We start from the raw sequence: 68,566 nt of genomic DNA, 5'->3' as shown, positions 1-68,566 counted from the left end.
AAAGAGACGAACACAGAGGGAAGGAGAGAAACCGCCGGGAGCGAGGTCAGACCAGCCTTTCGCGCCTCGTCTCTCGTGGTGCTCTGTCCCCGCTCTCTCCTCCCCCCACGGTCACACACACGAGACCCCAAAAAGCGCCGAGAAAATGAGCTGTACGTACACCGCTTGGCGAGCCCTCAGAGTCGAGACGCTTTCGTCCGCGCATGCACAAGTCCGCCCCACACAAACACGCGTGAATGTGCGCTTTCTCGTGAGCCTTTGCGAAACGTTGTCCTTGAAGCAACGGGCTTACGTGCGCGGCTTCTCCTTCTTCTCCTTGAAAAGAGCAAGCAGAGAAGCTCCCGCAACCTTCACCACCTTGAAACGCACACCGGGAATATCACCGACGGCGTGGCCACTTCGACCGAAACCTGCCACCAAGACTTCGTCGTTCTCGTCGATGTAGTTCAAGGAGCCATCACGAGGAACGAAAGCAGTGATCTTTTTGCCGTTCTTAATCAGTTGCACGCGAACGCACTTACGAATAGCTGAGTTGGGCTGAGAACACGACACAGAAGAGAACACCAACATCCAACGACGCACTGCAAGCATTTACACTCATGTGCAAGTAGAGATTATACGCTGCGCACAGGCACGCATGCACAGACACAGATATATACATATATACAGATATATATAGGCTGTAGCAGCGCCGGGCCGAGACCCCGACGGACCGCGAGAGTAAAGAACAGGGTCACACGTAAGACTTCACGCACAGACAGAATATGAATGGAGCCGCCAGGGCGACTGAGAGAGAAACTACTATTTGGGTAGCGCAGGCACCAGACACCGGAGGGAGATGGCAGACAGGCGACCGGCCTCCACAACCTACATAACACATTCCCTCTTTCCTTTCTGCTATTCCCGACACCTTCACGTCCGTTCACGGCCGACACACAATGATCGCTGAAACGTAGAGTGCATGCACGTGGGGAGGCAGGGAGAACCCCATGCGGAAGCGCAGAAAGGAGACCCTTCTCCTCTCCTATCGCACGGTGTGTTCACATCCCACCCCGCCTCGCTCTCTCTTCCCACTCCCACCGCCAGTGCGGGCGACAGAGGAGCTGCCACACACCACACTCAGAAGCGGCGAAGCGGAAACAGAGAGCAAAGAGGGGAGGGCGTCTCCACGTGGAAGAAAACTTCTCAGTCTTCCCCTCCCGTGACACTCCACGCGCTCCGAAAAAACAGCGCGAGAGCAACGCCTATGAAGGGGAACTACATGTATATATACATATATATACATATATATACATATACATATATACATGCGTATGCATCCTTCAAAAGTGTCAATGAAAACAGCGATATTTGGGGGAAAGCAGAGAGCCGACGGCCGGAGCCTCGGGATAGAAATGCATCACAGATGAGTGGAACAACGGGGAAAAGAAGTCAATACGGGGCGAGAGAGAAAAGCGACTATTTTTGACTCGCGAGACGAGGCTCGCCATAGGATTTGAAGGGGCCAGAAAGATGAAAACCCTGAGGAGCCAGCTGAAGCGTCTGGGACGCACCTGCTTAGCTTCAATACCCAGCTTCTCGACGACGATGCCCTTGGCGTGGGAGCTGCCTCCGAACGGGTTCGCCTTCCACCTGAAGAAGCCAGGGGAAAGTGAATCCTTTTCTTGTGACTTGTGTCCAGAGCAATGTACGAAAACCAAACAGGCACGGCTGTGTCAAAACGTGCACGGAGGCAGGCCGATGTGGCCAGGTCAGACTCTCAACGTCGAGAGAGGAGGCACGCGTGGGGGGCCCGCAGTATCCGAGAGAATCAGAATACACGCGTAAAACTAGAAACGCGCGGAAAAGCGCGAACAACCGGGGCCGTCACGCACGGCATGCCATCAACTGCCCGAGAAAACGCAGAAGGGAAACAGGGAAAGATGCTGACACTGCCACAACACCACAGCGCCTGCATGCTCTAGGCCTATTCTCGAGAGAAAAGAATGGAGAGAACATCAAGGAGCGGACGAACGAAAGACCCAGGTGCTGTGGTAGAGATGCAGCTCAAGGTAAGGACACCTGAGGAAACGAAGAGGAAATGCCACTACACTAAGTGCGTGAGAATTACTTCGTGATTCGATTCGCTCCACGGAAAGAAGAGAGCTTGCTCACCTGGTGCCCAAATGCGCCTTCTTGTACGTCTTGTCGGCCCACTTCTGCACCCTGCGGCGCGAGCGGAGCTTGCGAGCAGTACGAATACCGTTAGGCTTTCCTGAACGAGAAGCAACACAGGAAAGCAAACGCTCTTCCTCACTTCATCTTGGCGAATCAGGCGCCGCCAGCTGAATCCCACTGCGGAAAACGACTCAACCACGAAAACGAACTCAAGAACGAAGAACACAGGGCACATCGAGGTGTATGTACACTGCCAGATGGCAGCAAACGAACTCGGGTGTACGTACACCACTCCTCTTTCCACTCCGCATGCCAGTCGGCCGCTGTTTTGCACAACGGCAACGCACGTCCAACCAGGTTCCCCCATATCTCACTAAGGCACTACCGATTGCCTCCCCGCTGATCCAGTGGGGTGACGAAAGTGGAGAACAAAGAACCTATTCTGTTTCCCTCTCTAGCTACACAGGATGCCACGCGTCAACGAGAGGCCGCCAGACGAAGCGAAACGAAGAAGGGACAAGCAGCAGCAGCAACGCTGGAAGCGCGGCGTGAGTGGGGCCGTAGGGCCCGCGCCCGTCTCCTCGAGGAGACAGGAGCATGTGGCATTTGCTTGCAACATTCGAGAGGAGACAAGGAAGGAAACCACGCGGACGCGACTTCGAAAACAGGGACGAGAGAGCTACAGGCCGCCGCATGCACTCTTCGCGCTGGCTTCTGCCCCACTGGCGAGGAGGAGGCACGTCGAACACGCGGAAGCGGAGCCCCAAAGAGGGAATCCGAACACGACAGCGCAAGACCTCGGGCACACAAAGCGGCGAAGGCATTCCTTTGGAGAGTAAGAGCGAAGTAGACACCTTCCCCGTGCGACGTGGCCATCTCTGTAAACCCGGGAGAGGCGGTGCGCAACTACGTGCGCGTTCTTCACTGCCAGTCACAAGGGGGCGTTCCGTGCTCTACGCAGAGACAGGTTTGGAGTCACAGGGCGACGGCAAGGAAGGCACGAGCGAAGGAAAAATCCCAGAGAGACAATAACCCTCGAAAAGGAGAGAAGCGCTCGCCCGAGAACGTCCGAGCGGAGCCCCACGCGCCCCCTGCTGTTGCGGAGAATTGTGCGCTGTGTGGGAGAGGGAAGCCGGAGAGAAGAAACGGAAGAAGAGCGAGCGGCAGAGAGATCTCGAAGCGTAGAACTCACCCATTTTTGTAGAGGCTCCTTGACGACAACTAGGGACGAGTGGCTAGAGGCATCATGGAAAACAAGTAAACGCCGTGGTCGCCTCTCCGCTCAGTTCGCGCCTTCCACAAAACCCTCCCCCCGGCGTTCGATTTCCTCATCCACTCCGCCATAAATGCTCCGCCTGCGCATGCTCACGGCGACTGCCCGGTGGCCATCCCAGGCACAGCGAACAGATTTTCGGATCTCGGAGGATGGTCTGAATATAAGCCGAAACTGTGCATTCTACAAGCAAGCTGCCGTTATCGTGTGCTGGCAGACAGGTAATAGCAAGTACTGTATTTTGCTGCTACTATCTCTCCTTCTCGCGTGTGACTGTTCCACGCTGCCGTTCGTTGCAGAATTCCGCACGGCGTTGTCCACCCTTCCCTCGCGACTCTCGCCTCACTTTTCCGTTTCTCTACTTCCCTTTCGCTGTTTCGTTTCTTCCATCTTTCCTCTATCTTGCTTTTCTTCTACTTGTCTGCTGCCACTCTTCTAGCTCCTCTCTCAGCCCTTCTATCTCGCTTCTACCTCCCTTCTTTTATCTCCCTTCTCTCTCTTCTTCTCCTCTCCATTCTTGTTCTACCTCTTCTCCTCCCTCTTCTTCTCTCGGTCCTTCTTGTTCTTTTTCTCCCTCTTCCTCCTATTTTTCTCTCTCTTGGTCTCTCTTCTCTCTCTTCGTCTCTCTTCTTCTTCTCTCTCTTCTTCTTCTCTCTCTTCTTCTTCTTTCTCTTCTTCTCCTCCTCTCTCTTCGTGTATCTCTCTCCCCTCTCGTTTCTTTTATCTCTCCCTTCGTGTCTCTCTGTCTTCCTTGATCTATTCTCGTTGTCTCGCTCTTCCTTTTTCTGTTTATCGCTCCACACACACACACGCTCCCTGGGGCTGGACACTGGATCCGATTTTTGGAGAGGCTCGCCACAACAGACTGCCGATTTTTTGTGGCTTCTCTGTTTCCAAGTGGCAGTGCCTGGTGTATGTGAGCTCCTTTGAAGCTAGGTTCTGTAATATTCGCGAAGGAAAACACTTTCTTTTTTGGTAGCACCGGGAGATAGAACCACACATAAACCGCCTTCTGTGAATGTTGTGCGAAGGCCACACCAGTTCTGGCTACATACGGCTTGATGGCAAGTCGCAGAGCGGGGGACAGAGAGACACTCGACAAAACAAGTGTTTCCTTCAATACGGTACCTGAGCCACCGACTACGACCTTTTTTCGGTTTCCTGCATGCATTCAGATGACCACCTGAAGCTGTTTTGCACAATCTCTCAATAAATATAGATCCATATATGGATACACAAATGTAGCTGAAGAGGGAGAGAGTCATCGCACTATCCGCTGGACGTAGTGTCGCAAGCGTTGCATATACCTATGTTTAAGTAGGAATACATGTATATACATATATAGATGAAGAAAGGATTGATTTTGCTGAGTCGAAGTAAGGCTGTTCTGTGTGAAATGTCAACTCTGACGGGGACCCCGAGAAAGCACATGACGAGGCTTACGCGAAGAAAAGTAAAACCCTCAGTTCGAGCTCGACGCGGCGAGATCTTCCTTAGACTTTAGAACAGTTGAAAAAACACCCCGCTGGGCGGGTGATGATAAGGCCGCACACGCCCCAAGTGGTTGTTCATCACTTTTACCTTCACAGCTGTCGAGGGTGGGACAGCACTCAGTTGGAGCAGAACCTCGCAGGATGAGTCGAAGCATCACTGCTGTGCACCATGACTCTTTGACGCTTCACACGGCAGAGAAACCTTCGTGTTTAGGCACAGCTGGGAACCTCTTTTCGTCTCGTCTTCAGTGACCAAGTAACCACGCCAGACTGATTCCAGCGCCGGCTTCCTCGCGGAGTGCCTGTATTAGGCATCTCGGCTAGTTCTCTGCAGCTCTTGCCTTGAATTCATGTACGCTTTATTGAAGTCCGCATGCAGCTTCGCGGGCTTTACGAGCCTTCCTCGGAGGAGCCGCCTCTTCTTCGAGAAACCTCGCCTAGCATCACTCTTGCCTCTCCACAGCGACGACGAAGACTCGGCTACATGGAAACCGCAGGCCGTTCCCTGCGTGACTCCTTTGTTCGTCGGCTCAAACAACAGATTTTTCTCGTTTCCCGTGTTTTCCACAAAACTACGGATCCGCGTATATCCTGCGTAGGAGGGGAGAAGGAGGAACGGCGAATCGATTCGGGGTAGAGAGAAACGAAAGGTCTTCACTGTCCATTCGTTCCTAAAAATCACTTCTTGACGGTTGGGAACGCAAATCTTCCCTCATTTTGTGTGTCCCTTCCTCGTTGAATCTTACACGCCCTTTGACAGTTTAAACGTGACCGCTGCCGGCAAATGATATTCTTCGTCTTCTGACTCTTCTCTGTGTGCGGAGAACTTTGAAGCCACTCGTTTCTCCAGCTTATCTTGCTCATACTTACCGTCGTTTCTCGTGCACGCTTTTATGACCTTATCATCTCTGCTGGACGTCCTCTCTGACTCTCGAAGTGCGCCTGTGTCTCTCTCCTCTGCGTTCTGTCTTTATCGCCTTTCTTCCTCGTACTCCTCTTCATCTCCCGTGTACTCGAGATCTCTTTTCTGCTGGCCTTGTTATCCCTCTCTTCCTCACCTGGTTGCCAGTCCAATCTATCTTCCAGGCGTTCACTGTTTTTCTTCCTGACCTTTTTTTTCTTGTATCCTCTTCGAATATCCTTTCTCTAGCTTTCCCTTCTTGTGCTTCCTCTGCGTTTTACCTGCGGTCCCCGCATAGACATTTCGCAGTCTCTCTCTTGATCTCCCTCTTCTTCTCTCTTGTTCTGCCGCTTGATCTCCTTCGTGATCTCACTCTTTCTCTCTCTTGTCCCTCCTCTTCCTCCCTCCTAATCTGTCCCTTTTTCTCTCTGGTTCTCCCTCCTGGTCTCTCTCTCGTTCTCCCTCCTGGTCTCTCTCTTGTTCTCCTTCAGTTTCTGCCTCTTTCTTCCTCTTATTCTACCTCTTTCTCTCTCTGGCCCTCCCACTTCCTCTTTCTGTTCTTTCCCTTAGCGTGGCTCTGCTTTCTTGTTCTCCCTTTGTGTCTTTCTGTCTCCAGCTCACTTGCTTCTTCCCGGTCTGTTCTCGCAGGCGCTTCACTTGCTGGAGACACCAGGCATCGCTTTCTCCCCTTCGCGGCAGCGACAAGACTCCCAGGAAGCGCCAAGAAGAAAGATTCCTCCTCTCCTCCTCAGTGTACCTTTCCGTCTTCTTCATTTTGGTGTCCTCCCGAGTCCCTCCCTGGAGTTACCCCCAGTCGCCTCCTTCGCTCGTGCCGCGTGTTTTCGATCGCGTCGCGGTGACTTCGCACAGCGTTCCGAGCGAGAAAACACCGCTCGACAGGATTTTTTCCTTTGAAACGCTCACAGATCTTTTCCTGAGGGACGTACTCCCTTTTTGAAAGGCATTCTCTTTCTTCGCCGATTCGAGACAAAGAAAAAGATACCTAAACCTCCATCGGCGACGACAGACAAAGGCACCGTGGCCGCGTCCTGCCACATCACGACTAGCTTCTTACCGCGCTCTGAGGATTTAGAGAGACACACGCTCCTTCAGTCTGCCTCTATACGTTCTGTCATTTCTTCTTTTCTTCTCTCCTTTCTTTCGTTGTTGCTTTTCTTCGCCGATTTCTTGTTGTTCTCCCAAAGGAACGCTGCTAGCATGTCCTCTCGAATGTTCTGCCGCGGCGTTAACTCTCTTGTGTGTCTTGAGAGAGAAAACATGGCTTTCTGCTTTCTTCTCGCTCGTTCCTGATCGGAAGACTTCCTCGGCTTTCGGTTTTTTGCTCCGAGTTTCCCCGTCCCGCTTCTCCACTACTGCTTTGCTTTGTTCCCAGTCCAGTCTTCCGCTTTCCGCCTTTTGTTTCGACGCTGTGTCCACCGTGACAAGTTACCGTCGGTGCGACCGTTTCCACGTTCTCCTTTTTGTCCTTGTTTCTGTTTCGCCTTCACGTCTTCACCCCGTAGGAGCCTCTCTTCTTCCACCAGACACCCGTCTTGCGTGCGCGCCGTTCCCCTAGAAGCCGCGTCTTTTTCTCGATTTTCATGTCTCGTTCTTTTGTCTCAATTGGTGTCGGAGATCAAACGACCTCCGTTCGCCTTTTTCCCTTCTCTTTGCTTTCCTTCGGTTTTCTCGGCCCTCGCGCAAGGCTCTTCCGCCTTTTTCATTTTTTTCCATCCCCATTTTCATCTTGCTGCAAAGCTGCGCGCGCCATCGACGACTCGGGCGTCTCTGACCCCCCGGCACCCTCTCCCTCTCCATCGTTTCTCGCTCCTTTTATCCTTCGCTTTCTTTTCCTTCTTGCCTCTCTCTTTTCGCTCTGCACTCTTTCTCGGCTTTTCACCCGCTTTCAAGAGCCCTGTCGTGCCGCATCGGCCGTCTCGTTCGTTCGCTGATTCCCTACCGGGTTCCTCTTTCTAAAACTTCCTGTCGCTCCCTTTCTCCCTTTCCCTTCTCTTCCTCGTTTCCGCCATGGCAATACGCTCTTCGCGAGGACCGGCCTCCGGCGTGGTGTATTGGGAGAAGCAGGGGGCAGATCGCATGTGCGCGTTGCACTGCATCAACTCGTTGCTGCAAGGTCCCGTCTACGACGAAACGGAAATGTCGAAGATCGGCTACGAGTTCGACCGGAGAGAGCGACAGTTGATGGCCGAGGGAATGGACGCCTCGGCTTACAAAGAGTTCTTCGACGAGGAGTCCGGGAACGTCGCCCACGATGGATACTTCAACGTCTCCGTGCTGATGGAGTGCCTGCGCAAACAGCACATCCAGTGTCTCTCCACCTCAAAACCCGAAGTCTGCCATGTCCTCGCCGACCCCAGCAGAGAGGAAGGCTTCATCTTCAACTTGAATGAGCACTGGTTCACCATCCGAAAGGTCGAAGGCATTTGGTAAGCAAAGAAGGCGAATGAGAAAGAGAAACAAAGAGAAGGTGGAAGAGACGAAGGGTGAGGAGGGCCGGGAGCGAGCTCCCGCATGGGGCTGTTGTGAAGGAAGACCTTTCGCCAATCTGGCAGCCACTTTTTGGTTCTGCTTTGATGAGGCTTCTTCCTCCGAGCACCTGGACGCTCGTGCATTTTCCCGAGCGCTCTTGTGTCCTCTCCACACCCCCCGTCGCACAGCACATCTGCGCCGCCGCAGCATTTTCTCCATTCCACCGTCCCTGAATTTCCTCCACTTTTCTCAGAGTTTTTGCCACTCCTCTTGTCTCTCCCTCTCCGGCGCCTACCTTGGCTACTCTCTCATTCAACACACCAATATTCATATATATATATATATATATATACATATCCATACACGTGCACCCATACGTGTCCATCTATCTCTGTCTATCTATAGACGTGTATCTCTCTCTCTGTATACATACATATATATATATATATATATCTTCATTCGCGCGTGGGTGAGTCGGCACTGGCGTGGCGGTAGTTGTTAGCTTCCCTGCAGGTGAATTTTCGTTTTTTCTCAGGTACAACTTGGACAGTTTGAAGCCGAGCCCAGTGGCGGTGTCGGCGGAGCAGTTGAAGAATCTTTTGACGTCGCTGTCGATCCAAGGTTACGTCTCGTTCGTCGCGCGGAGAGACGTGGGTTCCCTTCCCGCGCCCGAGCCCCAGCAGGTTCGCATGAACCAATTCTACTTGACGAAACGCGATATCGAAGGTGAGGCCTCCGCGAATCGCCTGGCGAAACGTACAAACAGGCAGCGGTGCACAGCCCTCAATTTCTACACGCGTTCCCGTGCCCAGTGGACACTTGCAGATAGAAACTTCTCAAACACGCATTCACATATATATATATATATATATGTATATGGATATAAGTATATGTGACATCTCTTTATGTATGACATATCTTTCGATCTGCGGTCGTATGCATGTGTACCGCAGTATTAAAAAGGGTAACAGAGAGAGAAGAGAATCCTGTGGATTTCTTGTTCTCCCTTTGTCGTGGAAGGGCGGCCCGGAACTGTGCAGAACATTTTGCGGCCGATTCGAAGTGTGTCGGCGTCGACCTCTCTCTGTTCCACTCCTCGTTGCCTTCCTCCTTTCAGTCCCCTTTTTCTTTGTTGCGTGCGTTTCCCTTTCCGCAACTTTGCCTCTCTCCAGAGTTGCAGCGCCAGGCGAAAGAGAAAGAAGCGCAAGACGCAAAGGCGGCGGCTGCTCACGGGGATGATGTACGCTCTCGATTCCGATTTTATCGTGCCCAGTAGCAAACGTCCAACACTCGCTGTCCTTGGCTGTGTATTGTTCCGGCTTCTTTCTCGTGTTTATCATCCCTTCTTCCTCTTGCGTTCTCTCGCTTTGTTTCTACCGCCGCCGACGAGCAGGTCCCATGCAGTTTTCTCCTCTTGTGCGCGTCGTTTCGCACGTTTTTTTCTTCGTTTTTTTTCTTCGTTTTATCCTTTCCCCTGCACTGGCTGCCTCTCTGCCTGCTCCAAGGCCACGGAAGCTCTCGTTTCTTCCTTCTTTTCGTCTCGCCTTTCGTGGTGTGTATCTCGGAGATGTGTACCACGAGTGTTTCCGGTGTACATCCTCTTTCCCCTTTTTGATCTTTCCTTTTAGGGGGAGTCGAAGCGATCGTTCCTCGCTTGGGCGCCGCGCGGAAGGCGGGAGGAACATTCCTGGCCTTCAGAGGGAGGCTAGTACGTCCGGCAATCACCGAGACGACAAAAAGACAAAACACAATGCGCTTCACCCGGCGTCGTCCATAGTATTCACACCTGAAGCATGCATCCAAGCATGCCTTTGCCTGTATATATACATACATATATGTATCTGTCTATCTACCTATATGTTTATTTGGTGCGAGATACTGGTTCTCGCAGAGATAAGCGCATCCACGCTCGTAGGCGTGTATGTTCCCTTCAGGCAGAGAGACACGCCGGGGACGTGCTGTCTTTTTTCTGCTTGCAATGTAACTCTTCCCGTGGAGCTACCCAGCTTCCGGCCCTGCGCAGCGTTTCTGCTTCGACTTGTGCGCGTGCGACCTTCCGCCCGTTCGTGCCTTGTCTTTCGTCCTTTGCTTCCTCAGCCGCCTGGACGCCCCGGGAAACGCCAGCGAAGAAGTCAGCAGAAGCGGGAGCCCGGAGGCGAGCAGCGTCGGCGCAGGCTTGGAGGGTGTCGACGACGATCCAGAACTCCGTGAGGCTCTGCGCCTTTCTCTCGAAACCTACAAGCAGGTAAGAAAGTTGGAGGCAGCAAAGAGAAGAAGAGAGGGAGAGGGAGCGAAGGAAAGAGCGGCCGAGATCTTTAGCGGGCGACACAGCCCGTGCGCGCTGGGAGGCCGTTTGCGAATCTCGCCTCAACATGCCGGGAAAGAGAATCCCGCAGGCAGGTGGAGAAGGTGGAGAAGGCGAGTTGAGAGACGAAAAAGGCGCGCAGCGCACAAAGGAGAAAGGTTAAGAAAGTTTTGTCTCCGGTGCTTGTTCCGCCTCGATTCGCCTCTTCAGGAAATGCAGGCCCCACCGGAGGAACCGCCTGCAGACGCTCAAAATATCTGCGCGGTTGTGGTTCGGCTTAGAAACGGAGAAAAAGTGATGCGACGCTTTTACCAGGCGGACACCATGGAGGTATGCGTCGTCTTTTCTCCAGATGCTCGTGTCCCTTTCTGTTTCCCCGCGGTTCCGCGCCTACCCCGGTTCTCACCCCTGCATTCGCGGGGGGATCTGGCCTTTCTGCGATTCCGGTGGGTGGGCTTCCAGAGGTCTCACCTTCGGCGCTGTTTGACATCGGAATTGATCCCTTTTCGGGTTTTGTTGGCTTCAGCGCGTTTTCCAGTGGGCCGAGTACGAGGCCTCGCAACGCGACTCCACGACTCTCGGATCCTGCGTTCTCGTTCAGACAGTCCCCAAGTGAGGAGAAAAAGCTTAAGTTCTCGAGAGTGTCCGCGAGACCCCGGAAATTTGCAAGTTGGCGCAGGTCTCTTCTATGTATGCCCGCGCTCGTGTGTACCTCTCTCAGTACTCGTGGCAAGACAACTCCACACCCGAGCATCTCTGTCTCCGCGTAAAGAGATTGAAGAAGAAGAGATACAGATGGAAAGCGTCTTCGGTCGGAGTTGCAGCTGCTTGGACACGTCGAATCGTGTCCGTTTCTACTTACACGCATGTGGATCTTGTGCAGGTGCCTGCCATGGAAAGGTCTATAGACAGATGCATCTGCATTTCTTTAGACTATTATCGGAGACAGAAGAGAACCCATTTAGACATGCGTGTCGACGATCATACATTCAGGACATAGACGAAAGGAGAGAGGAAACGGGTGTTGCCCACCGGGTTTACTCGGGAAGGATTTTGTCTGCGCAGAGAGCATGCGCGTGCGAAAAGCCGTTGACGGCTTAAAGGAGCGAACGTCGACGTGAGATATCCGCCTGCGACACCGGAAAACGCTAAAAAATTCGTGTTTTCTCTCCATTGTCCATGCATCTGTCGGTCTTCGTCACGCCTGTACAGACTTTCTGCCTTAAGAGTTTCTCCTTCTCGACTCCAGACTATTTCTTGCATGAATCTTGCACGGCTATCCCGCATGTATATATATATATATATATATATATATATATGGGTATGTATATGTATAAAAGCATGGGGAGGAAAGGCGTGTTGGAATTGAATTGTTCGAATTCTCTTTCCTTTGCGCATGCTACCTTCTGTTTTTATCTAGGCGGAAGTTTTGCAAGTTGGGTGGCCAGATTTGTCTGTGTGAAGGCGACACGGAGGTGAGACAGGGGCGACTTGCGCGTTTGCGTCTGAGTGGAGACTGACCCCTCAAAAAAACAAATCACCCGTCAAATCCTTTTTCATGGCGTCTTCACACACCCCGCTTATAAGACCGCCTGTCTATGAACTCCTGCCTCGAGACAGATGAAGGGAAGTTCGTGCGTGCGCACACGCGCCTGTGAAGTTTTGCCTTCTCGTGAGGCTCGTTCTCGATGTATATCACTGCTCAACATGTGAAATGCGGAGGCTCTCCGCCACCTCAGCTTCTGATAGAACATCCGTATTTCTCCGTATCTGTATATATATATATATATATGTAGACATGCATCCATACACGTATATGCATGGACTTGTGTGATTGTTTATCTACAAGAGTATTTGTTTGTATATATGGATATATGTATTTGTGTGTGTAGATATATCTATATGTTCAGAGATGTAGTACATGAGTGCGCCGTTTGCTGCCAGTGCCTGGACGTCGAATGGTTTTGTGGTCTTTTGTTTCAGGGAATTCCGATTAAAGATCGAGAGCTCCACGAGTTGGGTTTCCAAAGACGTGAACAGCTGATGATGATGCACCTTTGAACAGCCGAAAACTTCACTGCAATCTGCAGACATGATGGGGCTGCAGCTACCCACGTCCATTTCTCTATATCTACACAATATATATATATATATATATATATATGAGTATGTAGCTGTGCTGTCATGCATGCTGATATGCCACTACGTGGATGTGTGTGGTGTCTAGTCGTCGACCGTAGTGTGTCGACATGGGACTCCGCTACGTCCACATGTGACGCATGGATGCGATGCCGGCGCGGGTGCGGCATGCAGCTCTTTCAGTGAGACTACCCCGTTTTTTAGAAGCGAGGAAAAGGAGGGAACCTCGGAGAGGGGGAGAAGAGCGCACTGGTCTTTCCTCTGTAATTCTTCGCTATTTGTCCCTTTTGCCTTCTTGGCACCCTCGGGAAAACGTGAGATCGCAGGGAGTTTCCTGGTAGAAACGTCCTTTTTCTGGGCTCGACTGATCGGCCTCTGCACGTCTTCTTTTGAGGCGCTTCAGTCCACCAGAGGGAAACAGAACTCTGTTCCGCATCGCCTGAAGTACTCTGCCTAAACATCTTACCACATTGCTTGTGTGATTCCATGCCGCTTTAAGGCACCATTTAGCTGGGAAGTTAGCGTCTAAAACATATACCCGAGTATTAAGTTAGTGCACGCAAGATGGACACGGTCAATCCGTGCTCGGTTTGTACCTACTTCACTCCTCAGTTTAAGCAGAGGCACTCTCGATCAGCCTGCCTCAGCACGAAGAGAGTCTATATCTGTGCATGCAAGAATGTAGACAACAGAGAGATATACTAATGTATTTTCTACAGAGCGTTTTTGGATACGAATAGCTTATCTGCTTGGACGCTCCCAGAGGTCCATACGGAAAGATCCAAAGTGCAGGCATGTGCACACCGCAACACGCGCTCTGGGCCTGTTTGACACGGCACATCGCAAGAGATCCGGCGAAGAGACCGGCTTATAAACGGAGAACCGGCTCTCGCACGCGTGCCACGAGGGCACACTGGAAGCGCTACTCGCAGCCGATGCGGCGTGTGGTGACCGTCTGTGTCGCTCGGGAAGAAGCCTCAAAAGCTGCAGTTGGGGGAGGCCTGACGCGCAGTGCCGTTCTCAAACTCTCACGTTCTCTCTGCCCCACAAACCTGTCGTTTCTGCTCGGAGCCTTCATCGGCGACTCCTGCTCGCCTGCATGCAGTTCCTCTGCCATGCAAACCTTTGATTCCTTTTGAGATATGCTAAAACCCGAGGGGAAAGCGAAGAACCCGAGAGAGAGGGGTTTCGACTGCTGCCAGCGAGGAGACTGAGGAGACTTGATAACCGGGGGCGACTGTGAGAATGCGGAGTCGCAAAAATCCGCCAAGTTCGTTTTCTTCGAACACAAAACGCGTCGCCCCGCCACGATCACGTAACAAACAACGCTGACGCACCCACGGAGACACGCGGGCGATCCACGGGGGAGAAGACGCGGAACGAAGAGTCACCTAAGAGTGCCAGAGTCGAAAACCTGTGTTTGCCTTTGAGCAAGCAAATGCTTCTCCGGAACCGTCGGCAAAAAAGTTCTGCCCGCATGACGCACCCACTACAAGGGAATCTTGATTCCCCACGTCCTCCTTCTTCCGCACTTTACATCGACGAACCCGTCTCTCCTCATGGATACAAATTTATTTCGATACATACACATGCGTATATATACAAATATGTATATATGCATATATGTGGATAGCTGGAACTCTAAACGCAGAGGCCATGAACACGAAAACGCATATTTTGATATATATAAATATATATACAGGTTGGGGTTGAATATCTTTGTTTTTTGACTACGGTTCGCACGCCTGTCGGTGGTGCAAAACATGAAGCACACGCAACTCATTTCAGTATACTTTCAGCGGCGATATGCGCGCCGGCCCGTGTTTTCCCCGCGCGTTTCCCAGACGGCGAGACGTCAGAACTACAGACAAAAAACGTTTTCACAGGATCTCTCCCGCCGAGCGAGCCGGAGATTGAATGTTTCTCGCTTCTGCTCCCCGCTCTCTCCATGCACACTCTTTGTATAGCTCGATCCGATTTGAACGATTTTTCGGGAACAAACTGTATCCGGGTGTTTTCCGCTTCCGCGATGCCCCACAGCCAGCGGGAGACAGGAGACAACGCTCTCCTTGAACTGAGTCGAGTTTTCCGCCTCTGGCTTCCGCGACACTGGCGGGCTTCTTCCCCCCAGGAAAACACTCCCATGGGCCAAGTGGGTATAACACGAGACGTTGACCGAGTCGCCTCCCCCCACCCAGGAGTGTTTTCCTTCCACGAACTGACGTTTCTTCTCTCATTTCCGAGCTTCTCTCCCGAGAAGCAACGATGACCCCACACGGTCACCGGCGTGTATAGGCTCGAAACCCACGTGGGTGGTTGTTTCAAGTCTTTTGTCGAGGCCATGGCTACAGAAGCGCGTCGCCGATCTCGCATGCGTTTCCGGCGCTGTTTGTGGGGTCCACCTTTCGCGTTCTTTTCCTCTCTCGCGTCCGATATGAAGAGCTCTCGTGCAAACAAACAGTCATCGACACCGATCAGGTTTTACCACACACGCTCTTCCCTGCGACGACGCGTTTTCACAGTCTCCCCCTGCAGGTGTCCTTGCTTCTTCGTGTTCTCTCCGTTCTGCACGTTCCTTCATTCTCCCTTCTGCATCTCCCTCGTCTCGCCCCGCGCACCCCGTGGAGGAGAGCCCTGAACACCACCACAGAGCGGGCGGCCTCCCTCGTTGCCTGAATGCAGATCTCGTCTTTTTTTCCATCGGACCGAACGCCGACACGAGCCGCCGGCTACCTTTGTTTCCCTCGCTCTCCCTCTCACCCTTCTCTTCTCGCCCCTTCTTTGTCGCCGCCCGTCACGCTATCTCCCGCTTTTCCTCCACACCCTCTCTTCCCCAAGCGTCCACGCGTGCGCCGCATGCGCGAGGTTGGCAGCACCAGCCGCCTTCCGTGACCCGCGCACTGTCTCGGAGAGTCGGCGGGGCCTCGCCTGAATCGCCCAGCAGGGGCGGGAGCGCCCGTTCCGCTTCTTTGTGTTCATGAAGGTGGGGATGCAGCTCGGGGATGTGGTTTTTTTCTGCACTGCGCTTCGTCTCGGCTTCTGAGCCGAGGGCCAGCGCCTCCCCCGCGGGGACTTCCTCGGTCTCCTCTGTCTCGCGCTTCTCCCCGCCGAAGCAGACCGGCAAAGCAAAGCACGCGTTCCTCTCCGGTTCGCGCCCGGGGGCAGACGCGACCGCGGACGCCTCTGTGGGCGCCGCAGAGCGTTGCGTGCGCGGATTCCCGGCGGCCACAGGGACACCCGCAGGAAGCGGACTGTAGATCACAGCTCCAGCAGGCGGTGCGCTGTAGTACGCCTGGAGGAGCGAGACTGGGACGTTCGCCAGGGGGTACGCGAGTACCTGCGACGGCACTGCCTGGGGAAGGACGTACGCGGGGGCTGCGGCCGCCGGGGAGCCTGCGGGCGACGGCAGCGAGTAGGGAGAAGAAATCGGTTCGCACGGCACCGTCGTGAGGACAGGGCCCGGGAGAAGCGAGTGCCGACGTTCAATGCTGGACGCGTACACGATTTGCGGGAAAGCCGACGGCGCCTGGCGCGCCTCGATCGCGCGTCTCTCGAGCGACGGCAGAGTGTAGAGTTTGAATTTCCCCTTTGCCGACTCGGGTCTGCCGACGGAGCCCGCCGCGACGAAAGCGGGCATGGAAAGAGGCTGCGGCGTTTTTGACGCTGCCTCCGACAGTGCAGAAGCGACCGAGTCCACGGATTTCCGCGCGGTTTCGCGGTCGGGCTGCGTCTCGTCTTCCCCAACCGGCACCAAGGCCACGGGCGACTCGAGGGCAAGCGTCGGAGCGGCTCTACTCGACGACGCGTCGGACTCGGCGCCCTCGTCCTCTTTCTCTTCGGGCTTCGGCTCCGCGACAGCGGCGACGGGCGAAGACAGTTGCCTCCACAACACCTCGATAACTTGCCTCAACTGGTCAGACTGAATGCCTCCCTCCTGGGTGCCTGCTTCGTCCTTGCTCCGATTCGCGTCCGCCTTCGCCGCTTCGCTCTTCTCCAGCGCCAGCATCGCCCTATACACGGCGACGAGGTCGACGACGTCCTGCTGCGGGTCTTGGTCTGCCTTGTGTGTTCCCCGACTCTTGGCGTCCTCGACCCGCGACGGCTTCGGGGTGAGGAGTCCGCCTTCAAACGACACACTCGCGCTCTTCGCTTCAAAGGATCTCTCCACGGAGAAGCCCTCAGTCCAGGCGGGCGCGCCCGCAGACGAGCAGGGAACCCATCGGTCGACGCGCGGGGCCGCAGGCACCCGAGCCGCCGCGTCTTTGTCGCCGATAGACGCGCCGCTCGCTTCCTGCAAGCGTCTGCCCGCCTCGCTCGCCTCGTCGCCGGCGCGTGTCGGCCGCCCCTCCGGAGCCCCGCTCGCCGGCTTCTCACCAGTCCCCGCGCGCGCCACGAGGAGAGACAGTGTGCTCTCGCAGGTTCCCACGCGCGTCGGAGACGGCGTCGGCGGGAGGCAGTAGAGCGAGGAGCGGCTCTGGAGTGGCTGCAGCCTTGGCGCGTCCTTGCCTGGGAGGCCGTCTGGGCCGAGGCCGAGAGCCTCCTCGAGCACTTTGCGCACGTCGGAGATCGACAGCGAGAACGAGTTCGCCCGCTGTAGCAACTCCTTCGCGAACGACGCGGTCGCCGACAGCTCGAAGGGCGTCGGGAGGTCGCAAGACGCAGACGAGGGCCCTCGGAAAACCTCGCCTTCCCCGGAGGCGCCGCGGAACCCCTCAATGCCGCTCTTCGTCTCGCTCGGCCGTACCTGCGGAGACTCGAGGAGCATCTCCAGACGCGTTTGCAAGTCGCTGTCGAACTGCGTAGCCCGGTCGACCTTCATCACGCCTTCAGACGCGGTGCTGTCTCGCTGACGCACAGCCGGTCCAGAGGCCGCGAGGCCAGCCCACGTCTCGCCACTCACCGACTTTTGCTGTTTCGGACACGCTTTCCCGCGACTCCCCGTTTTCTTGAGACATTTCTCGCGTGCGTCGCACTTCTGCGCAGCGTTGCCCCGCACCATCTCAACGGAGGCTTGGCGTTTCGACGGCCCGCAACACGCGCACGTGCGCCCGCCAGACTCCTTCGCCGACGCGTTCTCCGCAACTTCCAAGCCTCCGGGCGCCGCAGCTGTCTCTGCCGCCAAGAACGCAGGCGAGCAATCGGCGGGCGCGAGCGGCGAGTCGCGCTTCGCCTCCTCGCCCGTCACGTCCGGCAGCAGCACGGGAGTGTGTTCCACCCCTGGTGCAGGAGCTCGCGCAGCGACTGCAAACTGCGCCGCGAGCGAAAAGGCCCCTGAGATGAACACACAACCGACACACTCTGTGGACAGATGGGGACATCCCGCCGGTCGTTCTCTTCCCGTCTCCCCACGCCTTCTGCCTTCCCTCGAGTTCTGGGCTCGGCTGCTCGCCCCTTCTCGCCGATACGCCTGTCTGTGTTGAGGTGCGCCTCTCATCATCCAGGCAGAAAGAAAAAACGACGCCACCCCGCAAGTCGCGCTCAGGAGGCATCTGTGTGCCCCAGTCCCCACACGTCAAGCGCTACGTTTTTCTTCTCTGCGCAGCTGCGTTGTCCCTCGCAGCCCAGAGAGAACGCAGGTAACGAGTCGCGCCCTGTTCGCGGTCCCCAGCCTGCGAGGCCTCACCGTCGCCCAAAGCGGTGGCGCTGCGTCGGCGCGCGCTTCCGAGCAAGGCCGGCCCGTGGCCCGAGTTGCATATGAGGCGTCCGTCGCTGTCCGCGCGGTCGGGGATCGGAGCGAGTTGGAGGCGAGTCGTTTGCGACGCACGCCCCGGCATGTCTGACCTCCTGCGGTGACTCAGCGCGGTCCCGGCTCTCTGGCCCAGCACAGGTACGCCCCGAGACCCGGCGGAGTCGGTCGTCGAGGGCGCCCACGGCTGCACAGCAGTCTCCGAGGACGGGCTGTCTTCTTTCGGGGACGCCTCCGCCTTCTCTTCCGTCTCGGCTTCGCCTGGATCTCGCGACTTGTCGGCGTCGAACAGATGCAGAGCGACGACGGTGGCAGGGGGCTGCGTCTCTCCGCGCTCCTCGGGCCAGGGCTTTTGCCCGTCTGCGGTTTGTGCGCCCGCGAGCTCCCGCAAACGATTGCACCAGACCACGAGGCGCGGGTTTCGAACCGACAGGTTCGGGGCGTCAAACAAGCGGCTGAGGTCTGCGAGCAGGTTGTCAACTAAAGACAACGACAGAAACACACACACTCCTGTCGAAGCGCGGGAAAGTGAGGAGCGCACGCGCGGCAACGCGCAGCCGCCGAAGATCCGACGCAGGGCGCGGACCCAAGTGCACTGCGTGCGGTGCGGATCTCTTTAGGCAGAAGACCGCTCCCCGGACGCAGCTGATGCCCCACGCCTTCTCCCCTCTTTCTGGAACAAAGAGCGCGACGCCCGGGACAGGAGAGGTACCCAGTGCCTGTCTCTTCAGGGGTGAGTGCGCAGAAGCAGAGAAACATTCCGATTCACACCAAGGCCCATCTCCACGTCTGGCCTATGTCGCCCCCCCAGAGCCCGCGTGGAGCGAGCGTAGGACGACACAGAACAAGAAACGACGGGCTATTTGGGGCGCGCCTCGCTGGAGAAACGCGGCAGTGCGATCTCTCGACTTCCGGGTTTCATCCGCGCGCACACCCTCGTTTGAAGCAGAAGGAGCGGAAACGTGGCCAATAAAAGCGTCTTCTTTGAAGCCGAAAGTCGGCTTTCGTGGATGTTATTTGTATCTAGTGCCAGTCGGAAGACCGCGAAGGCTGGAAAAAGGCCCCGACGCAGCCGTCTCGGCTCCTGTTGACTCACCGTTTCGTTTGTGCATCGAGGCATCGACAAGCAGGCGGACGGCAGTGACGATGAAGTGGACGAGAATCGAATTGATATTGGCGTCGGCCTGATGCTTAGCCTACAGAACAAGAGCCACAAACAGTCGGACGGTTGGGCGCAGGTCAACGGGAATCGCCCACGCAGAGCGCCTCCCGAGAATCTGCATGCAGATGCACGGGCGTAATCACTGGCATGCGTCCTGCCTCGCCGTCGCCCGTGGCCGCGACCAACGAGGAAACGGGACGGAACCGAGCGGAAGAAGGGAAAAAGGAAGGAGGCACGAGCACCGGATGTGAAGAGGTGGAGCGGGAAGGAAACGCCCTTCACGGAAGAACGTGGAGGAGAAACAGAAAGGCTTGGATCAAGAGCCACGGAGGGAGTACAGATACACGCGAGCGCCCAAGCAGATGACAGTACCTTGATAGCCTCAATCTCGCTCAGGACGAACTGCAGGCTTCCGTCCAATTCTTGGTATTCCTCCATCACCCTGGAAAGCAGACACAAAAGGCAAGCATTTGCATGTCTCGGATGCACTGCATGTCCCTTGTCTCACAGACATGCCGCAGCCTCACTGTCGGAATTGACCAAACGCGTGAACCAGAAAGTCGAAAAGAAAGCCAAATCCAGTTTTCGAATGCAACGCACGCCACGAGATCTTCCCGGCGTCTCTCAAGGCTACGGGCCAGAAAGGCGCACGACAGACTAGAGACAGAAACTCAACTCAGCACGTGAACATATACACATATACATACATATGTATGTATATATATATATATATGCACGTGTTTACATCACCGAAAAGAGAGATTCGCGCGTTTAAAAAAAGCAGAGTTTCGCAGCACCCACATGGCCATGGAAGGAAGTGCACAGGCCGTGACACACGGCGGCTCTTGCATGAGCGCCTGACAGGGAATACATTTGCACGTGCACCGTCTCGGGGCGAAGCCCGTTCACCTGTGAAGGAGGAGTTCAAATACATTCCGACGTGCTCGTTAGAGAGGGTATCTGGGCAGCGCAGATGTACGTATGGGCGCATGCAGATATATATATCTGTCTACAGGATGGGCACAGAAATCGGTAAACAGAGGCTGAGAAGATTGCTCGGGCGCGCATCGTCGTCCGTACTTATCGCGCCACTTTTTAAGCGTCGACCGTTCTTCCTTCAAAGCTTGGCAGCTCTCGTTCATCGCCTTGAAGTCCTCTTTGTACCTCTGCATCACGCACGGCAGAAAACGTCTCCAGGAAACCGAAGGGAATGGGAAGCAAACAGCCCATATCTCCATTCATCGCGAACAGGCACTCATACCTCGAAGGTGTTGTGAGCGTCAGAAGAAAGAAACTCGATTCTTTAGGCGGGGACGGAGAGTGAGGAAAGGCCACCAACTGAAATAAAGATCTAGGCTCGAAGAAAAGGTGGTGGGAAAAGGGTAAAAAACCCTATGGCGGTTTCCTCCTCTGGTAATACATGTGAGAAGACTCGCTGGAAACGAATCCCTTGGTGGCCCTCCAAAACGATCGCTCTCTGTCTTACCCTGAGGAGCGTGCGAGGGCTCTCTGATGGATCTGCCGCCGAGTTTACGCGGTCCTCTTTGGTTTGAACTCTGATGTAAAAAGCAAGCACATCGAGAGGAACGCAGGCGACGGAGAGCCGACGGTTGAATCGAATGAAACAAGCTCTAATGAAACGAGGGGATAAGGCACACAGAAGGCGGCTGAAACCCCATCGGCGCACCGCACCAGCCTCTCGGCCCACAGTTTCATCACATGCAGTGTGTAGCGCCTCGAAAGCACAAAGGAGCGGATCTAGGAATGAAGAGCGAAGGACGCCAGAGTCGCAGAGTAGATTCCACGCTCGCCTCTACAGTTTGTCCTTCAGCTGTTTCCACGTAACTCTCAGCCACTATCCAGATGGAAACCGTCGATCCGCAGGGTGGGGTCAATGGGATTTCCCATCGAATTTGCTGCCATCGGCCGGTGAAACGAAGCTCCCACTGCATTTCATCGAATATGTATATTTACTGTACAGGCAGATATTGAGAGAGCGGGAGAGGCAAATGGCAACGAGGCAGGCAGACACGGTGACCGCGGGGGTGCCGGATCAACGTAGATTCTTCATCAACAGGGTAAAGAACGTAGTCTGAACACGGAGGCGACATAAACGCTTCGACACCCGTCACTCCCTATGCACTGCATCCGGTTGCCAAATAAGTTTATAGAGGATTTTTTCCACATGCAGGTGCGCCGCAGACACACAACTGCGTGCGGCACAATACAGCGTTTCCCTCCGAACACCGAGCCGCCAGAACATCGCACCTTTCATTTGAATATAAACTCGAGTTGAAAGTGTGTGCTGATAGAGGAGTTTGAGTATCCAGGACGACTTACTGGATAGCAGAAGTGGAGTGATTTTGTCTCGCTTCTTCTTGGTCTCTCTGAAGTTGGAGTTGAATCTGTAGGAGTGCCTGCAGGTACGCGAGCACCCGTTGTTTTTGGGCGGCGTCTGCCATAGAGGCATCCGCGTCCGGGGCGGGGCAACTGGTGCCATCCACCTCACGAACCGCACCCTTTTGTTTCTCTCCCAGAGAAACTCTAAGAAGCAGATCCTTGACTTCTTTGAGGAGAGGGTTCTCGCTGCTTGCGGAGATCACAGAGCCGAGTTTCTCGACGACCTCGGAGACCTCGGAGTCAACGGCCCAGTCTGCTTCTCCCTTGCGTGCGTCCAGCGCGGCCGGGGTTGCGTGCGGAGATGGCCCTCGAACGTGGTCCGAACTGCGAGGCTGTTCGCGCGCTGCGGCAGTGGAAGAGAGGCCTTGAGCTCTCAAGGTCGCGTGGCTAGGCTGGGCATTCGACATGGTGGGGGACGCGGAGCGACGGTTTTGAGGAAGATGTTGTGAGAAAACGGATGGCGAGTAGGCCAAGAAGGCACCAAGACAAAACCGTTGCCGTGGAGGAAGGCGTCAGGCAGGGGAAGTGGACGGACCACTGGTCCGTCTTACTCAGGCCGGGCCAAGAAATCAGCGTGTGAGAGACGAGTCAGCCGCTCAGCGAGCCTGGACCGACTGACGGAGAAATCAGACGGGGTGGGGAAAAGAGAAGGTGGGCACATAATCTGAAGGCCGAAGAGCGGCGGGTAAAGAGCAGTGGCGGACCAAACGGACCAGTGTGCTCGGCGCGAGATGGGAAAATCTGTGGCGCGCAGTGGATTGACTCGATACAGTGTTCGGCCGAAACCAGGCTTAGAGCAAAGCAGGCGAGGCACGCGTGTCAAGTGCAAGAACGCGTCCGTCGTCCCGCGTGAATAAAGGAAAGATCAGGCACGGCTGCGCTGCGGCATGGACTCTCTATCGAAGGACTGCGGGCGTTTTACAGCGTACCCGGCGGACCGGCTCCCGTACCCTGCCTTCCACGCGTGTCGAGGTGTTTGGCATACAGGGATTCGCGGAACGAGGAAAATATACAGTCACGGAAAACTCCTCCTGGTAAAAGGAGAGGAAGAGAAGTCATGGTTGAAACGCCTCAACGGGGCTAAAAAGGAGAGGCGCGGATCGAGGGAGACTCACTCACCCGAGCAGCAGTTGCAACCGCAGTGTAGGGTTAGGCACTCGTGCAGTGGATGTCGTGGACAAGAAAAACTGCGACGGTGCCCATACAATTAGCGATACATTTTTCGCGGCGCGGAAAACTGCAGAGTGCGCGAAGAAGCCGCAAAACGCAAAAAACTTTACCCTGCGAAAAAAGTTGAAAAGCGGAACAAGCAACGGCTGTCCGTGGGACTTGACTTCGCGGGGCTGGCTTCCCGGCCGGGTTTCACCAGCGGGACTGAGCAGCATGGGACCTCCGCCTCACAGAAAGCGACACGCCAGGAGAAAGACGCACGAAAAGGGGCAAGGAGGGTGTTGCAGATGGCTGGATGTGACGCGGCTTGCGGATTAGAGGGAACCATCACACACGACACGAGTCGCTTCCAGCACTGCAGCTGACACACTTTGCGACAAAAACACGCCAGTCTCTGTTGTCCATTCTTTCCTAGCCGCTCTCGGGGGGACGGTGCAAAGAAACCCGCTCTCGGATTCCGCTGTCCAGGGCAAATGTTTTCGCGAGCGGGGAAACCGTACAGCACGTGCTGCGGTGAGCTGTGCTGACTGACCTAGGCTTGTATTTTACCGAATGAGGGATCGCGCGGCAGGTGAAAAACGGAGAACTGGCGTTCCCGAGAGAGTTCCTGTTTGAATCGGCAGGAGGAAGCCAGTGTACATACACTCCGTGGCTCGGACGAAAAACCTTCAGCGAGGGACGGAGCCAAGCCGACCCCTCAACTGTGTGTCCTCCAGTTGCCTGGTTCGTTCGGGCTAGGAAACCCCGTGAGAAGTTAGTGGAATTGCGTCAACATGACCCGCGCCGGAGGGCGGGAGCACCCATCAGGCAGAAACGCACGCATCTGCTCCCGCTGTAAAACAACACATTGAGAAGCAGCACGCATTCTGCCCATTTCGCACCGCCCACACAAACACAAAGTTGAGCCGCTGTCCACGCACTCGCTCACGGTCCAGTTGACTAAGTCAGATAGACTTGTTTTGAGGCAGCATGGTGACTCTCCTGAGGAAAGTCCTGTAAATCCAGTCTTCAAAGGCAACTCAAGTGAAGCCTATCTTGGACCGAGTTGCCGGAACCCAGACGAGCGTTATAGCCCGTCCTGTTGCGGCAGGCTCGGGTAGCCGAGCAGGAGGCACTAGACGAATTGGCGAGTGTCGCCAAGTGCAGGAGGCGGGGACGCCATACGGCAGATGGGAGATCACGCGGTGGATACAGCTGACGCCGGACACAAGAGCAAGTGCGTCAAGTCTAAACGGGGATGCTGGGACCGGGTTCGAGCTCGTGGGGCCGAGGGTGTCAGCTACAGTAGTCAGATTTGCTGGTTTTCTGTTAACCCCTTTCCTTTCTTCTTATGAAGTTGACCATCGCGGAGTCGATGCGGCTCTCTGATCAGTACGGATTCAGTAACAGCTCAGGTAGACACAAAACTCGACGCAGAAGATGGAGAGGAAAGTGTGTCGAAAGACAGAAAAACCAGATATTCTAACAAAAACTGATTGGCTACGCTCTTCCTGTACATACCTCCACAGCCAACACGGAGGCAAACAGAACTTCGTGAGGAGCCAGATTGGTCCCAACCTCTCGATGCGGAATGTCATGTTCTCTGCTCGTGGGACTGTCCGTTGTTTCGCCGAAAGCACCAAAAGGAGACAAAACCAGCGCTGCGCTTCGATCGAGGTACCGCGGAGTTTCCCTCGTTTACGTCTTTCGTAGACGTTCTTGCCGCCTTCTCTAGCATCTACATGAGCTTTTCCTTTCCCCAAGTGTTCGTTCGCTGCGTCTGCTTTTCGAAGCGGCTCTCCTCCCAGCTAATTCTCAATCCTTCCCTGTTGCTCGGTTAGTTATGCATGCCCGAGTCCGGAGTCCTTCAAAGACCCAATACAAAAGAGGCCGTGTGGAAAAACCCGCGACGCGGTGACGCTCGTGCGAGAATTGGGTTCTTACACTATGCAGGAAGCAAAACGTGAGGAATGGCAAACTGATTCCTGTATGTCTCCTTCAAAGAAAGGACGGCCCCGCTACCAAGCAAGTGAAAGACACAAGACTGTGACGAAGAAAGGGCGGACGGACTAGACGATTTACTCGCGCACACCTGCACATGTGCGTTCAGGACAGATAGGGGAAAGCTCCTGACTGTCCCATATCGCGAAGCGCCGGAGGTAAATCCTTCCATTTCCTTTTTTGGTACGACTCCAAAAGGACTCAGCTAAGGCATTTATGATCTGTAGTTCTCGCCCGATTGCTACCCGTCGTCAAAAACTGCTTCCGGCAAAAAAAAAACACACTACCCCTTTTAGAGTAGGAACACGGTATCAATTCTTGCTTCTCCCAGCCTCGAACAAGCGACCGCCTCAGATGCGCGTACGGGTGGCACGTTCTTCCCGTGCACTGGTTCCCTCAAAAAAGGCCTTGCAAATACATAAAAATAAAAGCGCATGCAACCACGCATATATACAAAACCATTCTGATGCTTGCCGCAACAAACGAGACAGCGCTCGGACCTGTGGCGCGACGGGATGCATGGATTCGCCACCTTCCAGGACTGGCAGGCGCGCCCCACGCAGGTCTAACCTGCGAGTCTTCCTCTACTTGCTGCAACGAGGTCCCCAAAGAGGGTCAACGTGGAAACCTGTTCTCCCCCCAGCCAGCAACATGCACAACTACAGGACACTTGACCCACAGATGCAACTATATATATATATATATATATATATATATAAATCGACGCATATGCACGCATGCGCATATATATATGCGGGGACAGGCATAAAAAGAGTCCGGTGGCCAGGAAGGCAGACGCTACGACCGTTATATTTAGAGATAGAAAGTAGCGGATGTGTAACGCCGTCACGAGCACATGGCAGCTCGCAGGGTGTGCTCAACAAACACACGGTGTGCGACGCCATGACCGCAGCAGACGTGTATCCCCACGGCCTCCGAGTACCTTTCATCGCGCCGAGACGCGCATACGCACAAATGTGGACATTTGCATCCGACTGGTACACCTGGAACTTTCGTACCGGTACGGACAAACGAGTTGAGAGAGGCTGCAACAGATCCCGCCCCGAACAGGACCGTCAGCGCAGCTGTTCATCTTCCTGGGAGCTGATGGCCCGGGTTTTTCTGCGGAAGCATCCGGTGCGAATCCGCTCAGATGCCCTCCGTCGGATGAAGTCTGTCGACTTCGCTGCAGATGCCGTGCAACTTTTTTTTCCGTTTCCACTTGCCACCCTCCACCGGACTCAACCGAAAACGCAGACCAGCGCACAAATGGGGGCACGTACAGGCGTAACGACTGTGCAAGCAGAATCGCGGGCGGGGTTGCGAGACACCGCTACAGCCACGGCTGGGTGTTAGCTCACTTGCGGATCGACAACTTGTGCGCACAAACAAAGGAGACACTCCCCTCCACGCTGTTTCACCGCGTGCGGGCTTCGTGTGTATTCGACCGCCTAAACCCCGGAGCCTCCCTCGTCGCGCACGTTCGCAGAGAGGTTCTTCTCATCCGTTGGTGGCAAAGAAAAAGCGCGGGCATAAAACGAGATGTGCAATGCGCAGACTCGGCGCAGAGCGCCGTTCTTCCCAGGAAAACGCGACACACCAAGGCGCTTGCGACGGCACATACCTCCCCGTTCCTCGCAACTTTGCCCCGAGCCGCAGCCACCGTCGAGAGACGACGCCCCAAGAGCGGTCTGTCGACCGTTAGGGCTCTTCAGCCGATGAAGACTCACGATCGCCTTGCACAGAAAAACAAAGACTCTCCACCGCTCCCGCCGACGATGAAGAAGACGAGAAGGGCGATGCGCGCTCCACCGGTGCGGGGAAGGCCGGAGGCTCGACAGCCGCAAAGGCCGACGGCTCTAAACCCGGCGAGGAAGAAGACGACGGGAGAAGAGAGGCGAGCGCAGCGGAAGACGACGAGGTACCCAGTTGCGGAGACGCAGGGTCAGGATACAGAAGCATCACCCGCTGAGACTGCAGATCGCCTGGAGGCGGGGTCAACAACATCTTCACGTGCTTCAGCACCTGTGGGGAACAGAAGAACATGCAAAGAGCGATGCACACTTCAACTCCACGGGGCTCAGTTCTGCCCGCCAAGGCCCCAAGCGGGCGTGGATGTACAGTGAGCTGTAAACACACCTTGTGCTTGGACGCCCTTTCGCTACTGGAGCTCCTTCGCAGTGGAAACCTTTGCTTCTAAAGGTGAGAATGCAGTTAGGTACAACGCTGCGTGCTTTCCCGCGCAACCACCCCCACGCAGCGTGCACGCGTTTTCCCGTTGCGTCTCGCCGCCTACCGCGTAAGCCGACGGCCGGTGCTGAGGTTCCGGCCGCGCCATCTCCTTCATCAGGAGATACCACGGATGCAGATGGAGGCGAATGTGTTCCGGCACCTGAACAGCAACGAGACAGAGGAAAGCCGCTTTGGACTCCCGTCTCCTTTTCCAGCAATCCGAGTAAGAGACACTCCGAACCCGTTTCAAAAGGGGACCACGAAGGACCACAGCAGTTGCACGACTCTGCCGCCATTCGACGACGATACTGGACACGTACATACACTTCCGCTCCTCCCACGCCGCTGTCCATACATTACGCATACACGCGATTCTCTGCATCTCCACAAACTACATTCTTACACGCACAGATGCAAATATATATATATATATATATATATATGCGAGTGTGTGCACGAGTATGTGCAAGCACACATATATGGATGTATATCTAAGTGTCCGCGCCACAGCTGAGTTCGTTTTTAGGTGACTTACAGCGTAGTTCGTCTTGAAGTCCTCGAGTGTCTTGACTCGCTCCATCACGGTATTGAAACGGGGACAGAGAAGTTCCAAAAGAATCAGAGCGCTCGAGTAGATGTCAGCCTTCTCGTCGCACAGGCCGCCTCCTTCCGGAGCTGCATACGCTGGAGTGCCGATCACCTCTCCTTTATACGACTGCAGAAAAACCACACACGAGTTGCGCATCCTCTCTTCTTTTCCATGCTGACCCGAAAAGAAAAGAACCCCGGCCATACTCTGTCTCCGCATGCTCGTGTTTCGCAGGGTGGTTTGTGATCCCCGCATTTTTCCTCGCCCGACTGGAGTCCTCTACACGCCGTTGCGGATGGCTCTTCCGTTCCGCTCTCGCCCCGCGTCGCCAGACTTTTCGCCGCGTTCTCTCTCAATTCTTCGGCCTCGCGTAGAGAGGGATGCAATGTCGTGCACCTGCATACCGCCTTCGGATTTACATCCGTACAAATATGTTCGAGACACTGTCAATGTATTCCGTGTCCCTGTACCGTCTTCACGTTGCACGTTTGATCCATATGCCGTTGTATTCATGGCAAGAGGTACGTACCATTTGTATACCTTTCCGCATGCCCTGGAGTTTTAAAAAATATACCCACATATACCTATATATACCTATATATATATATATATATATCGGCTATACGTGACTTACCATTTCCATATTCTTGCCCATGCGGCGTGCTCTCGCGAGGAGTCCCTTGATTTTCTGTCTCTGTTTCTCTCGATGTCTGTCCCCAGCCATCTCGTGGCCTTCGCCTGGCACCGCAGAGACTCCCAGAGCCTCCACAGCGCCGGTCGCAGACGGCCCTCCCGCTGCCGCGCTGCCGGTTGTGTTTTCTCTTTGAATGAATTTCGCCAAACCAAAGTCGACGATCTTCAGAACCAGGGTGTTGGGATCCACGAAGATGTTCTCGGGCTTCAGATCGCGATGCACAATGCCTCTGCACACAAGAGAACAGAATCGAGCTCAAAGGATGTCCAGGACACACGGGTCAATCTGCGCACGGCAGTTAAGTGCTTCAGAAACGCACTGTGTGGCTGTTTCCGTCGTCGCTTATCGCAGCCGCTCGCGGTCTAAGCGATCGCGTTTCCCGACCCTCTCGTGCTCTCTTGAATGCTCTCGTCTACCCATCTATACACATCTGCTTCACCGGGACTCTGCCTCCCTGCACTGGCCTCTCGGTCTCTGCCTGTCTCTCTTGCTCCCCCTTGGAGCTTCGTGATTTTCCCTACCTTTCATGGATGTCGCGAATCCCCTTCATGAGCTGCTTGAAGAGTTCGAGTTCCATGGAGTGCCATCGGTTTTTGTTGCTGGGGACAAAGCCCATGGCGACTGTGCTTCTGTCCTTCCTGGGGAGAACGCAAAGGAACGCGACAGACAAGCCGTCGAGCGCAGTCCCCAGATGCGGCTCGCGCGCTGGGGCAGTCCGCGAGGAAGAAAACACGAGACGCCCCGAGAAGCGCGGCCGATCCGCACCGCCCAGAGACACAGACAGGAGCCGACAGGTGGCGCCACAGACGAAACGCAGAAAACGGGACCGGACCGAGAGAGAGAGAGAGGACTCGGCACGCGAGTGCCCAAGCCGCGCAAAACGGCGAGACCAGAGGGGCGGTGGAGCTGCACGGCCGAAAACCGAAACCGAACAGAAAAAGGAGGGCGAAGCGAGACGCGAGGGCGAAGCGAGACGTTCCCCCCGCACACGCGTCGCGACCGCCACACGACAGGGAGGACAAAGAAAGGCAGGGAAAGCAGAGAAGAGGCGCCTCACCTCTCCAGCCACTCGCGCAGCGTGACGCCGTTGCACATTTCCATCTGGATGAGAAGGACGACCGGATACAGCGTTTCCTTCGCGGGGGGTTCTAGACCATTGCGCTTCACCTTCGCGAGTTCCGCTGGGAACGCCTCGAGCAGATCTTTTCGCGTGCGTCCTTCCCTTCTGCCGAGAGAACCCTCCGTCTTCGCTTTGCCTTCCGGTATCCGCTTGCCCCCGGAGACACCGCAGGCGCGTCCTTTCGTGGACGGCGACAGTCTGCCTTGGTTTCCGAGAGACGCGCCAGGGCCGTGGGATCCGGAAGCGGCCGAGGGATGCGACTCTGTGCTGTTTCCATCCTCGAAGATAATCATGTCTCGCTCTTGCGTGTTCAGGTAACAATTCATGTCGAAGGAGACATCGGGTCCGCTCCACTCTTGCGCACGCGCACGCAGCGTCTCCTTCGCCCGCTCCGCATTTCGCGTCTCCTCTTTCCCGCGCCTCTCGCGACCTTCTCGCTTGTTCCCTCTGCGCTTCGCCGCGTCTCGCGCTCCTGCCGGTCTCTCCCTCTTCCCGTTCTCACCCGCGCCGTCTGTCTCCTCGCCACTCGTCCACCGGCAGGTACACCCGGGCGCGGCCTCCAGGGACCGCGGCCCCGCGCGCGCGTCGCCCCAGAACGCGTCTGGACCCGCATTGGTGTATGTACACTCCGCGTCGGAGAACGAGTCGCCCGAGAAGCAGAGAAGCCGGTGCGCGCGCGTGCGTGCGCCCGCGGGACGCCCGCCGTTCGTTTCCTCGTTCCGGCCGTGGCCCAAGAAGGTGTCCTCGTCTTCTTCGAAAAACCAAAAGGGAAAGGATTCGTCTTCCTTGTCCTCCTGGCGCTCCTTCAAAGCCGGAATCGAGAACGCTCGCCTGCGCTTCGTCGCAGAGGGAACCGACTGCGGCCGCCCCGCCCTCTGCTTGTCACAGCGTGAACACCAAGACGAAAGGTCTGCGTTACCCTCCGATGTGCAGGAGCTGTCCGATCCTCGTCGGCCTCGCTCGGCTCGCACGTCGCCTCCGAGGTCGGTCGCGCGCCTGCGTACGCGCTCTGACTGGCCAGGAGAGAACAAGGAAGAGCGGCGCGGGCGGGGATTCTCGCCTTTCGAACGCCTTCGCTGGTCTCGGTACGAGCTGGCGGACGGGACAGGATCGGGCAGAGACGAGCGGCGACTTCTCTCGCTGCCGTCCTCCCTCGAGAAACGTTCGTCGGCCGACGCACTCCGCACTGGCGACTCGGAAGCGTCGGAGGACCCCACAGAGTCTTCTCGGAGATCCGCGGACAAGAGAGTCCCGTCGCGCATGCACCGCGAAGACACGACAGGGAACGAACCACGGCGCCGCCGCTCCAGCACCTCGTCTCTGGCTTCCAAAGACGGGCGAGAATTCTGCACCAAGCGCAGAGAGACGCAAGCGACCGCATGCAGTTTCGACGTGAAAGAGTCCTATCCGCTTCGCCGCGAAGACACGCGAATTCGGCCGCACGAGAAGCGACAAACAAACGACAGACACGAATCGTGGCTGTGCGCTTCAAGGCAAGCAGGCGCCAGTCACCAGCCGCCGGCGACTTCGGCTTCACGCTGGACACGGATCAGGCATTTTAGGCCCCGCCTTGTCTTTCTTTGCAGACGCACCTGTGACCTGGCGATGAGTTCATCTCCCTCAGCCGTTCCGCGCCGTCGGGTGCTCGTACTGGCAAGGCTGGTGGCGTCGCTCGAGCTCCAGCCTCGGGCAGCCTTGGCGGAAGACTCCATTGGATATCCATCGACGTCGACCGTCACCTGATTCGGTGTTTGTCGCCCGCGACGACCTGCGAGCCTTTTGTACTCTTCCCGCTGGTAGTACGCCAGGAAGTTCGAGGACAACTGGTCACGCCCGCGTCCTCGCCCCGCGTCCTTCCCAGAGGCCTCGCAAAGTGCGCGACGGTTCGCCCTCGTTCGTGGCAGCGCCTCTCGTCCGTCCCGCCCGGTCCAGTGACTGCTCGACAAACGCGCGCTGTCCTGTTGCACCGGCGAGATGCTCAACGTGGTGACGCCCGCAGACGCCGGAGGGCCCGAGTCGCAGACTGCTGAAGAGCTGTCCACGCGGCGATCGGTCAACGCCCCGCGGCTGCCTCCGAGCGACTCGACTGGGAGGAAACGCGGCTCTTCACACCACCACGTGTAGTAGCTGGAAACAGAGATAAGGAGACGCAGGACTCCTCTGTTGAGGGACTGGAATCGGAGAAACCGGACACGAGGGGTGGCGTGCGACCGGAGTGAAGAGAGTGAAACGCGCCGAACGCGCACGTCGAACCCACACGTCGAGCGCACGCGTCAAACGCACGCGTCGAACGCAGCGAGGAGAGAGGTAGACGGATAGGCGGTTCTAAAGGCAAGCTCGTTTAGCTGGAAAGAGCCGACATGAAACTGCGCATCCACACTATACGCGGGCAGAGAGAGGGAGACACGTCGCAGTGCCGCTGATCGACGCATTTCCGAAGGACGCAAGGAAGAAAAAGACAGCACACACACACACACTGCCGTTTTCTGAAGCCTACCGGACGACGTGCTTGGAGTAGAGGTCCCGGTTGGCGGCTACTTCGCGGAAATCCCTGCGAAGCGAGATATCTTCACTCAAGGAAAGACGCAGCAGGATGAGTTTCACGGCGTAGATTGGATGGCCCGGCTCCAAGAGATGGCGCACCTGAACACAAAAATGGACCCGACCAGAAAAGTCCGAGACCGCTTCCACGTCCCGGTTCAGCTTAGAACCCGCCGATCCGGAGGCCGATGTGGACCCAGCATCCCACAAACAGCCCCAGTGGCTGCACGCACACTCCCGGTGTACATGCACGTGTACATGCCCAGTCGCGGGTACTACCAGCCTCGGGTGTATGTACACCGCCCGTCCGGTGCACCTGTCTTGGGCACTGTCCTGAACATTTCGTCGATTCCCTTACCTGATAGACGACGCCGAAGCCGCCCTGGCCGACGAGTTTCTGAATGCTGAAGGTCCGTTCGAAGCGTCCGTTTTCCAGCAGCTTGGCTAGACTCGAGTCCGGCGGAATGCCGCGGTCGATCTTGGTCGGCACTGGGGACGACGGCGCCACGACGGCGACCTGGGGAACGTTCGGCCCCGCCCGAACGACGCCGACGTCGGTCGCTCCAGCCCCGTCAACTGGCAGCGCGGCAGGCGGCGGCAGCGCCGCCGCGGTTGCCTCTTCACACTCGGCAGTTTCCACAGAACCCGTTTCCGTTTCCCTGGTCTCTGTCCCTCCGTTAGCACCCGTGGGTCGGAGCCCGCCGTCGCCCCGACGCGCTGCGCCCGCGGCCGCGAGGGCTTCCTGCGTCCCCGCGCCGCCGACTCTGAGCGGTTTGCCGTCCTGCTCGACGCGAGTGGGGTCTCCCCCCGCTTCCAACAGCAGCCTGGCGGCGCTCGTGAGAGGCAGTCCGGAAGGACCGAGGAGGCCAGCGACGTCGTTTCCCGCGGTGGGAATCGATCCGGTCGCGCTGCTCGACGAAGACTCTACGCTGCCTGCAGCGCTTCCGACGTACGCTGTCGTGACACCGGAGAGTGCCTCCAGCGCCTTTAGGGCCTCGGCGTGCGACCGCAACCCTCTGCGTGCCTCGTCCACGTTGAGGGCGAAGCCTCCGGGGCGTCCGATCGGCGAAGGGTGCATGGTCGGAGACTGCGCGACTGAGGCGTGCGCCTGGCCTCCATTCTCTGGGCCCGCACGTTCCTCGGCGTCTCCTCCCGGCGGCAGACTGACGGCGTGGATATCCTGAGTCGCCTCGTGAACGGCCGCGGGAAGAAGAGGAGCGGTCGCAGGTGGAGACGGCGAAGCTCTCACTGAGGGCGAACTGGAGGAAGCGGAGTCGACGTCTTTGCCAGGATGAGGCAACTCGCCTGAAGCTTGGGCCGCAAGCAGCCTCGCCGCCTCTTGCCGAATTAAACTCAGCCCACTGTTCTCGAGTCTCTCATCGTCCATCAGCACTCGCGAGCGAGGCGAAAGGACCGCGGCCCCAGGCCGGACCGGGAGGACATCGCTCTGAGGCGTCAACCCCGCCTCGGCGACGGGGACCGCGGAAGACGGGGCAGGATGCACGGGGTTCGGCAAACCCGCACGGGGAAAGGTCCCGTCGCCTCTCGTCAAGTGTCCCCCGCCATACGCTGTCAGCTGGCCCACAGAGTTGCATCGTCGGCCTGCTCGTCGGAACATGAGTCTCTGCCACTCTTCTGTGCTGAAACTCTCCCCGGTGGAGCCGCCTCCCATGCGGCCTCCAGGGAGGTAGATGGGAGTGGCGGTCTGCCTCTCAACTTGTCTCTCGCCTCCCTGATTCCCGCCGGAACCCAAGGCCGACGCATCGTCGTGCTCGCTCACTCCCCGCCGCTCTTCGTCGCCTTCTGCGCTCCTAGGACCCCTGAGCTCCCAGGAGTCCTCCCCGGCCCCCAGGGCGCGCCCGCCTCGCCCCTCGACGGCCCCCCCGAATCCGCTCCGGTGGATGTCTCCTGGCGCTCCGGCCCTTCCCGGAAGCAAGCCTGTCTCCCCGCGAGCGCCGCGCCACGCGTCCGCCCTGTCCGGCAACGCAGGCAGAGGGCTGGGAAGCCCCGCGGGTTCCAGAGGCTGCGGGAGAATCGAGGCCGCGTCGACGTCCCGAGCGCGGATCCCTGCCATGAACGGCGAGCTCTGCACCCGGTCTCCTGTCAGTTCCCACGGTGACGACGGGGCTCGCGCACGGTACTTTCGCTCGCCGGTGGAGCGAGAAGAAGAAACCGCCAAAGGCGACTGCGGCGCAAAATCATCGCTTGGAACGTCCACCGCGGAAGACCCCGACAGCCCGTGTGACGGGAGACGGGCGCTCTGCTGCGTTTTCTCGTCTGACGTCGCGACAAACGAAGACTCTACAGCCCCCCCGTTGCTTGCAGCTGCTGAGCTGCCTTTCCGGTAAAACCGGACGTCGCCCTGCCCCGGGAACGCAAACAGCGACAAAGTCTGGAGGACGGGCGAGTCCGAACTCCTCCGCGCCTGGCCTTCCCGGGGCAACAGCCTCAGCGCGCCTGGCGGAGGCGCGACCGCAGCAAGGTCGGAGCCCGACGCGGAGACCCCAAACTCGCCAGACGGCAGCGGGTGCCCGGCAGCCCCAGGGCCGTCGCCCAGGCCCTCGCGTTCTGCTGTCCCTCGAGAAGGCTGTTCCACGGCGCGGCCTGGGCGGAGAGACGGACGGAGGAAAGGATCGTCTCCACCAGGAATCTGGAGACCGGACCCCGCCGCCGTTGCGGGCCCCCGGCCTGGCGTGTCTCCGAAGGGTTCGCGTCCGTTCTGCCGCTCGCTCTCTTCCTGGGATGACAGCGACGCAGACGACGCCGTTCGACAGCTGTACATGGGCGTTTGGTTGCCACTGTCTCCTCGGCTCTCGCCTTCCGGGCCGCCGTCGTGGTTTCTCGCTCTGCTCTCCAAAGCCATCGCGAGTCTCTTCATGTCGTCCGCCAAGTCCCCTGTCAGGGCAGGCAGAGGTGCTGGCTCTGTCGCCCCGCGAGAAGCTGAGCCCCCCTCAAATTTACGGTCCTGACATCTCTGGTCGTCTTCCAACGGCAACGCCTCCCCGCGACCTGGACGCTCGCTTGTCCACGCGGTCGCACTCATGGTCCGACGACTGGGCCCCGCCCCGTCAGCGGGCCCGAGACCCGTCTCGTCGCCGGAAAAAGCCCAACTAGCGTAGCGCCCGCCTGGAGCCTCCCGGGCCTCGAGGGCGCGCGCCGCCGGAGACAAAACACTCTGTGCGCTCGCGCCGACGGGCGAGGCTGGGAAATGCTCAGATTCGAGATGTTTGGTCCCGGGCGTGTTGGAAGTCAGCGGTGTCCCCCAAACCGGCGAAGGAAGAGGGAGAGAAGGAGGGCGAGAAAGCGGGACCGGATCGGAAGAGCCGCTCCACGCCCCGGGGCGCGCCGCACCCCCACTGGAGTGGCGGCTTTCCTCGTTTCCCTTCGGCCCTGCCCTACGTCTCTCCTCTGCCTCCATTGGCTGCATTCCCATCGGGCAACGCCCGACAGAAGCGTCCCCTTCTCGCTCTTCTTCCGCGTCGAGTCCGTCTTCCTCGGAGTAGGGCGCGAGGGATCGCAGATGTGGAGGGAGAAGAAGGAGGAAACGGGTGTACTGTCGCCACATGTGCCGCCCTCCGGCGACGGAGACGACAGCGACAACCCCGGCCAGCGCGCCAGAGAGAACGCCTCGGAAGCGAAGAAAGACGAGCACCGAAGATGCGGCGGCGAGGAGGAAGAGAATTCGCGTCGTCCAGCTTGCAGCGAGGAGCGGATCCTGATCCCACGAGGCCGGCGCCTCGGGAGACGCCTGCGGCTCGGGCCCGCCCTCAAAGGAAGAGGCCCCTCGGCGCCCCGCTGCCCCACACTCGCGGCGGTCGCCTCGCCGTGTCTCCGGTCGCAGCGACACGACGTAGTTCGGAGGAGCCTGCGCGTGTGGGGTGAGCCAGCGAGGCGAGGCGGGCGATAAGAAGTTCAGGGAAGCAGAGGGGAAGAACAGGGCGGAGCTGCGCGGCGCCGCCTCACGGTCTTCCACCCCACACACGGTCGCCTGGTCTGTCTCCTCCGTTTGTCTCCGTGCGTTCGCAGCGACGCTGTCCTCGGGTCGCAAGGGCGAGGCGTCCCGGTCGACACCGTCGAACCTAGGAGAGAGAAGAGGAAGCGAGAAGAAGCGCGACGAGGGCCGGGCCAGCCTGCCTACCCACCGCCGCAGCATAGAGAGAACAGGCGAGAGGACGGGATTAAATGAGAGTGGAGCCGCGTCGAAGGCTCCATACAAAGCCGGAAGCTGAGAGGGCGGAACCCCGTACAGGGGCGGCGCGAGCGTCCCGTGGTCGTCGGGTAGGGCTCCACCCCCGACAGTCTGCGAGGGCGCGCGTTCCTCTTGGTGATCGAATCGCGGGGCGGCGTTCGACCGCTCGACGCTGCTCCATGCAGCCGTGGCTGTCTTCGTTTGTGCCTCTTTTCCCTTCTGTTCCTCCTCCGGCACGCCTTGCGGGTCCGAATCGCGCTGCTCCCCCCCGTCTCGGCAGCCTTCCTCTCCCAGTGGAGGAGAAAGCAAGCTGTGTTTCCCGGCTGTCTCTCTCTCGCCTCTCGCCCTATTTGCACTGAGCCCCTGTCTGTCCGGAAGAGCAGCGAGTGACCCGCTGTCGCCGCGCTCTTCCTCGCCGAAGCCTTCGCCCCGCGTCTGCTTCTGCCCCTCGCCGCTTCCTTCTGTCTGGAGACGCGAATCGAGAGAGAATTCGGAGCTCCCCCAGTCGCCCGAGAGCGTCACCTGCGAAGAAAACGCGTCGGGGTGGGAGAGCCGGACGGGCTGGACCGGCGCCGGGGCGCGGAAGTTGTGCAACATGTACGGCGAGACGACGCCCTGACTGCCGGCTGCACGCGCCGCCGAGGGTGCGGAAGAAAACGAAGACACGGAAGAAAACGCAGCGGAGAGGGGGGAGCGATCCTCGGTGGGGACGAGGGAAGACGACGCAAGGGACGTGGGCAGAGAAAACGGCGGCAGAAGACTGTGGGATCGCCCGCCGTCCCCAGACGCCTGGACTCGGCCTTTCCCCGCCTCTTGAATTTGACCGCCTGCATGCGCGTCCTCGCCCGGCGGATCCTTCAAGTCTTCCAAGTAGTTCACGGCTGGCGGCGCGGGCAACGCAACTTCTCTGCTCTTCCGGTCTCGCAGCACGAGGGCGTCGAATCCCGGGCCCTGCCGATTCGCAGGCAGCAGGAGCCCCGAGGCCCCCGGCGGAAGCGGATGAGAGGCCAGGGAGGGCGCAGGGCCGCCCAGTCCCCGCATCGACGGGAGCAAAAGCGAGGCGTAGGCGTGCGCGGCGTTCGGGGGCGGGTACGGAAACGCGAAGGAAGGAAAGGACGGAAAGCCTTCTCGGTCCCCTCGCACAGCGTGATGGTGGGACGGGACGTAGGCGAAAGGAAGAGCTGACGCGCCTCCTCCCCACTGCCGGACGATGCATTCCAAGGTGACCAGAGGGGCAACTGTCCCGGCCTTTCGGCGAGACTTCGCGGGGCCGCGCTGTCTCCGTCCTGTGTCTCCGGTCCGCCCTGTGTCTCCCGCGTCTCCGCCCCACGGCCGAACGCGCTCCGCAGCGGCGCGCGGCCCGTTCTCGCCTCCGTCCTCATGCTCCGAGAGAACGACGACGCGGGAGTCTTGGGAGATGCTTTCCTCGCCCTCGCTTCTTGCAGGAGCCGCAGCCTCGAACACCCTCTCGGCCTCGCCGCCTGGCGGCCCCACCACGTACACTGCCGCAATTGGTGCAGGAAATTTGAGGAAGAGAGGCGCCGAGGTCTGAGTCGAGGTCGACGTGAAGGGCGCGAAGGAGGGCGGGAAGGACGCAGCCGACGGACGGGCGCCGTGGAGTTGAGTCAGCCGCTCTTCCTCGGGAGTCGCCGCGGACGCGCCACCGGCAAACGCCCAGTCTCGCGACCTCTCTGGCCCCGACCTTGCGTTTGCAGGCTTCGCCTCCGACACGCGCCCCAACGGCGAGGAGAAAGAGGGCGACGGGAGAAGATACAACTTGTCGTCGTCCACGCGAAGAATGTTCCGCAAATGCGCAACCATCGAGCTCGGAGTTGCACCAGGCCCCGCCAGGGAGCCCAGCGCGTCGACCTCCACCCACTTAAGTCCCCACCTGCGGAAAGCACAGACCAAAAAGCAAGCGCGGAAAGCGGCACTGGAAAACCTGCCCCCCACCAGCCTCGCCCGTGCAAACCCCGCGCTCAGAGCGTCTCGGACCCGCGCGCACTCGCCGGACACCCCTGTGCAGGCACCGCACGTGCGTAGAGCTGGAAGCCGTGCTCCTGCTCCCAAGGACCATTCGGCCGTACTCCCTTCTTCGTCCCTCACACACACAGTCCCTCACGCACAGGCAGTCCCTCAAACACAGGCAGTCCCCTGCGCCCTCTGTCTGATGCATGCAGCTGAGCAACGGTGAGCGTTCACGGGTCTTGCACACACGCAGCGGCGTTCAGGAAAGCGGTGTGGCTGTCCAGTTGACCTACTGAGTTGTGTGCGTTTTGTTGTCGACCGCCCAGAGCCTCCAGACAGTCACGCCGAACTGGAGTTGCCGGGGCTCGTCTTCGGACTCTTCTTCGCTGTCTTCGTCCGAAGTCTCCTGCGTCTCCTGCGGCTTGGTCTCCTCGATGTCGTCGGCTCTTGGCGCGAGCGACAGGCTTTCAAACACGAAGGGTTGCTCTCGACTGCGGTCTCTGCGGACCCGCCGCGAGCCGTCGTCGAGGACGTGGACTTCTTCGCGGGCCGCCAGCTTGTCGCGTCCTTCCTGTCGCTGCGCGTCCCGCGCGTGCGCCCTGCGGGCTCGGCGCCCCCGCGCGTCTCTGCGGCCGCGCCGCTTTGCGAACTTCCCGCGGGGTACCGGCCTCCGGCGCCCCGCGATAGGCTGGCCCGTCTCGAGGTCGAGCGCCGTCACACGCACTTCGCGCTCGCCAGTGAAATAGACGTGGGGAAAGAGAGGCGCCTGGAAGGGGAGGTGGTTGACGACTTCGGGGATGCTCACGTGGAGAGCCGTGAGCGATCCGTCGTCGTCGAGAAAGAAGAGACTGCCGTCGTGCGCAGGCAACAGCCTGCGGCCTAGCCCCGTCTGCGCGAGTTCACTGGTCGCTTTCCCCTCCACGTTGACCTTCCCCCCGTTCCGGTCCTGACCCTCGCCCACGTTCTCTCCAGGACTCTTTGCTCTGTGCGCCTCGCCCCTGTCTCCTCGCCCCTGCGAAGACGCCCCTCGCTCGAGTCGCGGCTCGTCATCGGAGGAAGTCGACAGAGGCTCCAGGTCGAACGCAGTCGCCAGGGAAGAGCCGAGACTCCGCTGCCAAACAAACGATCCGTTCGTCGTCACGTGGTACAAGTCGCCCGTGATGGACAGCACAATGAGGCTCTGGAGCGCGCGCTTGTCGCCTTCTCTGCGGCCGCCTCGCTCCCGGTCCTCGAGGAGCGACGAAGGCGGAGAAGAGAGGCGGCTCTCGGGCGCGTCTCCGGGCTGCCCTCGGCTGCTCTCCTCGCGTTGCCCCCGCGACGCGGCCGACCCCGTCGCGTGGTGGGGCACAATCGACGAGGACGACGCCGCAAACAAAGCAACAGGCGGCGCAGCAGCTGAGACAGTGGACCACGCACTGGAGCCCACCTGTCCACTCTCGTGCGCTTCATGCGTCTCCGGAGTCTCGTGCTGACTCTTCGGCGTCCGAATGCCGCTGCCTGCGCCGCGCTCAACCGTCGCTCTCTCTTCTTCGCGTCCACTGTCGCGCAGGTCAAGAGCAGCCAGAGGTTCAGAGGCAGCGAACCCGAGCACGACTCCTGTCTTTCCTGGCGTCTGCGACGCCTGACGGGGCGTGCCTGGCGCCTCGGCACCGGAGGCGGGCTGAGACGACCCGGCGGACGACAGCCTGTCCTCCGCTTCCAAAATCTGGGCTTCGCGCCCTTCGAGAGACGAATCTCGAAAGACTGCCCGCCCGGGAGGCGCGAGTCGCGGATCGGAGAGCGAAGCCGCCTCAGCGGAGAGAAGAGGAGAATCCGCGAGAAGACGCGCGGGCGGGGACGTTGGCCCTCGCGTTTCCCGTTGCACCCCACGCAACTCTTTCGCGAGCCGTCTCTCCTCTTCCAACACAGACAAGTGGGAACCTTGATCACTGGAAGCCCCTCCAGTCTCGACTGAGAAGACAGGGGAAGCGAAGGAGGCAGACGAGACGCCAGAGGGGGAAAAGGCAGCAGGATGAGCGAGATCTGGGCGATCCGTCCAGCTGTCTCCGACCCCGTTCCTCGACGTGAAGGTCGCCGTGTGGGGTGCGGAATCCTCAACTGCCGGAGACGCTCGCGTCCTCTCCATCGCGTCTCCCGATGTCTCATCTTCTGTCTCTGCTCGCCTCTCGTTCCGCTCCGGAAGAGAGGCCAGCGCGCGAGACTCCCCTGGAAAGCCCCCTTCATCGCTGCGGCCTGGCGAGGGCGGCGAAGAGACAGCCGACGCATGCAAGACATTTGGGAAGGACGAACGGACGACCGCCGCAGCCGTCGCAACAACTGCGGCGAGCTGTGGCGAGAAAGTCGCCGACCGCAGAGAAGAAGGAAGAGCAGAAGGGTGGTGCAGTGCGAGGCTGCCTGAAGAGGTAGAGGAAGAAGGGATGCCGTGCGAGTGCGAAAGTGAGGAGGCGGATGACGGGGGACTGGAGAATTCACGACTTGCTTCGCCCTCGGAAAGGCACTCGCGTCTTACATTCGAAACCAACTGGGGATAAGAGTCAGAGGATTCCTGCGGGGCCCCAGTCTGTGTGGCCTCGGTGCCGCGCGGTGTCTGTGCACCCCAAGGATCCCCCTCGCCTCTGTTTTCACGGTTACTTGAATGTGAAGCATTCGACGCCCTCGGCGCTTCGCTTGCACTGCTCCGACGTGGCCTTCCGTTGGTCTGACTCGAATCGCCTCGTCCTTTCCTTCTTCTCTGTCCTCGACCTCCGCCTTCCCCTCCACAGCAGTGCGCACCTTGTCGTTCGCCCGCCGCGCAGGCCGAACGAAGCCTCCCTGGCGCATCCACCCCTCTCGATGCACACATACACCTGGCACTGTGGAAAGACCCCACAAACGGGGCCGGTCCTCGGAGAGATTCGCGACACGTGTCTTTTTCTACAAACGCTTTTTGAACTGATGTCGCTTGCGAGAGCGAGGCGACGACCCCGCGGTGACGGCTAGCGCTGCGGAGAGACGAGAGAAAGACTGCACTGCTTCGGCTTCCCACATCTCTTGCTCCTTGACTTTCTTCCCCTTCTCTCTCTCCGCCTTGGCTGTCGGATCCCTTGCGCGTCTGCGCACGCATCCGGACCCTCCTGCTTCTCCCCAAGAAAAAAGACACAGAGGCCGGCTGCGGCTTCTCGGCGCCACTGTCTCCTTTGCCTGCATCCCGCAGTCGCGCTCGGCCTTGGCGGGGCCCGTGTGGGGTGGGCGACCTAGCGGGAAGCGCGACGAACGGCGTTTTGTTGCTGGAAGCGTCGTTGACGAACAGAGACGAAGGTGCACGAGGTGAGCCGGCGCCTGCTTTCGCCACGGAAGAACCGTCACCGGAGGACGGGTCGGGACGCGGCACTTCCAGATCTGCATGCATGCGAGAGACAGACAGATTCGCACTCGGCACGGGCGGAGGAGCCGAACGGGCGTCTCCTGTTCCTCCTCGTCCCTCAGGCTCCGAGAGCTCCCGGCGGCTGGCGGGTGGAACTGCGCTCGCCGCAGGTGACATGGTGGTACAGGAAACGGATCGGCACGGCAGGGCGTGTGTGCGTTCGTCTTGGTCAAACAGCGCCGAAAACGGGGAGAGGTTCAAAGAGGCAGGCGCGGAAGCGGCGCAAAACTCCCCTCCCGGATCTGCTGTGGCGCGGGCGTGTTTGGGCTGCATGTCGCGAGGCTGCGAGTGGAGGAGAGAGAAGACAGGGAGCGCGTACGCTGGCACCTCATGATCCTGCCGTGCTGTCGGTCTGCCCCGGCGTTTTGAAGACAAAGATGGGCAAGACAGCGAGTGGGCGAGAACAGGACGCACAGAGAGCAAAGGCGAGTGGCGGAGAGGAGACGAGAAAAGAAGAGATGGGAGGAGTCGGTCGCCCTTCAAGGAAAAAGAAGGAAACGCTTCTCGGGAACCCCCTCGGTCCGCTGCGGTCCGAGGTCGGGCACGTGCCCCGGCGGTATCCTTCCGGGCCATGCTCGGCCTTGCTCTCCGGCAGTCGGTCTTCTTCTGTTGAGCAGATTTTCCAGAAGCCGAGTCTCGATGGGGTTCTTCGCCCTGTGAAGACAGGCTCCCCGTTCCCCTTCGCCACGAGGGGCGCGAAGAGACACGAGACAAAGAGTCACTCGACGCGAGGAAACAAGGCGGTGCGTCGCGAGGTTCTGCTTTCTCTAAAGACGAAACGGTCACTGCCAGCGCCTCCAGGGACACATTCTTGCGATCTGCATGGGCGAGAGGGGATGCCTCAAAAGCGCCTCCACACGCGCCCCGCCCCCCTCTCGCTCTGCCCCCGTGTCTCCCGCCACTCGCTGCCGGCGGTCCAGCTGTCTCCTCCAGGCTGCCTCGTGCGCTGTCCACCGCGAAGGCGACACGGCCTCGCCCTCCGTCTTTCGCCGGTCCGCTGTCTCCGCCGCAGCTAGCGACGCGGCACCTGAACCCCGGCTCCTCCCCCCCCTCCCACCGAGTTCCTGCACCGTCGAGTTCGCCCGCCGGCTGTGGGAGAAGAAGAGCAGCAAGAAGACAGAGAAGAAGGCAGCCGTTGCCTACCCAGAGAGAGGCCAGGCTGCGTTTGAGTCCCCGGGACGGAAGTTTCCGGCGCCGCAGAGCGTGGTTGCATGCAGCGCTCGCAGAGACCGAATCGACGGAAAACGAAGAGGGAGAAGAGGAGACGTCCGGAACGTCTGTGTCTTCCGTGATGCGAGCCTCCGGAAGACCCGAGTGCGTGGGAGGGAAGCGAAAAGAGGAAACGCGTGGGCCGTGCCCGTCAGCCAGCAAACAGTCAGACGACGGAGAACAGACAGCTGGCATGACACCGGCAGCTACTGACGGCTGTGGCCTGGACCATCCGTTGTCCTGCGGCGCTTCCGTCATTCGCCTCTGTCTCTCTTCCTCTTTCACCCGTTTTGCTTCCGGATTTTCGAAACCAACGATCTCCAGCGCAACCGGCGGTGCGAGGGAGTCTCGGCTCTCTGAAACCCCGCCTCGCGCTCGTGCTTGCCAAGCAAAAAAGCGGAAAATCGATTTCCTTATCCGTGCGTGGGGAAGCGCAGGGAAGAGAGCAGACGCAGCGGGGCGAGACGGCGAGCAGGGAGAAAGACAATGCGGGAGGGCGGAAGCTCTGATAACTTGTGCGGCAGTCGTGCCATCGACAGGGAGGTCGAGAGACAAAACTGAAGAGCGGAACGAAGCGAGACGGACGCGCGCACAGACGACGGAGGCCACCTCGCTTGCATGAGCCAAAACGTGTGAAGAGGCGGCACGAGGTTTTGTCTCGGTCGCGGCGGTCGCGGCTAGGGACGTGGCGTGCCGCGATTTTCTCGGGCAGAAATCGCATGCACTGGCGCACCACGTCCTCGGCAGTGCACACCAAGGGGGGGAAGAGCAAGACGAAAACAGAAGAGACGAAGGCCCCGCCGCCAAAGGGGAAAGCGGAAAGATCGCGCACACCGGGAGGTGGTCCCTCGCGTTCACGAGCTCAGCCGAAACAAACTTTGGTTTCCCTCCCCGTTCTTGACAAAAGAAGGCCACAGACCGTTGACGAGAACCGCGCAAGTCCGCTAAAAATCCTGCGTCCTCGCTTCGACGAAAAAGGCCTGTCGCACATCCAAGCGAGGCAGAATGGCGATGGACGAGGGAGACAAACAAGACCTCCGAGGAGAGGATTCTTTTCTTTGACAGGCGACAACAATCGGGGACACGCGAGACAGCGACGTACGCAAGAAAAACGAGGGAGACGAACCCGTGACACGACACGCAGACTACTATGCAGGAACGCGTCTCCCTCCGCCTCCTTTGAGACTCTCGGGGAGAAAGTTCTGTTGAGCAGACGCCAAATTCAACTGAAGGACCGAAACGCTCTCTCCTCAGCATGCGTCGTTTCCGCTGCCTCCTCTCTGTCACGGCTGCGGTGTCTAGAAACCGGGAACCCGCCGGGACAGAGACGAGGTGTTTTCGGTGCCGGTCGAGAGGCCCAGCGTGTTGCCCGTTCCAACGTGCTTGCCACGGAAACGTCCCTGGTCTGCATGCGGAGAGGGGGGCGGCCGGAAACGAAAGCAGTGAGGCACGAGCGAGCGCTGCGCTCTCCGACAAAGCCTTCGTCTTCTCCGGCTGCACCTGGAGACAGGGACAAGTCGAGAAAGGAGAGAGGCGTGTGCTCCCCGAGCTCCCGTGGCCACACTCCGTCCCCACTCGTTGGAACCATTGAATGTCTTGTCGAGACGAAAGACACAGGAGCGGGAAGTGAAACGCACGAGCAGTTTCACTTCGACGCCAAGGACACCTCACAGCAACTGCATCCGAGGGCGAAAACGGGAAGGAAACGGGTGGTCCAATGTGTCTGGGAGGCCGCAGATGCGCAGCAGCCGGTCCTGGACGCACGCGTTTCGGAAGCAAACTGCGTCGAAATACGACTCTCCTCTTAGGGAGAAGCCACGAGGTCCCCTGACCTCGAGGGTTGAATTCGAGCTTCCTGTTTTGGCCAGCGAGGCAGCGCCGAGGCCGCACAGCTGGCGGTTTCAGCTTTCCTCGACCGCAGAAAATCGTGTGTCTCCCCCTTCTCCGCTTCTCCTTCCCCCTTGGACCGTGGAAAACGGTAAGACCGAACGTGTCACGGCGAAAAGGTGACGCGGACCGAAAAGCCGCGATGCGGGGCCTCAACACAAGTGCGTGTTCTCCTGCATGCTCAAGTGGCAGCAGTGCCGCATGCAATTGCAGAGATGACCGCGAGAGGGGAACGGGTACGTCGCGGTCCTCTTCTGTCGCTGAACGGGGGAAAAGAACGGCCGGAGTGTTTCGATATTGGAGAGAGAGAAACCGAAAGGCAATACCGCTAGGATGACTCCACGGGACCATGATTCGGGCAACCACGAGTGGCGAACCGCGAGAGTCGACGCCGCCCGCTTCCGTCCCAACCCGGGAATGAGAAGAGAAACACAAGTGCAGGGGAGAAACCCAAGAAAGTGTGGGACCTAGGGGGAGTTTGACGACAAAGAGAGAAGGCTCATGACGGCCGGGAGCGCGTCGGGGAACGTGGGAAGATCGCCGGACGATTCCCAAGTGCCTGTCAACCGGCACACCCTTTTCGAAGCGACCGAGGGAGTGGCTGTAATGGGGAAAAAGGAGGACAGTAAGGCAGCGACCATGGAGGAACTGAGGGAGGAAAAGGGAAAGAAGCTACCGTAATTTGGGGACGACCAACGAAAACGATGTGGACTGGCACGCGACGCACGTGATACGCCGCATGCCACAGTGAACAATGCGCCTGCAGGGAGCGTTCGGAAACGATGAATGGAAAAGGAAGGAGACGCAGCTTTCGGATATTGAACAGGACGCGCATAAGAGAGAAGCCAGCGGGGGGGACGGGGAGGCCAGTGAAAGAAGACGAAACAGCGACCGACACCCGGAGAGCGGAGGTGCTAGCAAAGCGCATGCAGGGGAATCTCATTTCCCGTGATGGACAAATTCCCGTCCAGAGCCAACCTAGGGCACTGCAGGAACATCGGGAGACACGTGTTTCGCAAAAGCACGTCGGAAACCCAAGGTATAAAAGAAAGAGGATGTACGCTTGGGAAAAGACATTCGGAACAGGCAGGTTTTTGGTGTTGACGAACACCGTGGACCCAGCGGACCAGCGAAAAAACGGCTACTCTTGCACGAGAGCCACACAGAACCCTGCAGACACACGAAGGCGAAAAACCAGGCAGTGCGGAACGGAAACGAAAGCAAATGTCACGGATGCCTCTTCTGCCGCGCAATACCGACAGCTGGTGAAAACACGCACATGTTTCTTCATTAGTACTCATTCTAGTGAGACAAAAACAAGGGAACAATGGGAAGCAGGCCGGGAGTGTAGCGCGAGCTCAACGTTTCGCTGTCGCGTCCCGCTCTCTTCCCTTCAGTGCACACTACTTTTCTGGAGAGTTGCGATTACGTCGTCATGGAGTGTCTAGTTTTCTGAAAGCTGAGTAGGCACCCGCGCGAAAGAAACGCGCCAGGGACAGTTGGACCCTTCCCTCAGAGGCAACTGGATTTCCCCCGTGAAAGCAGACGCGAGTGAGAACACACTCTTTTTCATTTTCGGACTGCGGGTCCGCCGACCGGGTATAGTCAGACCGAGAAAAGGTGAAAATGGACGCAAAGTGGCGCAGTCCTCCACGTGCGCGCTGAACTTCACCGAGTCCTGCGTGTTCGCGCCTCGCTCGCAGATAAATGCAAGAATCGGTTAGCAGCTCTCCCTTCCAGGCGGTCTGTATACGGACCCACCCAAAGCGGTGTTCCCTCCTCGCGTGGTGGGGTTCGGAAGCGGGCGCAGAAGCGACGCCACGGAAACTCACCTTTTCTTCACAACACCACACACGAACTTTCCCCATAGCAGGTTGGACCGAGCGTAGCGTCAATATTTGTTGGTACGGAGCCGCCTGCAGAAGTAAAGGGCGGAAAAAGATACCGCTTACCCTCCAGCCGAACAGTTGCAGGACTCCCGACGAGTACGCGGAGACAAGAAGCAATCGACGCCGCAAGCAAGGACAGCTCAGAAGTGACGCTAGAGAGTTGCCGAAGAGTCCTTGGAGAGTCTCGAAGGCAGGCGAGTGGTGTAGCCGCGAGGAGCCTTCTGAGACGCCCCATTAATTTCACAGAAAGACGCCCGTTAAAACGGGTCTAAACGTTTTTCACCATCTGGTTCACTTGTCGCGTTCTTCTCAGTGAGGAGCTGATAGTGTGCAGGTGCGTTTCACGTGCCCGCAAGTCGCTAGCCAAAACACGGGGGTGCAACGCGTCAAAAGACAAAAACAGGGGAATCTAAGAGATGACTCGCTTCTCCAGGTAGGGTAAGGGTTTTCCTCCAGCGGTAAGCCAACCTGGGACAACTTCTCGCGCTGTGGCCGTTGAGACTCAGGCGACTGGCCCCGCCTCTCTGAGTGCAAAATTATAACCGAGTGTGCTGGCGTGTACACGCCAGTGCTCAAAATCTACAACAACAGCACCGTTGCAGCGGCAATTCATTTGATCGTGCCAATGGCGTAGAACGGCGAAACGAGCCACAACCAGCATTCCTTTTTTGGGTTTTTATGCTGTGCCTGTAGCCCCGCCGCTCGGCAGAGACCACTTCGTCCACGCGCTTCAAAGGGAACAGTTCGTCTGCGGCAATAGAGCTCATGCAGTGCTCCCACAGCCTACAAATTGTTCCCTGTGGACAGGATCAATCACTTGCAGTAGTCCAGGTAGTGTGTAGTTTGCGACTCGGTCGGGGCATGGAAACTTCACTTTGTGGAAGAAATGCCATGTTCTACTCGTGTGTCTACCGGGTCAACAAGTACAAGTTGCTTCCTACGGGTTACGTAGACATACTTCTCGTTATTTGGTTGCACAGTTATGACAGCTGCACGGCGAGAGACCACATTCCTCCTCTAGTAACGACTAGATTGTTTTCTCCACATCACGCTCTCACTAGCACTACAGGATCAGCACGGAGGAACACACTCCACAGTAAGAAAGGCTTCCCAAGGCGGCAGTTGCCGATCCGGAGCCGTGCAGATACAGCAGGGTTTCCAGACCTGTTGACAGGCCGCTGCCCAACAAAGCATCGTTTTCTGTTCCGAATTTTTCGAAAACAGTGCCGAGAGAGGACTGCCAGGCTTGCCGGCCGCGGTGAGCTCGGCTCTCGAGTGTCCATACAGCCGGATGACGGCTCCCGTTGGCTGGGACGCCATCAAGGTTGTGGGAATTCTCACCTGCTTACCCTGTGAAAAAGATAATTGCATGGTAAGTACAATGTAGTGGCGGAAATACGAGGCGCCATCGTCATAGTAAGTACAGTGGAGTGGCGGACATGCGAGGTTCCATCGTCACAGGCTGGAGATTGGATGGCCGAACTGCCGGCACTCGTCGCCGGCTCAAACCGACAACAGTGGTGCCGTCGTAGGCGACGCGGAACAGCGGAACAAACGTGAACACTCACATGGCTAAACTCACAGCAAAACAGCAATCCTCCACTCCGTCAGTTCCGCAATTTCCCGGTGAGTGTCCTCACTCCCGGAGTCTTTGTGTCTCCCTGTATCTAAAGTGCCTAGATCTATGCGCATGTGACCACTCTTTACAGAGCGGCATCCATACCTAACCGCATCTCTACATCAATTCTAGCATCTGACCTTGCAGCGGCCGACCAGTAGGTGGCCGGTGTTCCACTGTCGGACAAAAACTGTGGCGCGTTTCGCGGGCCTTGCGGCAGCAGCCGCCGGTCTGGGGCAGAACTACTTGGCAAGAGAGGGTGCATGCGTTTTGTTCGCGGTGCCGGTTCCTTGCGTCTGTCGATGATTATCTTGCTCCAAATTCCTTGCTCTCCTCAAGCACACTTCTCCTGCTTAGAGCATTTTCCCTTCACTCACTTAAGATTTGTTTTCCTTCACCCGTCGTATCCTCCTGGCAAGCCTTCTCTCCATATCCACGCCGCCAGGTGTCCTTGTTCCGCTGCATGCGCGACACCAGAAGAAGCCCCGCACGCGCACACTCGCGACAAAAGTTTGGACAATCGAACTCATCTCAGTTCGACACTCAGTGAACACGTCCGCTTTCTGAACGCAGTCGGTTGTTCCTCTTTCTGCTCCCTTTGCACACAAGTATGTGTCTGTGTACAACAACACCGCCGTGCATGGGCGCAGGGGCCTCTGGTGCGTCGATAGTCAACACAGTCCGTGAATTTCAAGAAACCGCGTAGAAAACCATTCGCGGGTCCGCCCTCGGTGCGCACAGGGCAGCGGCTTCATCAGCGGCCAGCGAAAATCGAACCGAGAGTTTTCCTTCACTGCTCGCCACAGAAAGCGTAGCTGCTTTGTCCTTGCCTGCCACAGTGGCCTGAGGCGGTCTTTTCCAGAAACCCCTCGCCCGGTTTCCCTGACGCAGCAGCCTCCGCTGCTCTTCTCCGTTTCTCCCTTCGGTCTGTGGACTTCCTCAGCATCGGAGACGAGAAAGCGAATTGCCTTTGCAAGGCGGACGGCTCTCAGGGGTTTTTCCAGTTGCTTCTTCCGCCATGAGGCCCGTCGCGATCAGGGCTCCCAAGCCGCGGGGCTGCCGGGCGCGACCTCAGCAGGCGACCCAAGCCACCTCGGCGTGTGTCGCTTCTTTCTCTCGAACGGGCCTTGCGCAAGAAAAAGAAAAAAAGACTCAGGCGCGCGAGGTCCAGGAGAACCGCGAGCGAAACCATGGGATCGCGAGTTCACGGACAACGGAAAAGCAGCATGGCCCTTTAGCGGCCATGCTGTCTTCCTCGCCGTTTCGGCCGATTCCGCTTCGTCCGCGCGTCGTCTCTTCCTTTTCCTCTGCTCCCCTGGCACCACGAGCCGAGTCAACTGGCTTCTCTTCGTGGGCGGCTCCTGACACAACTGCAGTCTGTCCATTGGGGGCCTTCTCGAACTGTTCCTTCTCTGGAATTTCAGCGGCCACGTCGCCTCCTCCGATTTCTAAGCTCCAAGGATCACGAATGGTTCCTCGGTTCTCTTCGCTCCGAGCGGAGTGTCCTCGGCTTCCGTCTTGTCGTGCCTGTGCAGCTTCTGGATCTTCCTCTTTTGCTCCTTTTGTCCGGTGTTCTTCCCCGCTTCTCTCCGCTTCGTCAGCTTCTCTCGCCCCGTGTCTTCCCTCGCAGCCTTCTCAGTCCTCGCCTTCGCGTCTGTCTCCGTGGAGTTCTGCCGCTTCGCTCCTCGGCCGCGCAGACGCGCTTCCACAGGGTCGGCCGTCGCCTGCTCTCTGCGGGTCCCGGGTGAGAGGTGTGCGAGGAGGCGGCGCCTCGCGCCTCCAGACTGGCTGTCTTTCTCACATTTTCCGCCGAGCTCTCTGCCGTTTCAGCTTCAGCCCCTCCTGTGTGTGTCGTCGCTGTGTTCGCTCTCGTCTGTCTAGCCTCCTGGTATCTTGCCCTCCAAACGTGCCTGCTTCCTCCTGTGTTTGTCTCTCTCCTGTGCCTCCCCTCAGCGTTTCTTCTACTACCGGTTCCACAAGCGAATCGGGAAAGGGAACTTCAACCGCTACTTGGAATTCTACCAAAAACCCCGAGGCATTGAAAATACCTTGCGCCTTCGGTACAACTACACTCCCACGTTCACGGCGAAGAAACGAAGTGAAATGTGGAAGGTGAATCTTGTCAAAAAAATCGCGCATGCAACAGACGCCAAACAGGTCCTCGATGTATGGACCTACTACAGGTAATTCCGCTCTGCAATCGAGATGTCTCCTCTTCCTCTCCCGTGTTTGGTTCGCTTCCGCTTTTCTCGCGTTTTCTCGCGTTCTAGTTCCCTTTTCGTCTCTCTCGCTTTCCCTCGTCCTCGCGCTGTCTCCCTGTCGCTCTCGTCTTGCGACTCTGCCGCAACGTTTCCCCAGCGTCACTTGGATCGCTGCTCCCTTCCTCTCTCTTTTGTTTTTCTTCCTGAGCCGCCTAGATTGATCCGTTCTTTCTTCGCTCCCCTTCACCTCCGGGGAACGGAACCGCCTCCTGTCTCTCACGCGTGTTGCTCTTTCCGTTTCTTCGAATTTCACGCTTCGCGCGAGCCTTGCGGCCTTGGAGTCCTCTGGTGCGCTGCCCGCAGGCATCGAAGAACCAAGAGACCTTACCACTATCTCCTCGCCCTGCAGCGCCTCGTCGAGGTCGGGGGATGCGATCCCACAGATTTCCGCTTTCGCCTGATTGCTCAAGGCATTTACAGAACCGCGAAACGCTTCATCAGTAAGGCTCCACCGCGCACGCGTTCATATATATATATATATATATATACATATCTATGTATATCTATATATATATATATATGCATATTTATGTATATATATTTATGTATAGATACACAGAGGTATACTATACGTATGCCCCTACATGCGTGTACACACTGTCGCCCGACATATGCACCAGTTTCTCTTTACTGTGACTGTCTATACACATGTATGCTTGTATGTGGAATATGTGTACGACATGTGCACAGAGACGTCGTGCACTGTTTTGTCAGTGTGCCCTACCCTGCGCGCGTTGGCGTTTTGCTTTATGCGACCGTTTTCTTCTCTTCCGCCGCCCTCGTTTCCACGGGGCGTCGGGTGTACGTACCTCGGATCCATGTGCCCACGGTAGAGCCGCCGCCTAGAAGGTTTCGTCGGCTAGGTTCCTTTCCTGGTTTTACGAATGTGCGCATGCACTCCTGTTCGGCGGGCCTCGTCTCCCATGCTGCGGCTTTCTTTCTTCTTTCGCTTTGTCCAGATTTGCCTCGCGTCTGCGTGTACCTCGCAAAGCTCAATGCCACGGGAGACCTTCAAGACTTGTCACGATTTCTGACCCCGCAAGTGGAGGCGTACTTTCCGTTTCAGCTGTGTCTCCTGGCGCATGCATTCGGCGCTGTGCGCCTACAAGATAAAGTCCTCTTTGCAGCCATTGATGAGGCGCTGCGTCCTCACCTTTCCGAGCTCTCTGCTGCAATGCTTCTGAAGCTCACACAAGTAAGGAAACGAACGTAGAGCCCGACGTTCAAGGACGAGAAGACCAGAGCACATGTATACGAACCACTTCAGGCAGGTTTCCTCTTTTGGAAAGCCGAATCACGAATTTGCCTTTCGTCGCGCCCTTGACCGTTGTTTTTCTCGCGCTTCTTCTCTTCCTTCCCTTGCTCAGTTTCTCTTTCTCTCTGCTTCCTCTCTCGCTCTGTCTTCCCCGTCCGCCCCTTTCTCTCTCTGTGCCGCTTGTCTCTGTGTCCTGTCGGTCCCAGTTTCTCTGCGTTTCTCTGTCTCTTCTTTGCCTCTGTATCCGCCTGCGGCTGCGTGTCTCTGGGTCCTCGTCCTCTCTTTTCTCCTTTTTCTCTCGCCTGCTCTGGAGTCTCCTGTCTCGCTCTGCCCCCCCCCCCCCCTCTCGGACCATCTGTCTCCTTTTTACATTTCTGGCTGCTGGCGTCGTTTCCGCCCCACACTGACCCCGGCCCCGCTCTCCCGTGTCGCTGTCTCTTGCCGCGTCTCGCTCCAGGGATATGCTGGCGCTCTCGTCCACAACTACGGCCTGCTTGCGCGCGTCTCTCTCGTCCTCCAGCAACGTGTGTGGCGAGTCGCGATGGGGGAAGAAGAGCCGGCGCTCGCGGGCGACAAGACGGACGACGAGGCCCGAACGCCGCGCGAAGCGCAAGAAGAGACAGCACACGGAAAACAGAGAAAGAAGGAAAAGGCGAGGGCGACAAGGGAGCAGGAGAACGAGGAAATAGAACAGGAGACAAGCAGCGGGCGCGGCTCCGACAGCAAAACCAAGAGACGACACACCGGGGCTCTCTTTCCCACTCTTCATCAGCTTATTGCCTTTGGTGAGTTGCCTCTCTTGAGTCACACACACACGAGCCGAGAAATCTTTCAAATAGCAAACGATCGCAATGAAGAAGCGCCGAAACTCGAGAACAGGGCTGTCTCGAGAGGGAAGACTCCATCCCCTAAGCGTCGAAAAAAAGAACCGGAGATTGGTGTCAATCGCGTGGCGGGATCAACCCGAATCGCAAAATTCGCATGAGGGGACGAGGGTGAGTGGTACAGAAGTGGACGCACGTAAACGTACAGACACAGATGTCTGCATGTGTATGTATTCGTGTACGCACATCCATGGGCCTTTTCTGGGCGGGGATATCGTGGAGAGTTAAAAGGATCTTTGAAGGCGGCCGTAGAAACCGTCGGTGCTGAGCCTTCAGAGCCCACCGTTCAGTTGTCGCATGAAAAGTGTCGAAGCGTTGTCGATCTGTAGTTCCCTTTTCGAGTCTCTTTTTCTCTTTTCCCCCTTCGTTTTGGCAGCAGCATTTAGATCCATGTGCAATTGTATAGGGATACTCTTCCACGTATACACTTACGTCCATCAGTGGGTACGCGTGGCTTCATCTGCAGCTGTCGATAGGTAACTGGATGGAGTACGTACTCGCGCGATGTTCATGTATGCACGTATATAGATATACAGATGTCTTTGTATTCTCGTAGTTGCAGGTGTGTACATGTGTACGTAGTGGTTTGCAGTGTGCGCCCTTTGTTCCCCCCCCCCAAATTGATCTGCAGGTTTTGTCCTGTGGGTTGTCGGGCTTCCAACACACGTTCCACTGTTTCCTTGTGCGATTCTCTCTTCGCTTTCCGCTGTCTAGGCCGGGTGTGTGCCGATCTCAAGTACCAAGATTTTGGATATCTTGAAATGCTCTCCGTCCAGATGCAGGCAGCATTCCGAGCGGACCTTGCTGTCTCCTCAAGTAAGGCCTGTTCCCCGCCGTTTACCTTTCGTGTTTTATCTCGCTTTCTTGTTCGCATTCTTTTCGCGCTTCGTTTCGTCGTTTCTTCCATGCACCTACGTTTGCGTATGTAGCCAGCGACAAGAGAAGACCTCCGGGACTGGAGCAATGCCTAGTTGCGGCAACACGCACTGAAATAGATGCATACACTATATGTGGATGCATATATATATATATATATATATAAATCTGTATGTGTAGAGGTGCCGTGCGAGGCTGTTCTGGAGAGAGAGACCAGGGTACAGGGCGAGGGAGACAAACCACGGAGAGACGACACACCAGGAGTCTGCGGTTTGTTCACGCGACTTGCAAGTTCCGTTTTTTTGCGTTATCTCGTTCCTCTGGACTCTTTTGTTCTCTTCTTTCTTCTGCGTGCTGAAGGCCGAGACACCTTCCGGAGGTTTTCTCCCTTCTCCGTTCAAGAACTTGTCGAGGTCTTCCACCGCCTCAAAGCGAACGACGTCGAACTGCTCCTGGCTGTCCTCCGCCACGCTCAGGCCCGAATACACGACTACCCTCCTTCCTGGTACAGAAGACCGTCTGTGCAACTGTACATCGGTCCCTGTCCAAGACTCATGCATGCATGTGTATATCTAGACATATGTTTGTGAAGGGGCTACCTCGCCTGTCGCATTAACGCGTGCCCTCCGTGGCATCTCACGCTTCGAGTTCACTTTCTTCCCGTACCGGCCGCGGATACATCTCTTTATCGTGGCACGGGTATGCCAACAAACCCATGGACATGCACAGGCAATATATATGTATATATATATATATACATATATCCGTAGACGTACATGCGTGTACATATATTTTCGTGTATTTACGTAAATGTTGGTCCATAGTGTGCGTATAGGAGATCCAGATCGTTGCATGCAGAGACACATGGGTAGCGTGGGACTGAGATCCGCGAGCATGCATCGACGCCTCTGTATCTCGAGAGGAATTGCAATCTGCGCCACCATAATGTAACAGTGGAATCTGGGAAATCTGAAACCTTGGCGCACGCAACGAAAAGGCGTTCTCGTGTTTGTGGTCTTGGTGCGAGCCTCTGGTCCAGAAGTGGAAGGAAAGGCAGAGTCCGGACGGAGGCGAGCTCAAGTCTTCTCGGAGGTCGAAGTGTTTGCCTGTTTTTCACCTCCGCTTTCCCCTGTTTTTTCGCGCGAATCCGGCCTTTCTATCTGTCCTTTTGCTCACCCTCGTTCCCTCTTCCACCCTGGATGCGTCTTGGCACCCTTGCCTTCTCTGCATGCGTTTTCTCCGACTCCCTGCTTCGCAGCCTCGCGTCGATTGGATTCTGCACAGCCCAGATGTTGCCATGCGACGAGCCGTTTATCCGGCAGGTAATTCAAAAGGGGAGACAAATCCCGCATTTGGGCGATTTCAAACGAGGCCTGTGTTTCAACGAAATGTGTACAGCCGTCAGAGCCTCGAGGTGCGCGGTGGGGGCGCTGAGGGTTTTCACGTCATTCTCGGTGTTTTTCTCACGTCGAAACAACAAAGGCAGTGCGACACGTCGGACACAAAAGTGCAGGAAATTGTTGAAGAAAATCGAAAAAACGGTTTGCCGAGCCGAAACGGCAGACGTATAGGGGGAAAGCGCCCGTTGTCGCGTCGTTCTCGTCGGGGGGTTGCTGGAGAAGTTTGGTGGAACCGAAACAGTGATGCCTAGGGGAGAGCCAAGGTTCTCAGTTTCACTCCCGCCTTCCGCTTGTGTCTCGCGCGTCGACGAGACGCCAAGATGCGATGTCGTCTCCCTACGGATTTACGTGAATATGCATGCCTGCATTCAGTTGTGGCCACGGTGTGTTTCTGCATGCGCCTGGTTCAGGTGCACACGGAGATGCTGGAAATCCTTCAGGAGGCAGTCCCGGTTCTGGATCTGCGCAGCGTAGGCAACAACACCCTCTTCCTTTTTTCCTGCCCATTTCCGTCTCTGCGTTTTCCTCCTCCACGTCATCTCCGTGTTCCTTAGAGTCCCAACTCTGATCCTACTCTTTCTCGGTCGACGCACGCATAGTTTTATGTGTTTTAAAAGGCGATTTATACAGGTCTATGCATATATATATATATTTGTGCCCTGACGTCGTGTGTATGTGTAAATGTACTTGTAGAAAGGTGCGGCGATATTGACCGTGCGTACGTTCCTGACACACACACACCGATATCCGCATGCGTGCATGCACATCCACGGTCGGCAAAGTTCCACTTTTGTTTCCCTTGAGGGAATCAGCGTTTTTCCCGCCCACGGGTCATCGACGGGGACATTTACAGCGGAGGGCGGCCTCTCGAAGAGATAGCCAAGTCCACCAGGACAAAAACTGGAGACAGGCACGAGCATCTAAGCTCGCCCGGCGAGGCCAAGTCAGAAGCGTTCGGAACGTCCCAGCTCGCCGCCTCTTTTCCGCTGCTTTCCCTTGCAGCTTGCCGAGCTCGCGGCTTTTACAAAGAAGGCGAAACCCCAACGGAATCGTTCGGCACTTCGTTCGTTTGTCTTTGAGGTGAGGTCGCTCTCTCGCTCGCTTCGCGCGCCGGCTTCTCTCGCTGGGATCTCCGGGGGGGAAGCCCAGAGTTCCGTGCTCGCAGACTTTCCTGGTTTGTTCCTGAGCTCGAGACCTCGAAAATCGGGGAAGTAAAGCAGAGACGACGGGGAGCAGAACAGAGAGAGGAAGAGAATCCGCTCTTCTGGAAACATCCGGGAACCGGTCTTGCCTGCCGTGCCGTCAGTGAATCGCCATCCCCCCACATATACATTGATATTTGGATAGATATATATAGATATCGACTGACATAGATAGACATGCACGTATATGTCATCCCTCAAGGGCGTAGTCGTTTCCCGCGGCAGCGGTCGGAGAAGGAAATGCGGATCTCTGTGTAGGGAGAGGACGACGCAGATGGAAACGTGGACGCCTCAACGCGTCCTCGACAGAGATCCAGACCGTACCCAATCCTGATCTCCTCGCGGGTCTTCAGGCTGTCGAAGCACGGGTGCTTGAACTCCAGGGTGATGGTCGGACTGTTTTCGACGTCACCAGACTTCTGGAGGTACGCTCTTGTCGTTTCTTCGCGCCGCTAATTTCACGATTGTATGTTCACCAAAACTCTCCTCAAATAGCTCTTCTCTCTCCTCCCCATGGTATCGGCGCGTCGCTTATACATGTACATATATATATATATATACATACATATATATAGACATAAATGCATGTGGGAGATGTGTGCATGTCTTCATCTATATTCAAGCATATATATATATATATACGTGTGTATAGATATCTCATATGAATGTGTGTGTATCGTCGTCGAGGGTGCTTTGGTTTTTTTGCAAGGTGAGAAGATTTGTCCTTGGCTGTCTGTGTCTTCCAGCTTCTCTCCCTCAATGGGAGAACAGTCAGCGACGAGGCCTTCCACATCCTCTGCCGCCAGTGTCATCGCCACTTGGATCTCTTTGAGCCTCACGACTTCTGTCGCCTTGCCCGGGCTCTCGTAAGTCTCGGCAGCGGAGTCACACATGCCTCTCTTTCGTACACACATGTGCATGGACATCGCACGCCATATTTGTAATTATACAATGCAAACACGTGTTCACCCACACACATAAGCATACGTCCTTGCGTCCGGGTATTCGATACGTGAAGGATTTTCTGTGACATGGCTGTTCGTTTTAAGTTGTTGATGCAGGCGTCTGCATCCCGGGACATGCAGTGTTTGTCTCAATGAACCACCGCATCAAGTTACCCCTTCATCTCTGCATTTATAAACAAATATACATATATACTCGTGTCGTTTCTTTCCATGGAGATATGCATGCATACACGCTGTGTGAGAAGGCATACCGGCGAATTACACTTTAGGCGCCTCATAAAAACTGGCATGCCCATGTCACACGTATGCCATCCAGCAGATACGCATCCACGCATATATATATATATATATATATGTATATATGATTATCTATATGCATGCATATGTATATATATGTTTATATATGTGTATATATGTATGTATATTTATATGTAGATGTATATATACCAAAGAACCCCCGCAGGCGAGTGCGCATGTATATGGATGTACGCGCGAGGGGTGTTTCCCCTGTGGTTGCATTGCAATGTGTCCGTTCTCGGGTGCCTGTGGTGTGCTTCCGCAGGCTCGTCTAAGATCTCAGAGAGGAGCCGGGCAACCGGAAGGGCTGCATTCGTCTTCTCTGGTCAATGCATTGGCGCGTCGCGCTTTGCGCCAGGAGGACGAGTTTTCGCCTCGAGACTTTTTGAACCTTCTGCGCTCCCTCGCTGTGGCAGGGCCCCCCGACCGCGTATACGCCGTTCCCTTGGCAGAGAAATTGAGGTAGGGTGTCGCCCGCGGCCACAGAAAGAAGAGCGGTCGAGCAGCGAGGTTTGGCGGACGCGACGCACAGACGTTGAGTGTTGTGTGATCTGTGCAAGCCCCTGAAGCAGCCTGGGAACGAAGGGGAACAGCGGCTGTGGGAGCGCATGCCTAATACGAGGAGACCGAGATGCATGTGCAAGCGAGACCGGTTTGCTGAGCATACGTGGAATCCTTGAACACGTCTGACAACGCTAGAAATAAGCTCGCACAAAGAGATCTAGGGATCGTATCGAATTTCGTCGAGGGATTGGCAGCACTGTCTGCATGTGTGTGCATGCGCACGTAGCGCAATGGGCAAAAAAGGTTGAGGTGTGCGCTCATCCCTTTTCTAAGTCTTCTTCGTTTTTGCGTGCGTGCGTGTGTCAGCCCCCTTTTTTGGAGCCTGTTGCTCTCGCCTCTCTCGGGCAGGCCTTTTTTCTGAAAAATGCTCTTTTTTTGCAACGAACGCTGCGCATGCGTTGTGCCTGGGTTGGCGATTTGCGTTGTTTTCAGACGGAAGCAAGTCCTGCACGACTACTTCCCTGCCAGTCAGAGACGTGACACCGAAACGGGTGGGCCGAGTGAAGACGGCGACGCTCTCCCTTTGTCGGATTCGGATCTACCGCTTTCTTCTCGGCAAACGCCGAAACTTCGCCCCGGAAAGCTGCTCCTCAGGTCCCCGGCAACGAGAGAAAAACTGCAGGTGCCCGGCAACTCACAGTCTGGAGAGGAGCGGAGCAGTGAAGAAGAGAGCGAAAAGAAGGTGCATCGTGAGGCAAATGCGCGCGACCTTTGCGAAGGGGGGCGCAGCAAAATACGCCGCAGGAGACTGGAAGAGAAACTCCGAATTGCGGAAGAAGAAGGATGGGATCTTCTCCATAGACGCGTCGCATCGCTTCGACAACTCAAAGGGTGGCTGTGAAAAGGCGCTCTCCGTCGGGGAAACCTTGAGAGACTGATCCTGTCGCGAACCAACCACATACCTCGCAGCTCTTCTCTCTGTCCCCTTTGTGGGTGCAAGAGTCAAGGAAGGACCGAGAACTAAATATAGTTGCATGTGTAGGTCTTTGCTCTCACCGTAGCTCTCTCTGACTGAGTTCAGCAAGTCAAAAACGGTGCATTACGCACTTTTGCGGACGCCGACTCAGACGAGAAGGGACCGTTTTCAGTTTCCTCCGACGACTCCGTCCGATATCCAGCTGCACGCGTCTCTTTTTTGTGTCTTGAACATCGGCCATCGAGACACATCAGACGATATGTCTCCCAGTCCTCGACCGTTTCATAAATCTACATATCTCCATATATATATATATATATATAGAGAGAGAGAGAGAGACAGACAGACAGAGAAAGAGAGAGAAAGAGAGGAGGATCGTTTCGTGCCTCCAAGGAGAGGACAGCAATAACTGCTCCGTGGCTACCTGTTGCCTGCGTGCCCGAAGTGCACATCTGCAAATCTGAACGCATAGTGTCGTTCCTCAGATCGGCGACTTCGAAATACGCGCACAGCTCCTGGCACACAGATGTATGCCACTATGTGTGACATGTTCCTGGCAACACATGTCAGTGCGTGGAAGTAGATCAATAGACGCACGGGTACAGCGTTCGGTACAAATGTGTCAACACGGTGGGGTCAGACGAGGACGGAAAGTTGATCAGCATCTACACTTTTCTGCAGCCGTGAGTGTAGAACCCCCCCTGGGAAACAAACCGTTTTTGACTGCTGAAACAGGAACTCCACCGCTCGAGGAAACGTTCTATACAAGTGACAAGGAACCACCTGGCTGTTTTTTGAGGCGGTGCACCACAGAGGCGTGCTTGGAAAGTGTCGCCGTGAAACGGAGAGACGCTTACGCCCAATGTTTCGCGAGGGAAATCTAGGAAACAGCAATTGCGATAGGTCGGGAGAGTTTTGATCCGACAGATGGGGTTGGGAACGGGGTATCGTGCGGCACCGCACCAGTTCAGCCTCAGAAGAACGCCCCCCTCCTCCCGCCGTAAAAGTGGGGGGCAGTGAACCGCATTTTAAATGTTTTGCTTGTTTCTCAGCGTCCAAGAGAAACAGTTGCCCATCCTTTGGGAGCCGGAAACACAAAATTCCAGACGTCCTCGCCTCTCCGGCTCTGTCGAGTGTTCCTACGCTTGAGTATCCGTGACAAAACACGGGACTAAAACAGAACCCGCGTCATTTCCAGCCGCCGACAAAGAGGACGGTCCGTGTTCCGTTTTTCGAAGCAAAACGTTTTCAGGTTTTCGCGTAAGCGAGAGGAGCAAGGAAAGAAAGAGGATGCCGGCGGGCTGGTTGCACTTCGCTTTCCGGGACACACACATTTCTCGCTTCTTTCTGCGAGAGAAAGAAGCGACCAGGCGCTGCCTGTATGCAATTCCTCTGTGAAGCCTAGTGTCTTCTCTCCAGCGTGTGTGTATCAAAGAACTCAGGGGATCACCCCGGACGAGAAATGACAAGGCGAACAAATGAGACTACACAGTTTTCTCTCTCGTGTTCTCGTAGGCGGCTGTCCTGCTACGCACTTTAGCAAGCAACCAAAAAGTTCGACACACAAGCGTACCCCGCACGTGCTAAAACACCTTTCCAGAGGGGCTTTTGGAGGTGTATGTGTGCGCAACACGCAGTACGCAGACGCGCCTTTTTCGTGTCTCGCTCAGTTCGAGGCCTTTTTCACAAGGATCAAACGCACAAATCTCCCGTTCTCTCGGGATGCTGCGGTCTTGTCTCCCTCTCGTCTTCCTGTTTGGACCCTTGAGTTTGGCAGCTGCAGCCGCCGCGCGGAATATCCAAGAGGCTTCGATCCACCCCTCACGACAGCCGAGTAAGGCGCATCGCCCCACGTGTTCCTGGTTTTTGCTTCGAAAGACAGGGGACCTCTGTGCGCCGAAACGGCTCGGGTCGGGGCGTTCACTCGTGTGTAGAATCATATTTTTTCTTCGCTCTTTCTTGCGGTCCCCGAAGACAGGTCTTCGCGCTTTTCCTCGTTCTCACACCACCGCCCGGCGTCGGCTCCCCCCAAACGCATGCCTTCCCCTGCAAAGGGAACAAAGGGGTGCGCTCCCCGAGACGGCTGCAAGAGGGGTTGTCCTTCTCCGGCGATCGTCCGCGATGGGTCAGGCGTGTAGAACCCGGGAGGCGAAGCCGCATTTCCCGTTGCCCCGTACTCGGGCTCTCCAGCAGGCAGGAAGAACCCAACTTCGCTTGCTTGAAGCTCAAGCAGATTCCGTTTGTAGATTCGCCACGCTAGCCAAGCGGTGAGAAAACTGCAGAACGGAAAACAACACAAGCGGCGGGGCGTTCGCGAAAGGGTTATCGCCTGGAGTCAGTGTCTACGCAGCTATATCTGTAGCTGAAAAAGCTGGAAATGCATCACCAGCAGTTGCGAGTCTCGCCCGTTATGCACGGTGTCTACGGATATCCGCAGCCACACACGGCCCTGGCAACTCCAGTGGGGCATATGCGAGGCGTTGCGCACGTTACGTGCAGCCCGCGCTCCTGATCCGAGCGGTGACAAAAAAAGGAACTGCATGTGAACCGTCCACGAGCTAGGCGACACGGAAAGTAGTTCTGAAAGTGAGAGACCATCGAACCGCGCCCGTTTCCACTTACCTCCCCGGGGAAACGCCTGCTACGGCTCTTTCCTCGGGGCCGTTAAACGCGCCGCGCGCCCGCGAGTGCACTTCCGACCCACTTACCAGATCAAAGGACTAACACAGAAGCACACGAGTTCAACGTAGATTTGCCACACAGCCGGCGCCCTCTCCGGGGGGTACATGCGCGGGAGGGGCGGCGGAACAGGTTTCGCTTCTCCCGCGCCTTGTGGCGAGTCTGCCGTTTTGTCGAAAGGCGGATACGAGGCCAGGTAGGCGCGATCGTAGACGGAAGGGTAGATGGGACGCCAGTAATACTTGGGGTCTAGCCACGCGCTGCCGAAAGGGCCGGTAAACTTCATAACTAGCCAGAAAAGATCCGACAGTCCGAGGATGAGAGCGAAGAAAGAGAGGAAGAAGAGACGAATGACGGCAGGCGTCGCTGTGATGTTGAAACCTAGGAAAACGAGAAAGAAATTCGCAACGGAAACCAGCGGTCGGGGGGTGAGGAGCCGCGCCGTCGCCACTAAGGCCTGCAGGCCTACCGTCGCGCGCAGCCACCCTTCCGACTTGCACATCCATCCGCAAACTGCTGAAAAGCACGACGCTCCCCGATGCGGCGTCGGTCCGTTTGCGGGGGACGGGAGTGTGTCGGTCTGTGCAATCATTTTGACCCGGACACTGTTTCTCAGCTCTGTTTTTCAACGAGGCAAGGCGAGCTCCCACGCCCTATGGACCCAGAACCGACGGCCTCGCTTCGCTCCCATGCTCCACTCTACGCGAGACAAACGTTTCGCGCTACGGGCCAGACTTGTGCTTGGCGCTTTCCTGCGGCATTTGCAAACCATGCAACGCGCGAGGAACGCGGAGACGCCCTACGAGCAGACGCCTGCAGATCCACTAAATCCCTAACGTGGCGCACGCCGTGGAAACTCCCCGAATGCCTCTGGCACCTTCCAACGAGAAAGAGCGCCAGTCTGCAAGCAGGCACAGCTACGTGTTGCGCGGTTCTGCAGGGAAAACGCGATCGGCGCACATGGCCGTTGCAACGGAGGCCAGCAAGATAGCGCGAGCGTCCGCTGCGCGGCAAAACGGAGCAGAAAACACACTCACGAGACGCGGGGTTCCAGTGTCACAGAGTCTGCCTGAAACAAGTGCACGTGAAGAAAGCGCCTAAGAAAAAATGACGCGGAGACGAGTCGGCGGATGCATTTTCCGAGCTTTCCGCCCGACCCACAAAGCGTTCCAGAGCAGCTCTTCCGAGGACAACCATGGCAACCTCAATGAGAGGCTTCGATGGGAAGATGCGCGTCACACGTCTTTCAAGGAAAGGGACGGGGAAACTCAGCAAAAACGAGGCAGGAAGAGTAACGGGGAAATCCTAGGGGAGGGCGCATACGCAGCGCGACATCTGCCACGCAGGTGCTAGCATCTGTGGCGTCGGTTTGGACAAAGAGGGAAACTGCGCACAGGAATGCATAGTCGAAACTGCGGTTTGTAGTAGCGGAAATCCAACTTGGCTGGCTTCGCAACGGCAGCTGTTTGGCGTCGGCTAACGCTAAACTTGCAAGACACGGGCGGCAGACACTGGAGTCCAGATCTCCGTATCCCCTCTTAGGAAGGCAAAAAGCGCAGTGTCGGGACAGAAAATACGGCCCCAAACACGGTACGCTGCATCCTAGGCGATTTAATTGTTGTGCTTTGCTCAGGAGTGGTTCTTCATCTCTAGCGGATCTGTCGCGACGCGGAGTTCCGATGAGCGCCGGAAAGCCGGAGCACGAGTTCGTTGGAGTCACGGAACCGTTTCAGTGAGAGAGAGAGAAAGTCCACTGCACGGGCAATAGAAAGAGCCAAGAAGGCCGGGTTTCCCTTCGAAAAAATCTCCGGCGTTTCGAGAGACACCCCGCAGAAAAACCATGCCGATGTCTGCTAGAGGCCGCAAACGAGCGCACCCGAAAACTTGGCTAGTTGCGTGCATGCGCATTCGCGCCGTCGCGTCACGAGATCCAACCTGCGACAGGGGCGGGCCGAGAGAAGACTCGTCTCGAGATGCTGTCGCCGGCAAGGAACGCCTTCTCGTGGGAACGAAGCCAAGCTTTCCTGTTAACTGCGCTCGGTATTTTGTCTGCGGCTGTCCACGAGTACAGCAACGACGCACGGCAGCCCATACACGCTGCAAAGGAGACTTGACACACAGTGAGCAGAATAAAGTTTTGCACAAGAGCGGTTCTTTGGGGAGCCGCACAGCGACAGAGCGGAGTTGTTCAGGGCTGCCTCAAAGGTTCGACGTCCGATTGCCTCGCGTGTATATCGGCCTTCAGTTCCCCGTAAACAGATTCTTACAGGCAGAACGACCTTGACGGGTTTGGAATCTCAAAACCTGCACACTGCACTGCTACCTGGCCTCCCAATCGATCCGACGGGAACCCAAGCTGTCGTCGGAAAAGCTGAGAGGCTTGTGATCTAGCTGCCGCCGACTCTTTTTTTCTCCCGAATAGAATAAACCGGCTCCAGACAAACCGCCCTGCGAACCCTGAGTCGCACGCACCTCGACGTGACGAATCGGAGCGAACGGCCTCGGCCAAAACGGTAAAGCATGTGCCAGCTTTTACAAATGTGTGCGGCGGCAACGAGACTGCCGTTTTTCCAAATATGGAGTCCTCTTTCCCAGCAAATCAGGTTTGAAAACGGGTACAGGGACAGTGAGCGACAGTTGAAGCACCCCGTTCGCACTTGAGCATTTCTAGATTTACATCAACAAGGACGTGATTTTAGATCGGTCGTACTGACCATCAAACCTAGCACGGATTCTATCGTTCCTTCAGTGTAGCCACGGCAACGCCGCCCTGCGGGAACAGTAGAGTTCCGGGCGTCATTCCCTCTGGATTCGTGCGCCGTTTTTCCGAGAGGAAAACAACGCTTCGTGCGGTGCCGAGCCACCCAGCGAACGAGACGCGACGGAAACCCGTGGGACAGGTCGAATTTGTCCGTGTTCGGTACTCGCACGGCGCGCCCCCGGCGGGTGAGAAAACAAAAAGCCGCTCCTCCGCGCTGTGTCCCCCTACAGACGTTTGGAAGGCTCCCACTTTCTTCCGCGCGCTCGTCTGCAGCGACGACTTTTAGGTTTTTTTGAGTTGGAAACGCCGATTCAGGGGAAAAACCGAGTCGCCGGCAGACACCACGGCTTCTTCAAGTGTGTGCGCCGCCAGCCCTTTGGTTCAAACTGCGACACGTATCGTACACTGAACTCGCATTGAGAACGAGTCTTCCCCGTTTTTCGGCAAATCGAGGTTCGCTGGTCACAAACGCACACAGGCTACACGGCAGGTGCATAGAGAGAGTTCTGCATGCAGGCGGCTCTTCAAACTGTCCTGTAGAACTCTGGCTAGCGCGCATTACGGGTGGGTCTTTGCCGTGCGAACCCCCAAAGCGTCCAGCTGAAATCCCTGAGACCGACCGACTCGGCCTTCCTGACTCGGATGCATCCCGCGGCCTCCTTCACTGACATGCTTTCCGCGAACCTTCACATGCCCCGTGTCTACAAACTCCCCAACTTGTCCCCCCCCCCCCCCCCTGCGAAAAAAGTTGTCAGTTGCACCACTGCCGCAAGACAGCGTCGAAGGCGGGGTCGGAATGCAACGTGCCGATTTTCCGATCCGGAAACGATCCGATATCCCGCTGCGGCCCCGCGACTTCTTCGATGTACTCCGCCGTTAGTTTTCGCCGACGGGGCACGGGAAGAGTCGTCAAACGGCCAAGTTCAGCTTTTTCGCCTTTCCGTTCGCTCGCCGTCGCCGCGAGCGCGTCGTCCTCCGAAGACGCGTCGCTGTCTTCCCCGCTCGACTCGCCTTCCCCCGGCCGCGCAGCGCTGGCCCCCGAAAAGCTGCCGGTTCGCGCCCTGCGACCAGAGTCGACCTTTCTGGAAACGGATCCCGAGCGTCGTCCCAGGCGCTCGCGCTGGCCGTCGGTCTCTTCCTGGCTGCCGTCGAGGAAAACCAGGAGAAGCGCAATTCCCACGCAGGCTGCGGCCGTGAGTCCGGCGAGGACCACCCCGCCGTCTGAGAGGAAACTGAGGACACCCTGCAACGCCCCGGTGGAAAGCGCAGCCGTCGAGATCTCGCCCTCGCACCCTTCCGCTGTACATCCTCCGCGCTCGGGCTGGTCCGTCGCCTGTCGCGCGTCTTGGCCGGAGCTCAGGCAGAGCCCGACAAGCAGACCAATACAGGCGCTGAACAGACCGGAGACGGCGACAAGGAGAGCAATCACGTAGGGCGACACGGTGTGCGAGGCCTCTTGGCGCGCTCGCGCATTTCTTCGCGACCGCTTCCTCTCCAGAGACGCGTCGCTGTCTGAGCAGGCTCGCTTTGAGAAGACTTCCCACGCCGACGACGCCGAAGACGCCGAGCACGAGGAAGCGAAGGACGGGCGGCGACTCCGCGCAGGACTGCTCGACCTGTGGCCTGCGCCCGCCGAGACCTCGCCAGGCGCGTCCCGCTCGAGAACCGTCTTCAACTCTTGTTGTTTTTGCCGCAGCAACACGAGCAGCTTCTGTTGCAACTCGCGTCCCTTGGCCAGCGCGGCGGTCTGCCGTTCCTCGACAGTCTGCTCACTCAGCGGCTTGGTCACGACCTCGTTGTAACTTCGTTTGCGGCCTCGCGGAGGCCCCGGTTCCCCGCGCTGCGCCCGGTCCGTGCCGTCTTCTGGCCCCTCGCCCGCAGCACACAAAGCCGGTTGCTCATCGTCAGAAACTTCCTCAATCTTTGGGATCTCTCGCTGTGTCGGAGACGGCGCCTGCGTTCTTCGGCCCGCTCCCTCGTTCCCCCGCCCCGGCGGTCCTTTTTCGCCCCCCGGTGCCCCAGCGCTTCCCGCGCGAGCGTCATTTCGAGTCTCTGGACCGACTTCCCCCGGGGAACTGCGGTCCTCGAGCCTTGCCTGCCGCGAAACCGCCTCGTCGTCGCCGGGCGCTCGCAACTCCGAGGCTTCCGTCTTCGCCGACCATGCGGACGCGCGTCTCCCTTGTTTCCCGTCATCAGAACCCGGCTCGGTGGGCGGGGAACTCAGCGGCTCGCCAGGCGGCCCAGAGGCGTCGCCCCGCAGCATGGCCTTGAAGGTCAGAGCCGAGCGACGCTGGTACCGTTGGATCTGCGAGTGGAAAGGAAACCGTGCGGACCTGTCTCTCGAAAACGAACGAACGACGGGTGCATGCACACGTGCAAAAAGGTGCAACAACCGCGGCCGGGAGACGAAAACGCGAAACGGCTGCCAGACGGTCCTCATCGTTAGGGGGAAACGCAGCACGCGAGACAGGCCACAACTCAAAGGCTGGACGCACGCACACACTATGCATGCGCACGTACACACAATTTTGGCGTAACTGTACCTGTAGCATGCACATACATCCTAGTGCCTTTCGCCCTTCTCGCAGGAACACACAGATATATATGCCTATGCATGTATATACATGTATATATATATACGTGTATGTGTATGTATATATCCGTTCCCTGGGAGCTGGGAGTCGAGTTCCGGTGCGACTAGAGAAAAGGGCCAAGACTCTACGAGAGAGTCTTCACGAAGATCGGAAGTTGTGCTGGCCTACCCGGGCCCCCAAGAGCACGGAGGCAATACAGGGGAGACGTCCTTCGACAACCTACCTTTTCTCGAAGCAGCATCAGCGCGTCGCGAATTTCCTTGCTGTTGGGCTCCTGAGCGAGAGCCTCCATCAGATCCTAACAGCCGCATCATGCACAACTGAACAACCCACGCAAATGCATTGCGTTCACACGGACACGCAGACGAATCTGCATGCAGAGAGATACGTGCACCTATTGACCTCGCAAACATGCAGGCTCATACAAAGAGACACACACACAGTCACATATATATATATATATATATTTATTTATGTATATATATATATATATATATGCAGATGCATGTACGCACGTGCAGGCAGACGCGGACGGTTCCTACTCTGGTGTCCCGTACGAGTCGGCACCAGTCACCGGCAAAGCATTGTCCGTTGTTCTCTTCCAAACAACGCGCCCACCTCTTTCGCCTTGACGAAGTCGTCCTGCTGGAGATGCGCGAGGCCTCTGCGGTAGAAGGCCTTCACGTTCTTCGGGTCCATCTCGAGAGCCTGCAGGCCGGAAAGAAGAACAGGGCTGTTTAGGAATGGGTTGGCCGCACACAACACTCCAACAGAGGCAGCTATACGCACGGCTGTTAACGAGAAGCCGCGTACCCCAACCTGCATGAGGGGGGGGGGGGAGGGGGAGAAACTCCAGGCTGGTCGCTAGCTGCGTAAAGCGCTTGTGTCAGTCTGTGTCCCCGTCACAGAGTGTGTCATCATGAGACGCCGGCCAGTTTCGCGAGTTTTTCCTGCGGGGTTTGTGAGAACGGTTATGCTTTCTCGGCACCTGTGTAGGGTTACGCGCACGTGCCCACGCTTCCAGATTTCCACGCGATGCACATATTGGGCGGATGCATCTCACGTCCCAGTCCACGCACTTCCCGGTGGAAGCTGGGCAATTCTCTGTAAACGAAGAGAGCTACAAGGATGCAGGAAAAGGGGAATGCGCGGGCGCCTGGGGCAAAGCCGACCTGTCGACTGTCTTCCGACTCACCAGGCGGCACTGTATGTACACCTCGTCGTAGTCCTGCTGGTGCAGCTTGCAGGCCGCGAGGTTGAGATGGCAAGGCAGTTTCACGGAATCCATTCGCTCCTGCTCCTCGTCAGTATCTGGAAACGTGTAGTCGAACTGAAGGAGAGCCTGGACGACAGACGGGAACAAAGAAAGGACCACACAAATATGCATCCAGACACAGACAGCTCAGCACAACGTTAA

General features: G+C 57.3%; 7 protein-coding genes across 7 annotated transcripts in view; 2 read left to right on the top strand and 5 right to left on the bottom strand.

Annotated features, from left to right (window-relative positions):
- Nucleotides 1–288: 288 nt before the first annotated feature.
- NCLIV_030490 (30S ribosomal protein S12, related) lies at nucleotides 289–3,353 on the bottom strand (the record flags this gene model as incomplete). The annotated part of the gene is made up of 4 exons (XM_003883245.1): nucleotides 289–537; nucleotides 1,554–1,632; nucleotides 2,155–2,254; nucleotides 3,350–3,353. 4 exons carry the CDS (start codon nucleotides 3,351–3,353, stop codon nucleotides 289–291), a joined length of 432 nt encoding a protein of 143 aa, XP_003883294.1.
- Nucleotides 3,354–7,852: 4,499 nt separating this feature from the next.
- Nucleotides 7,853–12,680, top strand: NCLIV_030480 (hypothetical protein; the record flags this gene model as incomplete). The annotated part of the gene is made up of 9 exons (XM_003883244.1): nucleotides 7,853–8,271; nucleotides 8,850–9,040; nucleotides 9,487–9,554; nucleotides 9,943–10,022; nucleotides 10,412–10,559; nucleotides 10,830–10,949; nucleotides 11,146–11,231; nucleotides 12,040–12,094; nucleotides 12,603–12,680. The coding sequence occupies 9 exons, from the start codon at nucleotides 7,853–7,855 to the stop codon at nucleotides 12,678–12,680; spliced, it is 1,245 nt and encodes a 414-aa protein (XP_003883293.1).
- A 2,872-nt stretch (nucleotides 12,681–15,552) lies between these two features.
- NCLIV_030470 (conserved hypothetical protein) lies at nucleotides 15,553–22,413 on the bottom strand (the record flags this gene model as incomplete). Its single annotated transcript, XM_003883243.1, has 7 exons — nucleotides 15,553–18,029; nucleotides 18,382–18,924; nucleotides 19,541–19,640; nucleotides 19,979–20,048; nucleotides 20,687–20,772; nucleotides 21,093–21,162; nucleotides 21,947–22,413. The coding sequence occupies 7 exons, from the start codon at nucleotides 22,411–22,413 to the stop codon at nucleotides 15,553–15,555; spliced, it is 3,813 nt and encodes a 1,270-aa protein (XP_003883292.1).
- Nucleotides 22,414–26,857: 4,444 nt separating this feature from the next.
- On the bottom strand, nucleotides 26,858–45,339 carry NCLIV_030460 (putative protein kinase (incomplete catalytic triad); the record flags this gene model as incomplete). Its single annotated transcript, XM_003883242.1, has 10 exons — nucleotides 26,858–27,181; nucleotides 27,453–27,548; nucleotides 27,924–28,103; nucleotides 28,612–28,900; nucleotides 29,193–29,309; nucleotides 29,729–31,137; nucleotides 31,384–31,918; nucleotides 32,289–32,434; nucleotides 32,691–38,412; nucleotides 38,783–45,339. The coding sequence occupies 10 exons, from the start codon at nucleotides 45,337–45,339 to the stop codon at nucleotides 26,858–26,860; spliced, it is 15,375 nt and encodes a 5,124-aa protein (XP_003883291.1).
- A 4,624-nt stretch (nucleotides 45,340–49,963) lies between these two features.
- On the top strand, nucleotides 49,964–59,040 carry NCLIV_030450 (conserved hypothetical protein; the record flags this gene model as incomplete). Its single annotated transcript, XM_003883241.1, has 13 exons — nucleotides 49,964–50,239; nucleotides 50,449–50,678; nucleotides 51,060–51,196; nucleotides 51,716–51,951; nucleotides 52,469–52,796; nucleotides 53,610–53,711; nucleotides 54,132–54,276; nucleotides 55,030–55,093; nucleotides 56,174–56,251; nucleotides 56,727–56,798; nucleotides 57,120–57,239; nucleotides 57,901–58,097; nucleotides 58,632–59,040. 13 exons carry the CDS (start codon nucleotides 49,964–49,966, stop codon nucleotides 59,038–59,040), a joined length of 2,394 nt encoding a protein of 797 aa, XP_003883290.1.
- A 2,011-nt stretch (nucleotides 59,041–61,051) lies between these two features.
- Nucleotides 61,052–62,386, bottom strand: NCLIV_030440 (conserved hypothetical protein; the record flags this gene model as incomplete). The annotated part of the gene is made up of 2 exons (XM_003883240.1): nucleotides 61,052–61,391; nucleotides 61,824–62,386. 2 exons carry the CDS (start codon nucleotides 62,384–62,386, stop codon nucleotides 61,052–61,054), a joined length of 903 nt encoding a protein of 300 aa, XP_003883289.1.
- A 2,920-nt stretch (nucleotides 62,387–65,306) lies between these two features.
- NCLIV_030430 (putative TPR domain-containing protein) overlaps nucleotides 65,307–68,566 on the bottom strand; it is a gene marked incomplete at both ends in the record, with an annotated part of 6,254 nt that continues 2,994 nt past the window's right edge. The window contains 4 exons of the mRNA XM_003883239.1: nucleotides 65,307–66,860; nucleotides 67,373–67,447; nucleotides 67,768–67,857; nucleotides 68,345–68,491. Coding sequence (XP_003883288.1) covers nucleotides 65,307–66,860; nucleotides 67,373–67,447; nucleotides 67,768–67,857; nucleotides 68,345–68,491 — 1,866 coding nt within the window. The remainder of the gene's footprint in view (nucleotides 66,861–67,372; nucleotides 67,448–67,767; nucleotides 67,858–68,344; nucleotides 68,492–68,566) is intronic.

Source organism: Neospora caninum, chromosome VIII (assembly GCF_000208865.1).
Source record: "Neospora caninum Liverpool complete genome, chromosome VIII".
In the NCBI taxonomy this organism is placed as follows: domain Eukaryota; phylum Apicomplexa; class Conoidasida; order Eucoccidiorida; family Sarcocystidae; genus Neospora; species Neospora caninum.
This window is presented reverse-complemented; position numbering and strand designations above follow the sequence as displayed.